The sequence below is a fragment of the Miscanthus floridulus genome, chromosome 4 (assembly GCF_019320115.1).
Source record: "Miscanthus floridulus cultivar M001 chromosome 4, ASM1932011v1, whole genome shotgun sequence".
Taxonomy (NCBI): Eukaryota; Viridiplantae; Streptophyta; class Magnoliopsida; order Poales; family Poaceae; genus Miscanthus; species Miscanthus floridulus.
In genome coordinates, this window is record NC_089583.1 from 61136191 (window position 1) to 61201435 (window position 65245).

The following is a 65245-nucleotide window of genomic DNA, read 5'->3' on the forward strand; positions in this document are numbered from 1 at the left end:
CAACAAAAACCATAAAAATCAAAATTGTGGAGCTTCATGAGTACTCCAACTTTTATTAAATGAGTTTGGTCTAGATTGGTCTAGTTTATGAGCTACAGCAAAACAAACATTGGTACCTTGAAACTATAAACCAATGCTAGACTTAGAAAAATTTTCAAGTGTTAGAACAGTATTTTATTGCTACTTGAGAGCTATTTTTTAGCATGCTATGCACCAAATTAGGTCTTGACCCAAAAATAAAAGTTTTTACTCTAGTCAAGTACTACAACTTTGCTTAAGGGTGCACTGACATGCATATAGTCTATGCTATAGTTCAACATAGGTCAAACATACAACTTGAAAATGATAAGTTACACTATAACCTTGGCTTAGAGGCCAAATTGGTCCAAGTCATGAATACCAAAGTTGTTCCATGACATTCTAAACATGTTTAGGGTGCCCCTAAGGTTCCATAAGCATTTTATACATTGGTCACATGTAAACCCTAGCATATCTAAAGCATTTAGTGACAACACATGTGATATAAACAATCATAGAGATAAAATTTGAGATGTTCATGCTCATGAATGATCAATGATGCTTGTGCTCCTACAATGCCAATGCCAAATGCATGCTTAACTCTAGGGTGTTACACATGGCTGCCCTCAATCATTTTATCTCATGACTCAGGGAGAAGGGTTTGCCCTTTTTAAAGTTGTTGAAGAAGTCTGGCAAATTTGAGTGGACAACTAAAGTAGATAAAGCCTTCCTAAAGCTCAAAGAGTACTTATCCACCTCTCTAATACTTACTCCACCCGAGAAACAAGAACCACTCTTACTCTACATTATAGCTACTACTATGATAGTTAGCATAGCAATAGTTGTGGAATGAGCTAAAGGACACATATATAAGGTACAAATACCTATATACTATATTAGCGAAGTGCTATCAGACTCCTAAGGCTAGATATCCACAAGTGCAAAAGCTTCTTTATGCCCTTTTGATTACCTCACGCAAGTTATGCCACTACTTTGGCAAACACAAGGTTACAGTGGTATCCAACTTCCCACTCAATGACGTCCTACGCAACCATGATGCAACAAGACGCATATCCAAGTGATCAGTCAAACTCAACACGCTCAACATTGAATTTGCCTCCCGTAAGGCAATCAAGTCCCAAGTCTTGGCTGATTTTATAGCCAAGTGGACCGAAATCTAGCAGCCTACACCGACAGTCATTCTAGATCATTGGAAGATGTACTTTGATGGCTCTCTCAAGCTTGGAGGTGCAGGTGCTAGTGTTCTTTTCATCTCCCCTGATGGCAAGCAGCTTAAGTATGTCCTACAAATACTCTGGCCTGCTATCAACAATGAAGCCGAGTACTGAGGCCCTTTTACACGAACCTCCGAGTAGCAGTCTCACTCGGTATCAAGCGATTACTCATCTATGATGACTCTTTGGTGGTCATCAATTAAGTAAATAAAGATTGGGACTACACCAAAGAAACCATGGATACCTACTGCGCTGAAGTTCGCAAACTTGAGAAGCACTTTCAAGGCTTAGAAATCCATCACTTTATAAGAGACCTCAATGTCACAGTTGATGTTTTGGCTAAATTGGGATCAGACATAGCGTAGGTACCAGCTGGTGTGTTCATTTAGGAAATCGACATCCCTTCCATTAATTAGGACACTTTTTCATCAACCGATACCCTAGCTCCTAACGTTCAAGTGCTAGTCATTACCCTGGCCTAGACACAAGTCTTCATCGACTACATCTGAGACCATAAATTGCCTGACGACACGGTCGAAGCAGAGCAGATCACACATAGAAGCAAGAATTACATCTTAGTCAGAGACAGGCTCTACTGATGGGGTGCATCCTCTGGTGTTCTTCTCAAATGCATCACACCTGAAGAAGGGCAGTAAATTTTAGAAGAAATCCACTCTAGGTGCTGTGGTAACCACATAGCCTCTAGGACTCTAGTTGGCAAGGCTTTCAAGTCCAGATACTATTGGCCTAGAGCGCTCAAGGACATAGAAGAGTTGGTACGACACAACAAAGGTTGCCAGTTTTTTGCCAAGCAAGCCCATGTCCTAGATCACAACCTCATCTGCATCCCTCCATCATGGCCCTTCTCATGATGGGGGCTCGACATTATTGGACCTCTCAAACATGCACTAGGTGGTTTTAAGTACATCTATGTAGCCATTGATAAGTTCACCAAGTGGATAGAGTACAAGCCACTCGTCAAATACAACGCTACCAAGGTAGTCGAGTTCATGCAAGACATTATGTACCGATTTGGCATGCCCAATTGGATCATTATGGATCTCGACTCACCCTTCATAGCTATTTAGTTTAGAAGTTGGGCTCAAGATTATGGCATCAGCATCGACTATGCCTCAGTCGCTCATCCTCAAGATAACGGCCAGGTTGAATGGGCTAATGGGCTGTTACTAGCTGGATTAAAGCCTAGGTTGTTTGATGAGCTCAAGGATTACGACGACAAGTGGATCTATGAGTTACCCAAGGTAGTTTGGGGGCTGTGTACTTAGTAGAGTAGAGCGATAGGGTACTCACCCTTCTTCCTAGTTTATGATTCTAAAGCCATCTTACCAGTAGACTTGATATGGAACTCTCCTAGGGTCGAACAATATGATGAAGGCGAGGCAGATGACACATGGTGACTAGAAATTGACAGTGCTAAAGAAGTCAAGCTTAATGCAATCTTCTAGTCTACTAGATACCTGCAAGTCCTATGATGTCACTACGACAAAAATGTGTGCACCCGCACTTTCCAAGTTAGTGATCTAGTCCTCAAGCGTATCTAGAATACTTTAGGACGACACAAGTTACTCAGTCCCTGGGAAGGCCCCTTCATCGTCTCTAGGATCCTTCGAGTTAATTACAGAGGCCGGTGATCCCATGCCTAACTATTGGAACATTGACCAACTACAAAGATTTTATGCTTAGTAGTGTTTAAGTAGTTTTTTTCTTTTTAGTAAATTTAGTTCTCTAGCATGTGTACTTAAGATTCTTCGTTATTAATATAGAGTTAATGTTCTCCGCTAGATGAATCGGTTGTTTACTATTATACAAGGTACACAACCTAGCAGTTGTATAAAGCCTTATTTAAACTTCTAGAAACATCATACATGAGATATATAGCTGGACGCAGCTACACATCTCTAACCTTGATGAATTCACTTGTTACACAGTTTTTACTCTATACAGCGAGTACCGAGCTATATTGTTATAACATGAGATACACCTCCTACTCGGATGGCTCACATCTCTTTGGCCGGGAGCCAATTACCGACATTTAGCTTGACTATTGAATGTTGTCCTAGGTAGGGTGATTCCCAAAAGCAAGGTACCTAATTCATTGTCTATGGGACAGGATCCTAACAGCCAACAATTATTAAAAACGCCCCTTGAACAAGTGACCTTACGCACTTAACATCGATGGGTCTAACATCATTCTAATCATATTGACTATGTTGATCATTTTTTATCGGGCTAATCAGTATTACACATCTTTTCTAATGGACTGCACAAGACAAAATCTAGCCTAAATAGACTACAATCTTACTCATAGATTAAGAAGTCTAAATAAATAAACAAGCCACGCCTCAATGGTTATCCGGCTTATTACAAAAGTTTATCCCACAAAGGGACTAGGCTTATCATCAAATTTATAAAGTTTAAGTATAGTACTCTAGCACCTCGAGGGACTCATGACTAAACTTTCCTACCCTAGAGATAGGCCTCACACCTTTTCAATCATTGCTTAAGTCTAGCTGTTCCATAAAATGATTAGCCATGGGCACTACAGCTTGTTCAGCTTTGGTGTACCCTTCTACAGAGTACTAAGAAGACTGGAACTCTCCCACAGGTGTCAAGTCCACTCTATGGTTCACTAGACAGGTGGCTAGGAGAACGTGCGCCACCACATCTCTTGCTGATGACCTCACATAGGCGTTAGCCCGCTCTAGGATCTTTTTCACTAGGTCTACCATTAGTTGAGCTTCATTGCCATCCTCCTTCTAGAATTGAAGAACAGGAAGCACTATGGTATGCTGGTCTTGCCATTTATCATTGAAGGCCTTCACGCTAGTGACGGCCTCTTGGGTGGTCTTCAGCGCCTGCACGAGATCTCTATCAGCACCTAGACGGAGTTGCTTACTCTTTTCTAGCATGGCCTATGCTCCTCTTACCTCTTGGAGCTCTCCATCCTTCTAGTTAAAGGACTACAAGTACTCCACCTGCTTGCGATGCTGCTCGGCAAGATTCTCAGCATCTATATCATACACACATGCCTTTAGCTCACATAAATTTACTCGGCCAGTGGTGCTAGGACCAGAAGAGTTACCTTTCAATTTCTTGACCAAAGCCTGAGTCTTGGCATCATATGTTTCCTTAGCCTTCCTCTGACCCTCATGAGTAGCTCTTAGATCAGTCATGGTCAGATCTCACTCTAGCTTGGTGGCCTCTAGAGCCTGGCTAATCTCATCAACTTGGGCTTATAAAGCTTGAACCGACTCGGCGCGTCGGTGCTGTGCGGTAGCCAACTCTTCAGAGTGTTGCTATTTCAAACAGGCAACCTCGGCAGCCAAGTCAGCGTGTATCAATCGTGTCTGCTCTGATGCCATCACTTCCAACTCTTGAACAACAAGCTACTCATCCAACATTATTCAATGGTACTAGGTACTAACAATGCTTAAATAATCAGAAGGGTATGACTTACCTTGAAGATGGAATCAAATTCAGTGGCCTTTGAAGTGGCCACACTCCATGCCTCCCTGGCTTGAGCTAGGCAAGGAGCATACAACTCCAGACATAGACGAGTGCTACTTGGATGCTCCACCTAAGTAGCCTACCTCTCTATTATAGCAGAGCTTCCTAGCACTCCCACATTTGAGAGGAGGCTCAGTAGTTGCTGTACTCAGCACCAGATCCACTCTAAGGTTACCTTTTGATGCCTCCTTTTGCACCTCAAGATTGGCATCATGGTGCGGCAACATTTTCTCTTTGCTAAATAGTATAGTTCATGAAGAGTTAACAATGCAGAGATGGTAGGGTATAGATTTACAAGATCATTACACTTACATCTCAAAAATCTTTTTGAAAGCTGATAGTTTTCTCGAGGCAAGGCGGATTGCTCCCCCAAATGACATGCTTTCATCCCCAAGATTTGACATCTGTAGAAGATGGCTCTTGATATAGGCCACCACATCAGGGCCTGTGGTATTCTCAAGTACCTCCCTAGCAGCCGGCTCTATGTTTCTAGACATCCAATCAGATAATTAAAGAGACTGACTATTTTTCAAGGCAGACAAGAAGGAAATGAACTCTTACCCTGCTATTGAGGAGTACTCCCACTCTGCTTCCACGTTGCTTTCTGTGGTCTCCTCTACAAGGGCGTGGAGTCCTTCAAATCCACACTCGGGCTTTATGCCCACTTCTTCCCAGCTTCCTCACCCTACCTCTAGTCTCCTGGGATGTCTGTCAGCGAGGCCTCAGAGTCTGCTGACTCCTCCCCAACCCTTGCAGCACTCTGAGCACCAGCGCTAGTGTCCTTGGTGGGCGGTGGCGATGGTAGCGGGGGGAGATCCATGAAGTTACGCCCCAATGCTACAGATGAATACAATATAGTGTTAGTTATGGTACTCGACATTAATCAATTAAAAATGGATATCCAAGGAAACTTACATCTAGTGGTGGGTTTGTGGCAGATTACTCGTCCTTAGCCATCAGTAGCTCTTTCAACTTGGCAAACATGTGTTGCAGTCGATCCTGTAACTCTACCTTAGGAAGCCTTTCCTTGATCACTTGGCCTGGGTCTTCAAGGCCTGTGTATTGTTGATGGTAGTTAACAACCATTATAAACCATCAAAATAACATGCATAAGGGCATAAATATAATCATCAATGAAGATCTAGGAGTTTAAATTAACAAATTCCATGAGTTTTGGCAAATCTGTATTTTCTACAGGGTTTATTCAGAAAACCGTCAAGGTGGACCTACATGTTAGTTTTAATCGTTCTTATCCACAGCGAAACGGACACCCGAAGACACTAGAAGACTCAAGAGGACTCTGCACCAAGGTAGAGGCAGAGACTGCCAGCTGGGGCCGTCCATCCCCACCTGCAGGCCACCCAGCCCCCTAGGCCCACATGTTAGCACCTCCTTCAAATGTTGGTTTTTCACCGCCTCCTAGGTTGCATCTACGATGTCCTTTAAGTTAGTTTGATTTAAGGGCTCACGTTGGACGCTCTGGCCTATATATATTAGCCCCTGCCACCCCCAGGCATAACCCTAGACATCAAGTAATTTGAGAAGACAGAAACCCTAATCATCCTTAGAGCTCCATCATATTCTAGGGCGTAGCTAGTTAGGCTAGGTCTAGAGGGAGGCAAGCAGGCTTCGCTTGGATTCCCGATCGTGTCAAGAGTGTGGTTTTGGTATAATCTTTGTACCCCCTCTCTTTTGTACCTCCATTACCTTTATATGCTAGTTACAATTATTATGACAATATTAGTATTTACTTTATTCATGTTCTTTGTTATAATGTTCATCGTCTACATTGATTATATGCTTAGTATAGTTAGATTATCATCATGTTCATGCATAAGTTCATATAGCGCTCACTCTAAGGTACCATGGGGAGTGGTCGACATTGTGTAAGCGTGGTGCTTATATATTATTTACCTATGAATACACCATATATTCTGGGTCATGTGGTAGTTTGCGGATGTGACACTCCCAGTTGAGTCCTTTGTAGTCCACTCCCTGAATATAGGCGCACATAGGGTCCGGTTATGTAGGAAGAACAAGCTTTGTTCTTAATCTTCCTTAGTAATGTCCCTTATGTGTAGATATGAAGATGATCTTAGCAACGACTACTAGGTATAATTGCACTAATCAATGTATGCTTTGACTTGTAATTAAGAATAACTTAGAAATTATTCCTCTAATATTCTACCTGGCCATGCTAATGCCATACAAAGGAGTACTCTAAGTGATTTATCATTATTATTAGTCAATACTTATCATATATCTTATCCTATCACTTACCCCTGTTATGAGTAGAACACTAGTTATGGTTTACTTCTCCATCAATAGTATAAGATATCAATACATGTCCATGCTAGACCTTCCCTATGGTAAAAATATAAATAACGATACCTAGAACAATCTTGGGTGAAGTGCTACAATGGTATAATTATCTGTGCGCTTGCAGATTCCTAATATATATATTCATATCTATTCTTTCTAGTCACATAAATTAATAAAGAACTGCTTAGTATTATTCTAGTAGTAATGCTATGTAGTACAAACATGCATCTCTGGCACCATCATTAGGGATGACAACCTAGTACAACTGATGCTAGGAGATATAGGCATATTACAGGTGACTACTTAAAACAAGTGACAAGTTAATAAATACCAACAAGCATTTCTGACGCCGTTGCCAGGGAAGGTAGCTAGGCAAAGAAAGTATTGATAAACTTATATTTAATGATGTGATCAGAGATAACCATTGACCTCTGCTCAAATAGGCTTACTGTTGTTTTGTCTACTTTTGTATCTTATGCAAGGTAACATATGATCGGTTTTGACCTTCCGACAAACTACGTTGAAGATTCTGAAGCATTAATCAGTAGGACTAGAGCTAAACTCAAGAAAGTTTTAGCTTTAAAGTCAGAAGACAACCATATAAGGTGAAGCTTAACCCCTAAATTTGAAGCCATGGCTAATAAGACTCTCTGTGAATTCTCTACTCCAACTATAGCCAACATCCATACTAGACCGACAGTTAATGTCGGAGATAATGGATTCATGCTCAAGCTAGCCCTCATCAACATGGTGCAAGCAAGCCAGTTTTGTGGAAAGGCAAATGAAGATGTGAGTGCACATCTCCAACACTTCGTAGAGATCTGGAGCACTTTCACCATCAAAGGAGTAACCCAAGATGCCATATTACTTCTCCTCTTCCCATTCTCACTCTTGGGAAGGCAAAGCAATGTTTCTATGCCAACAAAGATACAAATACTATAGGGGATAACTACTCCACTGCCTTTCTAGCAAAGTTCTTTCCCATAGGCAAGACCAATGCTCTGCGTGGGAGAATCTTAAGCTTTTAGCAACAATATGATGAATCTGTCCCTAAGGCATGGGAACACTTTCAAGATTACATTGTGGAATGTCCTCATCATGGGATGGAGAATTGGCTACTCATACAGACTTTCTACCATGGGTTGACCAACAGTACCCATGAGACTATGGATGCTGCTGCTGGAGGTGCATTCCTGTCACTCATAATACTAGCTGCGATAACTCTTGTGGAGAAGATGGCCTACAACCAAGGTTGGAATGAAGAATGTCTTCAAACCCGCAAGAGGGGTGGTGGTATGCATCAACTCAAGGAGGAAGGAATGTTTTCTGCTAAGATGGATCTGCTGATGAAGAAGCTCGAAGATCAAGCCAATGAGAAGCAAGAGGTCATGCATATTCATGATTCTCGCATGACATGTGAAGTGTGTGGAAACACTAGGAATTTAGGGAGCAACTATCCTGAAACTCATGAGGATATGAACTTTGTCAACAACAACAAGTACTTTTGTCCTTAGCAGAATCAAGGATGGAACTAGCAACAGAGACCAAACTACCAAGGTAACTATCAAGGTAATAATTTTAATAATTTCAATCAACCACCCTTGAGAGAATTAATTGCTGGCCAATCCAAACTTATTAAGGGATTATCTAGAAAGGTAGCTACCAATGATAAAATTCTAGAGAACATAAATAATAGAATAGATAGCTTTGCTTCTGCCATTAAGAACTAGCATAGATTTAATAAAATGATAGAATCACAAATAGCTCAGTTGGCAGCTGTTGTTCCTCCGTGCAATAAAGGTAAGATTCTGGGGTAGCTGGAAGATCTAGAAACTATAAATCTTGTCAATATTCACAATGCAACATATTACTATATACAACCATCGATGGGAAGGTGGATAGATTATACCTTGCCAGAAAAGAAGAGCGATCTAGTGAGACCTGTCATCCCCATCGCCATTTGACCTCACATTTTTCAAGAAGTTGTTTGTGACTTTGGAGCAAGTGTCAACATCATGCCTAAGGTAATTTATGATCAAATTAATGGAGATACTTTGTTGTACACAAATATGCATTTGTAGCTTGCAGAGTCACTCTGTTACCCCAAGGGAGTTCTTGAAGATGTCCTTGTTCGAGTGGGACAATCATATGTTCCCATAGACTTTGTGGTCCTAGAAATAGGTGGAGATGTAAAGGCACCCATTATTTTGGCCCGACCTTTCCTAAGCACCACAAAAGCCATCATCTACGTGGACAGTGCCAAGATCTATTTCACAATCAAGAATAAAAAGGAAAAGTTTTCTTTCAAGAACCGCATCTTGCGATCTCTCGGACATCCACAAATGTCGTACCTACCCGAACAGACAACAATGCCTAAGAAGAAGAACAATAGGACAAGGAGGAAGAGCAATGCTAGGCACCCTCAAGAAGAATAAGTCAACATGATCAACACACTCTGATCAAAGTACGACCACCTCCTCGCTTTACCATTCCTTGCTAAGAATGATGATCTAGGAGTACAACGATCGAGTGTACCATTGGACAGAATATTCCACAAGACCTTCTGCGACATTGGGTCGGGTGTCAATAATGTCCAAGGTAATGTATGAATACTTATTCAGCGATGAACCTTTGTCCCCTACATATATGCAATTGCAGATGGTGGACCAATCTATTAGATTTCTAGAAGGAATAGCAAAAGATGTTATGGTAAGAATACACAATCAGTTTGCCCATGCCGATTTCATGGTTCTAGACATGGGTGAAGAAGAAGATGATATGCCCATCATCCTTGGAAGACCGTTCCTCAACACTACCAACGCAATCATCTACATCAGATCTGGACAAGCCCACTTCCAATTCCCTGAAGAAAAGGTATGTTGTTATTTTAATAGTTATACCACTTATGAATAGCCCAAGAAGACCCACTCTAGGAGGAAATGTCGATCATCCCAACGTCGGAAGAATCAATCCTCAAAGAAAGGTTGGGAGGAAGATGAGGAACCTAAAGAAGTTATAAAAGATGAACCTACTTCACCTAAGTCAAGTCCATAGACCAAGTAGGTATGGAAAGAGAAGGTGACAACACCATCAGAGACACCATCACAAGATGTGCAACCATCTGGGCTTCCATCATTGAGATCGGATGATGCACCCAAAAAGTTAAGGACTTTTCTCTAGCTAAGTCCTGTCTGGAGGACTCAAAAATCTAAACCCTGGCTATGAGGTAACATCGGTAGTTATCTATATTTACTTTTTAATATTCATAAATTATTATTATTTTTACTTTAATCATATTTACTTTTCTACATTTGCCTTGCACTCATAAAAGAGAAAATAAAAAAGTTTCATCACTTAATATCATCATCACATTATAAAAATCCTAAGCCCCACATGAGTAATTTTACAATGTGTAAACACCCATGGGAATATTCACTGTGGTGGCATAAAAAAATAAATCATGCATGCATATTTTATTCTTGTATTATATAAATAAGAAAATCCAAAAATATTAAATAGACATCATGTTAGAACTTTGCCAATCAGGAAATCTGACTAAACCCCCTAGGACAATAAATCTCTGAATGGCTAACCACTAACCCCTTATCCTAATTTGTGCCACGAGTTTAGATGTTCTTGTTGGAGTATTTTGTAGGATGATCAAGAGTAAAGCCATCCATTCGAAGTACATTTTTCCAAACTATCACTACACTCGCTGCACGAGGAACACAACTTCTAGACGGATGAGAAAGACTTCTGCTAGTAGACTCACTCTAAGAAAGACCATGATAACATCCAGCATGGGAGAAAGGCATCCCCCATATATCGAGCAAAGTATTTCTTTCCCTTTTGTTTCATTATTTCTAAGTCATAAAAAAGATGCATAACAAACTAAAAGCAAAATAAAAATTTATATTTGTATTTGTCTTATATATAATAGTAAGGTGTGATCTTAAAAATGAAAATAAAATAAAATCTATGTGTTTAGTTTTTTGATTTTAGGAGCTAAATAAATGAACTATGAGGATAATCTCTTATGATGGAAATGATGCATAGTTGCTCTATCATAATTTCTTTCAAGTACCTAGTTTTCAGCCTTGAATTCTCTTGAGTTTTGGATATGACTGTTTGATATAAAAATTTACTCTAAACTTGAAACTCGTGGGTAGCATATGCTTGATCTATGTCTAGGTAATTGATGGATATGATATGAGAAGGTTTGAGATGTTATTTATCTTGTTCCAAGTGACACTAAAGTTCTAGAGATTTATCTTTTGAAAAACATAAAAATCCTACATGATGAGCTCCTGTATGACAAAGCTTGAATTCCTACCAGAGCCATATAGATATTTAGATTAGGAAAACTTCCACATATATGCTGCTTGCATTGCATTGAGTTTAGCCAAGCTTTCTTGACCCTTATGAGAGGTTTCTCATACTCTTCAAATCTAGATCACGTACACACCACCCATATATGCATTACTCCTACACTAGGGGTAGGTGCAAAAATATGCTTTCCATTTAGATCCTCCCAAAAATGTTTTACTCCTACACTAGGAGTAAACAATAAAAATATTCTTTATAGGATATCCATCCAATAAATGCTCCAAGTTCTTGTTGCTATCACTCAAAAGTTCTATTGCGGCAAAAGTTATTCATAAAAAAGAAAGAGAAAAAAAAGAGATGAGAAAAAATGGACAAGTATCCAAGATATTTAAAATAATGGGTACTCAGATGCCTGCCTAAAAAAAGAGAAGAAAAGATTAATAAGATAGCCCATGTTTTCTTGCAAAGTTGTTTCCAAGTTTCAAGAGAAAGATATGTTTTCAAGGAGCAAAGTAGAATTAGGTTAGCCACCAAATATATCCCTGCACCCACACACATGCACATCTTGATTTGATTGTATGACTCAACTCTCTTTGGATCCGATGTTTTACTTTAGAATATATGTATTGCAAGTGTGCTCTTTTCATGCAAGTATGACTCAACTCTCTTTGGATCCTATAAGCTCCACATAAGCCTTAGTTGTAGGAAGAGAAAGGCATAACACCACTATTGCTTTGGTGAGGATCCATAAATACCACATATATTGAGAGACTTGAGAGTGTCATACAAAGGAAGCTCTGAGTTTTATTTTAAAAATCTATAAAAACTCTGGAATAATGGTTGAACAAAGAACTTGAGACATAGTGCTTGACTTGATTGTTCTGCCTTTCAATTGCTCAAGACCGAAGTGAAGGCTGAAAAGCCCCATGGTTGAAGCTTATATGGGTAAGTTTGAAAGTCAGATTGGTTCATTCTAATCTAAAGGAGAGTTCTTGTTTGAACGCATGTGTGCTTTTGAGTAGTGAAAGCATCGATGCAACTCCTGATCCATTTACTAAGTTTAGCTTTGCTAAGGGACTAGCAAATGTTAAGCTTGGGGGAGTTTGTTGACTGGTAGTTAACAACCATTATAAACCATCAAAATAACATGCATAAGGGTATAAATATAATTATCAACGAAGGTCTAGGGGTTTAAACTAACAAATTCCATGAGTTTTGGTGAATCTACATTTTCTACAGGGTTTATCTAGAAAACCGTCAAGGTGGACCTAGATGTCAGATCTAATCAGGCCTATCCATAGCGAAAGGGATACTAGAAGACTCTAGAAGACTCCAGAGGACTCCACGCCAAGGCAGAGGCAGAGACTACTAGGTGGGTCTGGCAAGCCCCACTTGCAGGCCACCTGCCCCCCTAGGCCCACATGTCAGCCCCTCCTTCAAATGTTGGTTCTCCACCGTCTCCAAGGTCACCATCCTTTAAGTCAGTTTGATCCAAGGGCTCACGTTGGATGCTTTGGCCTATATATATCAGCCCCTACAAACCCCCCGGGCATAACCCCAATCATCAAGTAATTCAAGAAGACAGAAACCCTAATCATCCTCAGAGCTCCATCATATTCTAGGGCATAGCTAGTTAGGCTAGGTCTAGAGGGAGACAAGCAAGCTTCGCTTGGATTCCCGATCGTGTCAAGAGCGTGGTTTGGTATAATCTTTGTACCCCCCCCCCTCTCTTTTATACCTCGATTACCTTTGTATGCTAGTTACAATTGTTATGACAATATTAGTATTCACTTTATTCATGTTCTTCATTATATATTCATCATCTACTTTGATTATATGCTTAGTATAGTTAGATTATCATCATATTCATGCATAAGTCTGTATAGCGCTCACTCTAAGGTACCATGGGTGAGTGCTCGACATTGTGTAAGTGTGGTGCTTATATGTTATTTACTTGCGGATACACCCTATATTCTAGGTCATGTGGTAGTTCATGGATGTGACACTCCCATTGAGTCCTTTGCAATCCACTCCCCAAATATAGGCGCATGTAGGGTCCAGTTATGAAGGAAGAACAAGCTCTGTTCTTAATCTTCCTAGGTAATATCCTATATGTGTAGATATAAAGATGAACTTAGCAATGACTACTAGGTATAATTGCACTAATCAATGTATGCTTTGACTTGTAATTAAGAATAACTTAGGAATTATTCCTCTAATATTCTATCAGACCATGCTAATGCCATAGAAAGGCATACTTTGCGTGATTTATCATTATTATTAGTCAATACTTATCATATATCTTATCCTATGACTTACCCCTATTATGAGTTGTGCGATAGAACCGCCCAATTTATACAAGCTCAAGCACAGCTGCCTCCGCTTAACACGTTGGCACACACACACTTGCACTTACATGAACCCGGTAGTCCATCGAGTATCACAAAGGACCTTGGTAAATCAACATCACAACCAAGATTCCAAGATTAAGCAAATACACATCACATACATGGAGTTGTAGCAGAAATAATGTTTACAATTAAGTTCACAAATAATAATATGTTGCCAAGTTTACAAATACGATGGACAAAACAACATAGCCTTAAAATGGTTACAATAACATAAGTTTCAATGGCACTGCTAGCATAAGTAGCTTCTAATCAAGGCTAAAACTCTTATGGAAAAGATAGCTTCTACTCAAGGCTAGTCATCATGCAACATTCAATTATGCAATAAGAGTGAAGAAGTACCAGAAGAGGTGTGTGCACTATCAACCAAGATGGACGTCTTGTTGAATTGGCTTGAACAACGAGCCAATTACAAGAGAGATCATTAGGCCATTCAAGATGCATTCAATGCTCAAAACACATGTGGAGAATATTTGGGGTTTGAATTCCCTGAATATGAGGAGGATGCAAATATCGTCATCAACAATTTTGCTCTACAATAACAGAGATAAGGATGGAATCAACAACAACAGTTAAATTACCAAGGTAAGTATCCAGGTAATTACTATAATTCTTTTAATTCAAAACAGCCATCCTTGAGAGACTCGATCTTAGAACAAGCTAGGATTAATGATAATATTTCTAAGAAACTTGCTTTTAATGATAAGGTCCTAAAAACATAAATACTAAAATGGATAGTTTTTTCCGCCATAAAAGACCAACTTAGCTATAATAAAAAGATAGATCACAATTAGCCCAGTTGGCTACTGCTATGCCTTTTGCCACTAACCTTGAGAAGGTAAATGCCATAACCACAAGAGGTGGCAAGTCTACTCGTGATCCACCATATCCGACAAGGACAGGTAAGACACTAGTGGTAGTGCAGGAAGAGGAGAAGAGAACTAATGAAGTTGAAGAAGTTGGGCCACAAGAGTGAGAGTTACACGCAAGAGGTTTCCGCATAGAAATTGGAAAGCCAAAATGGATGAGCAGTTTGGTAAGTTCTTAGAGGTAATTCAAAAGTTATATATCAATATTCCATTGCTAGATGCCTTATAGGTACCTACCTATGCGAAGTATCTTAGAGACATCCTCAATAATAAAAGACCACTGCCTTCCACTATGGAAACAAGTAAATAGAGGAGTATAGTGCGGCCATCCTAAACACTTCACCTATCAAGAAGAAGGATCTAGGATGTCCCACTCTCGATTGTTCGATCAGGAGCTAGAACTTTGAGAATGTGTTATGTGATCTTAGAGCAAGTGTTAGTGTCATGCCCAAAAAGGTATTTGACAAGCTCGAGTATTCAACACTCACACCAACATCGATGTGTTTGCAACTGGCTGACCAATCGGTCTGCTACCCTATAGGAATCGCTAAGAATATTTTGGTAAAAATATGAAATTTCTTTGTTCCTATAGATTTTGTAGTACTTGACATGCAGGAGGACATGAAGACACCCCTCATACTTGGGAGACCCTTCATGAGTACTACAAATGCTCACATTGATGTCAGAGCTGGACAAATTAAATTCCATATTAATGGAAAGGAAGAGCGGTTCACTTTCAAGCCAAGACCGGAACAATGCTCCAATCTGGAGTGGCATGAGAAGTGAGTATCAAGTTCTCCATCTCTAGGACCGAAGGATATACCTGAAGAATAAACCCGAACAGAGAAGTCTATTCGGTGGACTCAAAATTCCAAACCCTCGCTCATGAGGTAACTCGATAGTTATCCATAATTATTTTTTGTGTTATATTTTTGTTTGGCATGTTTACTTTTTAATACTTAGAAAAATGAAATAAAAATTCATATCATGTCATCATAAAAATTCAAGCCCCATGAAAATAATTTTTACAGACCACAAAACCCCGTAAAGAAATATTTACCATGGAGGCGTAAAAAATAAAAATACCATCATTCATCTTCTTATATTTCATGGTATCATAAAATATTTTTGCATTGCATTTTTATACATATATACGATAGAAATATAGGCATCAGGACCCACATACACTTGGGACCCACCACCATCACCTCCATCTCCACTCAACCTCCACCATCACCTCCATATCTTCACTATATCTCCACTTATCTCCACTCTGCACCGTCCAGAGCAAATATCCACCGAAAGGAGCACTCCATTTACTTAACCACGAAGCAAAGATCCACCAAGAAAATGGAGAGGCCATTTGACCATGGTGTGGGGCCAACTGGCCCCACCACTAGGCTGGCTAGCCAGCTACCTCCCCCTCTATAAATACCACTCCTTCCTGGTTGCTCTCGGCCTCAAGCACAACACAAAACAACCTTCCAAGTTTGAAATTCTAGTTCAAAATTTCATAGTTGAAATTTCTTGGGTAGCAGTGTTGGAGTAAGAAAGAGTGTGAGGAAGTTTCGGTGTGAAAGTAGTGCTAAAATCTTGTGGAAGAGAGAGAGGTGTTGTTGAAATTTGAGCAAGAAAAATAGAGTTTAAGAGTGGTAGTGGTGTCTAAATCAAGAGAGGTAACTAAAAAGAATTAGGTTGGAAGTCATGCCACAATCTTGACTTTTGGACAACTAACCACTAACATTTTTATTTTCCTAATCTCGTTCCACGAGTTGTGTTGTTTTTGTATATTTTGTGGGAAAATGAGCAAGATATCGTTCCGTTCAACAAGCAGTTCTTCATCCCAAGCAAGCACCGACATGGAGGTTGATCCTCCATCTCCTGTTGTTGGAGCGCTATCCCGATCAGCCCCCACAGAGAGGAATGTTCTTCTACAAGAGAAGCAGCTGAAGCTCCAGGGAGATAGGGAGAAGAACATCTTCAAGAAGCTGAAGACCTAGGATTTTGTCCTCACTTTTGCCTACGATCCAGCCCTACTACAAGCCACAGGTATGACCACGAAATTCAAACTTATTTTTAAGACCGTAGGATGGGAGAATGCTTGGGAAATTGATGAGCCAGGTTTAGACTTTTGACTACTGAATTTTTGTGCACTCTACAACCCACCGATTCGTAAATCTCATTTAGACTTTTCGGGAAAGAATTTTCTATTCCTGAGAAAAATATTAGTGAACTTCTTGGATTTCACTCTTAGTGCATAATTAATGTAGACTCTACTATAAAAGACTTTGATAGGGATAAGTTTTGGAGGGAGATTTCAAAAGAAATTGTTTGCTACTGCCCTCCCACCAATGAAATTCATCATCCTACTTTAATATTCATGCACAAATGGCTAGGATTTTTTCTTTTCCTAGAAGTGATTTCCACACAGTTAGGAATGATGAATTAAAACTACATTATGCCATGATCAAAAGAAAAAAGTCTCACCTATAAAATTAATGATGACACAATGGTTAGAAATTCCTGGTCATAAGGGAGATGTTGGTCACCTGCATAGCTAAAAATTTGGGTCTACTAGAAAGTGCTTTTGTTACTTACAATGATGTTCCCCACTAGCTTACTGATTACGACTATTTTAACCATGCACATATGTTAAAAAAGGGTAAGCACGGGAAACTTGTCATGATGTATATGGATTTTACAACCGAGTTCCTGTTACTAGACCAGAACCTTGGTCTATATGCAGTGAATTCGTTTGTCTTTGACTTGCAGAGAAAGGAGAAAGCACCTTGCAGGAGTGCCTCTATGAGGACCACTCGCAACCCGTAGCCTCAGTACTATGGAGATGACCCCATTCTAGAAGGTTGTGCCTTCACCAGCTACATAGGATTTGATCAAGCAAGACCTTTCCAGGTGCACCATTATGTGTGTGCAGGCTAGGACTAGTAGGGATCTTCCTGTATGCACCAACCTGAGCATGCTAGATGGGAGTGACCTTCTTCACATCATTTGGAGAGTTCCTGGCATTAGGGCTCAAGTGCGTAATGGTAGGATGGCAACTTTGACTACTATCAGCAGCAGCCATATGAGGAGGTCTCTACTAGTTACTAGGGAGGACGTATGTCCTCTGCTCGTGGCTTCCATGACCACCCCACGGGATATCATGATCAAGACATGGGCCACCATCCGCCGCCCATGGGTTACCATGAGCAGCAGATGGAACACGTTCGCTTCAACACTAGGCTCACTACCATCGAGGAGAGCCAGCATGAGATCCAGAACACCCTACACCAACATTCCTAGTGTCAAGAAGAAGCAGGACAACGGCCTTGTCGCCATCTAGTAGCACCAGGAGCAGGAGAATGACAATTGGCGATACTTGTTCTAGGGTCTCCACATCGACCGGCATTTTTGAGAGACTGCAGCAATATCCAGCTTGGGGAAGGAGCCCCCATTATTTTAGGTAAGTTTTCTTTCTGGTATTTTATTATTTTCATTAGTTTATTTAATTTTTGAATTTGTATTATTAAAAAATGCAAAACTAAGAAAACAAAAATAAAAATTTGTCTTTATCTTCTATATATATTAGTGTGTACAAAGTTTCCTTTAAGTTTAATTTTCTCAAGGTATACCTTAGTTTCTTGTCTTTAAGAGTCAAATAAATAAATAGAACTTGAAGATGATCTCACATGATAGAAATCATGAATAGTTGCTCTGTTATAATTCCTTCCAAGTACCTAGTTTTTAGCCTAGAACTCTCCTGAGTTTTGGATGAAATTGATTTGACATGAAATTTTGCTCTGAACTTGAAACTCGTGGGTAGCAAATGCTTGATCTAAATCTAGGTAATTGACGGATATGATATGAGAAGGTCTAATCTGCTATTTATCTTATTCCAAGTAATACTAAATTCTAGAGATTTCTATTGAAAACCAAAAAAGACAACATGATGAGTTCCTGTATGATAAAGCTTGAATTCCTACCAAGAGCCAAACATGATATCAAGACTAGGAAAAACTTCTACTTATATGCTACTTGTTTTGCATTGAGTTTAGTCAAGCTTTGTTGATGCCTTATGAGAGGTTTGTCATGCTCTTAAAATCAAGATCACGTACACACCACCCACATATGCACTATTCCTACACTAGAGATAGGTGCAAAAACATGCTTTCTACCTAGATCCACCCAAAAATGTTTTACTCCTACACTGGGAGAAAACACCAAAAATATGCTTTATCTATTTCCACCACATAAATGCTTCAAGTTCTATTGTTATCTCTCAAATATTTTATTGCAGAAAAGAGGCATGGGCTATGCAAAAAAAAATTATTCATAAAAAAGAGAGAAAAAAAAGAAAACGTTGGAAAAATGGACAAGTGTTCGTAGTATTAAAACAATGGGTACTTAGATGTCCGTCTAAAAAAATAAGATGAATAAGATAGCCCATTGTTTACACCAAAATTTGGGAAGAAGAACACGGGAACTCAAAGCTTCTAGGATTGTGTCATCAAGGAATCGATTAGATGTGAATCAGTATCAGTTGATTTAGATGCAATGTCAGAATCAGCTATTTTATAGATGACATCAGCAGACGGCGTCAACGGGCTATACTTAAATGGCGCTAGGAAGATGTGTCGGACTCTACAAATAAGGAAAATTTGGGTCCAAGTTATTATTAAGTTAAAAGTTTTCTTTTATTCCAGGAATTGTAATGAGTCGTATTTGAGTAGGATTCATGTTTAGGTTCTAGGTATAAATATTAGACCCGGTTATTGTAAAAAAATGAACGCTCAATCAATACAATCCTTTCGGCTTTCGCCATCGTATTAGGAGGAGTACTATAGATCTCGACGAGTTCTTCAACAAATAGGGCTGCATCACTGGTCGACCTCCAGCTTGCTTATGAGTACCGTCATGACTTGTATTGTGCTTGTAAAGTTGCATCAGCTGATTGATCTTTTATGAGCCATAATATAAGTTAGTTATCGCTCTGTATCGTAGTTTGTAAGGCGACATTAGCTGATTGACTCCTTACGAATCATAATATAGATCAAAGTTATCGATCTTGTGTTAAATAATTTGTTGTCTAATACAATATCACTAGTTACCGAATCTGCTAAGATTAGTAAGATTTTTCTTGTTGTTTTTTGTTGATTCACCAGTTATCGATCTTGCTATAATTAATGTTTTATTAATTATAACAAAATCACCCGATTGAGATAGAGATAGATCGGCATCATATCATATTAATTGGTCATCCTTTGATCTGATCATGCTTTAAATCTTATAATTGATGGCTTAATTCTGCTAGATCAGCTATTTTACCTCTATTCCAATCAAACATAGTATGCATCCAAAGACATGTTTCAATCTTGAATAAACTCACTAGTTAATGAGATCTAATCTAATGACACTACCATAGTTGCATCGATCCGGTCGAACCTCACTAGTAAGACTTTAGATTAGAAATTATCGATTAGTGGTCTTGTTCATGATCAAGATATGTACTATGTTTGTTTGCTATGACTGCATCGGCTATTTTAGCCTGATTTTCCTAAACTCTCACACATATAGCATGTTTTCATGAATCTGTCAACATATAGATTGTTTTATAGAATCTTTGACCTTAGTTTATTATCATTATCATAGTTGCATCGATCCGATCGAACCTCACTATTGATAATAATAGATTAGGACTCAAGACTGTTTGTAGATTCATTTATATTAGACAGTCGATTTGTTCGCATGTTATACTCTTTTCATCAAACTTATCGGTTCGATGCTTTATATTGATCATGTTCTATTTAGCCGATGATGCTTTCTGATGTTCCATGAGTATCGGTTATTTTGATTCATATCATTATCATTTAATATTAGCCTATAATCTTTGATTTAAAGATCTTCATTTCATGAATACGCTGGATATCGACTATTTAGTCGATAGCTTCATTGAATCGACTATCTAGCCATACATTTGGAACTGTTTGGTGCAACACTGACATGTTCCACCTTAAATTACTGATAACATTTTCTCTCCTTGTCAATTGTAGGTCAAATTAACTAGCACGTCATTAGGTTTTTAGAATCGGCTGGTTCTATGTTGAAGCCAAATAGATCTGTGGTCTCATTCTATTAGATCTTCTAGCTTGTTGTGTGTTGATCACATGGCCACATTTTTGTGTCAATACACATTTGGCATGCCCGATGGAACCACAATCGTCATGACGGTTCACAACAACCAGGACATTCTTATGGTACCTTATGAAGACTTACCTGATGAGGATAAATATGTCATTGGTAAAGCTATAGAGGAGTTTTAGAACAAGTGCTTGTTGTCATACACCAAAACATGTGACAATAAAGTTGTACAGAAATATCCACTACCGAGAGTTTTGATGCATGGACAGCCAGATACAGACGAAGCTGATGATAGGCGTTTCTTTGTAGAAGCTATCAACAAATATGTTCATGATGCAATGCTGAATCATAATATAGCTTTCTTGAATACATTCCACAATACCATGAAGGATGTGTTTCATCGATTTCCACTTGATCAGGTTGGACCGACTTATTACAATATTTTGCATCCGTCGACTCAGGGGACTAATCAAGCCGGTATTAGCCATCAAGAAGCAACATTAGCCAAGAGTGATGATGCCATGCAATTTAGAATTCATCTAAGCAAATTTAGGGTGCTACTACTAATCAAATGCAATATAATCCTAGATCATCAGTGCAGCATGTGCAACAGCCGACAGGGCAAGTTTAGAATCAGATGGTTAATTTTGGTACATCAAGCCAAATACCACCGTCGGCTCAAAAGATAGCACCATCGGTTCAAAGGATTCATAGAGATACAGATCCTAATGTTTTCAATCAAAGATTTCAAATAGTAAATCAGCAAGGGGCCCGGTAGATGGATATTCCACAAGGATATCATTATGGTTTAGATTATAATACTCTCAATATGACTCCAAATCCAGGACATCAAGGCACTCATAATTTCAATCTGCAGATGGGTCAACAATTGCCAAGAAATTCAAATTCAAATGCTGATGAATTGTTGCTCAGAGTAACCAAAATGATAAAAAATCAGTTTGGTTTAAAACCAAAAGGGTAGACCTTTTCGTATAAACATCCATATCCAGAGTGGTATGATTTAGTGGCCCTTCCTACGAATTACAAGCTTCTAGAATTTGCTAAGTTCATTGGTCAAGATAGCACAAGTATAATAGAACATGTTAGTCGATATCTTACTTAGTTGGGTGAAGCCTCTGTTGAAGAAGCGCATCAAGTTCGTTTCTTCTCTTTGTCCCTGTCAGGACCAGCTTTCACTTAGTTTTCATCACGAGCGGTCAATTCTATTGCCAATTGGAGTGATCTTGAAAAGAAATTTCATACATATTTCTAGACTGGGATAGGGGAAAGAAAGATCATAGATTTGACAACTATAAAGTAAAGAGCTAATGAACTAGGTGTTGAGTTCCTTCAAAGGTTCCAAGAAACAAGAAACTTATGCTTTTCGTTGAATTGGACTGAGGATCAACTAGCTGCATTGGTCGTTCAAGGAATGTTGCCAACATATAGAGAAAAGTTGCTTGGGCAAGAATTCAACAATTTAGGTCAATTGGCTCAACGGGTGGTAGCACTTAATAGCCAATTCCAGAATATGCGCAGAGATACCCGATTCCAGAAGAATGTTGCAATCACTGAAGCTTATAATCCATATTAGTTGAAGATGATGATGAAGAATAGGAAATTGCCATGGCTAAATGGAATCGGGGTAAAAAGATAGTAATGGTTCCAAATCCTTGGGGAAAAATTGAAGTTATGATTTTGATGTTACAAAAGCAGACAAACTTTTTGATTTCTTGCTTGAGAAGGAACAGATTAAACTGCCTGCCAATCATGTTATATTACCTCCCGATTAGTTGAAGAATAAGAAGTTATGCAAGTACCATAATACTATTTCTCATACTACTAATGATTGCAGGATTTTTCGGCAGCATATTCAGAGGGCTATTCAACAAGGGAAGCTTAAATTTGATACAGCTCAGAAAATAAAAGTTGTTGGTAATCCTTTCCTAAAGGATCAGAACATGGTTGATGCTAAGTTATTCAAAGAGAAAACTAAAGTTTTAACATCAGCTAGGGCAAGAGAAACTAGAACATTTCATCCGAGGATGCAAATATCGGCTGATGAATATGGAGAAATTAAAAGGTGTCGTGACCAATAAAAGAACCGATATGAGCAGGGAGAAACGTCGAGAGATGGTGCGATGAGACCATGTGTTATATCTCGAATTCTAATGAATAAATGGCAATGGTAGAAGGAGAAAGATTATTAGTACTAGTTAGAAGAGAAGGAATATCAATGTCAACAAGAAGAAGAGAGATATGAAAGAGAACAAGTTGAGTCACATTGGAATTGCCTTTTCTTTAGACATTGTTGGAATGAAGGTTTGAGATTGCCTACTAGAAATAATTGCCCAGAATGTAGCGAACAATATTGGGAGTTTAGGCAATCTCAAGTCAACCATTGGTCTATCCATGATCAAATTGAATACGAACGTAATGATGTGGATCAACGCTTAAAAAATAGAAGCATTCATGATCGGCTTGGAAAGCGAGTTGTTGATCAGAACTAGGCCGATTATAAAGAAGAAGGTGATGAAGAGTATGTTTGGTAGGAAGGATAGTGGTGTCTAGGATGTTTAACAAGAAGTCATAAGAGAAGAGTACAACACCTAAGGATTCATGTTTAGATTCCAGGTATAAATATTAGACCCTGGTTATTGTAAAAAAAGAAAACGCAATCAATACAATCTTTCTAGCTTTCGCCATCGCATTAGGAGTAGGAGTACTGTAGATCTCGGTGAGTTCTTCAGCAAATAGGGCTACATCGACTGATCGACCTTCAGCTTGCTTGTGAGTACCATCATGACTTGTATTGTTCTTGTAAAGCTGCATCAACTGATTGATCTTTTATGAGCCATAATATAAGTTAGTTATCACTCTGTATCGTAGTTTGTAAGGCTGCATTAGCTGATTGACTCCTTATGAATCATAATATAGATCAAAGTTATCGATCTTGTGTTAAATAATTTGTTGTTTAATACAATATCACTAGTTACCAAATTTGCTAAGATTAGTAAGATTTTCCTCATTGTTTTTTGTTGATTCACCAGTTATCGATCTTGCTATAATTAATGTTTTATTAATTATAACAAAATCACCCGATTGAGATAGAGATAGATCGGCATCATATCATATTAATTGGTCATCCTTTGATCTGGTCATGCTTTAAATCTTATAATTGATGGCTTAATTCCACTAGATCGGCTATTTTACCTCTATTCCAATCAAACATAGTATGCATCCAAAGACATGTTTCAATATTGAATAAACTCACTAGTTAATGAGATCTAATCTAATGACACTACCATAGCTGCATGAATCCCGTCGAACCTCACTAGTAAGACTTTAGATTAGAAATTATCGATTAGTGGCCTTGTTCATGATCAAGATATGTACTCTGTTTATTTGCTATGACTTCATCAGCTATTTTAGCTAATTTGCTTATACTCTCACGCATATAGCATGTTTTCATGAATCTATCAACATATAGATTGTTTTATAGAATATTTGGCTTTAGTTTATTATCATTATCATAGCTCCATCGATCCAATTGATCCTCACCGTTGATGATAATAGATTAGACTCAAGACTGTTTGTAGATTCATTTATATTAGACAGTCGATTTGTTCACATGTTATACTCTTTTTATCAAACTTATCGGCTCGGTGCTTTATATCGATCATGTTCCATTTAACCAATGATGCTTTCTGATGTTCCATGGGCATTGGTTGTTTTGATTCATATCATTATCATTTAATATTAGCCAGTAATCTTTGATTTAAAGATCTTCATTTCATGAATGTGCTGGATATCGACTATTTAGTTGATAGCTTCATTGAATCGGCTATCTAGCCATATATTTGGAACTATTTGGTGCAACACCGACATGTTCCACCTTAAATTATTGATAAAATTTTTTTCTCCTTGTCAATTGCAGGTCAAATTGACTGGCACGTCGTTGGGTTTTCAAAATTGGCTAGGTTCTATGTTGAATCCAAGTAGATCTCTGGTCTCATTCCACTCAAATCTTCTAGCTTGATGTGTGTTGATCACATCGCCATATTTTTGTGTCAACACCCATGTTTTCTTGCAAAGATGATTCCATGTTCAAATGAGAGATATGTTTTCTAGTAGCATAATAGAATTAGGCTAGCCACCATATATCCACCATATTCCACACACATGCACATCTTGATTTGATTGTATGACCCAACTCTCTTTGGACCCGAGGTTTGACTTTGCTATATATGTATTGCAAGTATGCTCTTTCATGCAATTTCCATTCCTATGAGCTCCACATAAGCCTTAGTTGTAGGAAAAGAAATGCATATCATCATTTATTGCCTTGGTGAGGATCCACAAATGCCACATATTTAAGAGACTTGAGAGTGTCATACAATGGAATCCCTGAGTTTTATTTTGAAAAACTTCCAAAAACTCTAGAATAATGGTTGAACAAAGAACTTGAGACATAGTGCTTGACTTGGTTGTTCTGTCTTTCAATTACTCAAGATCCAATTGAAAGCTCAAAAGCCCCATGGTTAAAGGTAATATGGGTAAGTTTGGAAGTTAGATCAATGAATTTTAATCCGGAGGAGAATTCTTGATTGAACGCATGTGTACTTTTAAGGAGTAAAAATATTGATGCAACTCCTGATCCATTGTTAAGATTAGCTTTACTCAGGGACGAGCAAAGGTTTAGCTTAGGGAAGTTTGTTGACGGTAGTTATCATCCATCATAAACCGTCAACTTAACTTCAATAAATGTATAAATAAGATCACCAACATAGATTCAGGGGTTTAAACTAACAATTTCCACAAGTTTTGGTGAATCTGTGTTTTCAGCAGGGCTTATCTAGAAAACTATCAAGAGGATCAAATCATTAAATAAAAATACGCTTATTTGTAGTGAAAACTAATCTAGAAAGTTCTAGAAGACTTAGAAAGACATCACACCAAAGCGAAGGCCAAGACGCTGACATGTGGGGTTGGCTGGCCCCACCTACTGGCCGCCTAGCCCCCTGCCCCCACCTGGTAGTCCCTCCTTTGTACAATGGTTCTCCACCACCTTAAGGATTGCATCTATGTTGTTCTTTCAAGTCGGTTTGATCCAAGGGCTCAAGATTGATGTTCTGGCCTATATAACCAGCCCTAGTGTGGTAGAACCGACCAATTTATAAGAACAAAAGTACAATGGCAACCACCAAAGTGGTCGCACTATCATACTTGAGCCCATATAAACTCGGTAGTCCATCGAGTATCACTGCAGGATCTGAAATAATCCAACATACAACCAAGATCATACATGATTCAACATACAAGCCACAAGTTACATAAGTTCACAAGTATCTCAACATACATCAGAGTTCAAATATAGTTATTACAATACCAAGTTCAACTACAATAGCGAAAGCAATATAGTTTTAAAACCAACATCACACACACTTAATCAAATACATGCCAGTTTGTGAACAAGTCCAACAAAAGCATAATAGATAAGACAAAATACAAGAGCCTTGCTCATGGCCTTACTCCTCATCCATGGTGGGAGAGAAGCAATTCTTGTAGTACCCATAGTATACAGTACCATTTGCAACAAGTAAGAAATAAACCCTGAGTACGAGAAGGTACTTAGCTAGACTTACCCGTCATGAACCAAAAATAAAATGACACCAAGGATTATGCAAGGCTGTAGAAGGTAGAGCTGGCTTGACAACATTTTGCGTAAAAGCTAAAGTAATACATGTCTTGATCTGTTTAGTTATTCTAGCAACAAGTTATACTTATTAAACTTAAGCACGTCTAGGTTGGCACCTGTACTAGAGCAATCACTTGATTTAAGCTAAAGCAAACAGTAGTAACCATATCCGGTATAATATTTTCCTATTCATCATAACCATCACAATCCATCAAGTTACTACGATGAAGGTGCTCAGTCAAGTTTCTCACTATCCGAGAGAGACGGTAATTCAAATCGATTGCAACCAGCTGGGCAGAAATCCTAGCACAAGCCCAAACATACCTATGCCAAGGTAGTCTTAGGTCACCTTTGGTACAACTTAGGTACACATGTTGCGGGTTCGATCAGCACCGCACAATTAGGGACAACCAGCTGCTAGGATGGTCAGGCCCAGCCTGCCTTTGGGCCCACGTCTGGCTCCTCGTACATCCTTACTACCTCTAGTGTGTGCACTCTTACAGAACGGGGCCCAGCTTGAGTTGAGCTACTTGGCTTCACAGTCAGAACGAGTTATCCGGCCAGCTAAGTGAGAGGCTATGTTCAAAATGACAAGGGGGCCACCAACGATGTGGTCATTAATCAGCACAGATGGAATCACATGAATCCACCTACCACATAGACTCTGTCCGGCCTCCATTTACATCATCACATGTTTTTTTCCACGATAGCAAATATAGGCAACCGTTATCCGAGATCCACCTATATCTCGTAGGTGACAGGAAATCACCCAACTTCTAATGAGCTAAGCATGGCTAAGCATATATTCGATCCTAGACCTACATAGGGTTCAGGGTATATTTCTGGACAAGGAGAGTATATGCATCAAGTGTTTCCAATCAACTCCTATAACCTAATGCATCAAACATAAAGGACTCAAGTTGATATTTATAAAACATAGGAGGCTTAGAATGCTCTGGGGCTTGCCTTTCAAGTAAGATGAGGGCTTGTGGTCCGGGCACTCAAGCAAATCTTCTAGGACCTATTCTTTGCCTTCTAGAGCTATTGGCTGCTAGGCCTCCTGCTAGTCCTCCACTTCCACTGCCTCGAACTCCAAAAGCATTATTCCCTCTAGCAATCCTATATGCATGGGCACACAATAAGAGACAAAGAATGCATAGGTGATGATATGGATGATATGGTGTAATGCATATATATATATATATACATCTCTAACCAACATGATAACAAGGTAATACTATGATTAACTAAATTTCATTGAGTAGGTGTATATCTCTTCTCTAGTACAAGAAACATACACTAACCATGCTCTAGCAGCCTAAGATAGAGTTTCTCATCATCATGAAGAGGTCTATCACCTGCAGCTAACAACTTATTTTAATTAGCTTAAGCCTCTACTTACCAATCCTAAGCTTATTCAAATCAACAAGCCAAGATAACTAGATGTAGGTAAATTATAGTGCAATAATTATCTAGCTACATACAATCCCTCCCTTTTGTGCACAACTAATGGTACCAGCAGATTACACCCATCATCAATATGCCAAAAGTATCATGGTTAAGCCCTAACAATTTCTTAAAAGCATTTATTGATTTGCTAAGCATAGCTAGGGTAAAATTGGAACTGCTACTTCTAGTAAACAAAAAATTCTAGAAAAATTATAGCAACTCATACATGCTCTCAAGAGACCACTGTTAAAATTTCATGCCATTTGAATATGTATCGAAGCCTCTACAAAAATGACAAGTTACATGCTTTATAGCAACTTAAATAGGTTTAGCATAGTGAAAAGTATCAAACAACATATTTCATATTTTTCTTACTTTCACCATAACACCAGCATACCATGAAAATTAAATTCATGCTCATAGGTTACATATATTTACAACAATTCATTTCCCAGAAACTAGCATCTATTAAACTAAAATAAGAAATCCTATTCCAAGCATGCTAACTGTAGATTTCATATTTTTCCTAGCTACAACATGTCAAGACATGACCAACAAAATTAGAATCACATTTTTAGCATATACCCAACTCAAGTTATGGATTTTTGAAGATTATTAGGAATAAATAGGAAAATTTAAACAGTATACAAAACTGTAGCACATACCAAGTTTCATATTTTTAACACATGGTACTCATCAAGATGAAGCTAACAAAATTTGGTTCACTAAATTTGGACACTCCTAGAACTAGTTATGAATTTTTGAAGTTTGAATCAATTTTTAAAAAACAAATAAAGAAAAACATAAAATCCCTTGAATTCAGCTACGCGTACCCAAGCTTCAGTGCACCCCACGGTCACTGATGCCCGGGCCCCGTAGTCAACCGGCCCCACATGTCATCGACACAAAAGTAGGGGCAGTGCTTTGACTGACTGTAGCTCGCCGATGACGAGGTCTCTGGCGGCGCGGTCTTCATCACTAGCTTCACCTCTTCATTCCACACCCAATGAGCTAGATGGTTGAAGCTCTACCTAGCGGCTAAGCATGGTAGTGACGCTAATGGTGGCTCAATGGTGGCACGTGGTGGTGATCCGGCCATCTCTGGCCATGATGAGCTCAGATGAGCGCGGCTAAAGCTTAAGGGTGACCTAGCGGAGATCTAGGGTTAGGATTTGGGCTCTAGGATGTGCTAGTGAGGCACAGCCACATGCATGGCGACATGGTGGTCTAAGCATGACAGCAGCGTTGTGATGTTCCAGCAAGCCGGGTGACGGCATTGAGCATCCGCCCTCCCATTGAGCTTCGCCATCACGTGGCTAAGGCCTAACACCTAGAAGTGAGAGGGAAAGAAGACCGGGCATGTATGGCCACGATGGCACGCATGCTAGCAGCACGACCAGCTCATGGTGGTGTAGTGCATGTTCTCCTTTCGGTGGGGCCTACATTGGCCAAAGGCCAGCGGCTGCAGCATCTACTGGACCTAGTGACCACGAGACAGTGGAGAGAGTGAGCGATGCAGACGTGAGGTGGCCTAGCCACGGCGAGCTTGAGCTCGGTGGTGCACCACGGTGATGGCACAATGGGGCCTCACTTGTGCTTGACTAGGGTTGTTAGCGGGTCGATGATATAGAGGGCATCACTACGGCAGCGACGTGCTTGGCCAGCGATGACACAACGACGGTGACGCTGCGCTTTCTCTGCTCGGTGGGCGTGCGAGAGACAAAGAGAGAGCGAGTGAGGGCGAGGGTGGGCGAGCAGCAGCGATGTGGCACCTTTCTCCCCTCCCTAGCCTAACAAACATGGCTAATGCCAGCGTACGGCTGCCACGCCACGCACGTGGCCTACGTGCTATCGGCCACTGTTGGTCGGTTTGAAATCGGCTAACTGTCGATTCAGGCAGTCTGACAGCACGACTTTGCACACCTAGATCTCCCAAACTATGGTGAGTTTTGATCAACCATTTTCACCATTGTGTAAAGCTATGTGAGTACTACAAAATTGCTTAAAGGAGTTTGGTCTAATTCAAGCTGGTTTGTAAACTAAAAATTGCCAAAGATGGTTACATGAAAACTATGAACCGTTTAAGACAGAAAATTTCTGTTCTCAAAACAGCATTAAGTTGGACTTTGGGATCCCTGTTTGACCAACTTAGGCCCTAATTCAGCTCTTGACCCTTAAACAAAGCTTGTTATAAATGACCTAAACTACAACTTTTATTTATGTCCCACTTCCATGCAAGCTCTCTAAGTAATTAGTCAAGTTAGGTCAAACAATCAACTTAATAAAGGCATTTTTAGACCAACTCATGAATATAAACTTGGTTCCATTTTCCATCCTAAGTGTATCTAAGTTATTTTAGTGACCAAACAACAATCACCTGCACTAGCCAAGCATGATCATAGGCATATACATGTATAATTAAGCATCACATGTATAATTAAGCATGATCACAGGCATAGCATGATCACATAGCGCCGCCATGATCATAGGCATATATATGCTCATATGAATGAATGGATGATGCTTATGCTCATGTAGATAGCAGAAGTGTAGTGTGTCCTAGCCTAGAACCTTGGGTAGACTATTTGACTACGAACATTTGTTAGCCGACTACCCTTGGGAGCATAGTTGTTGTAGGAGGCAGCCTACTGACTAGTATGCAGGATGAGCTATTTGCACATCTTGCCACCCAGCCAACGCCATCTATACACATTTGGGGTTAGAGTACGACCCTTCCTGAATAGACAGCGACATGCACGCTTGAAGAACTAACATGGGACTACTGGTATGCCACTCTACTAGTCGTCACAAGAGTTCTTCTAGCTGCAGCTCTAGGCTAATCTACTATGCATAACTGCGGGTTTAGCCTATCTATAAACCCTATCACAAGAGTTTTTCTAGTTGCTACATCACTTGGCTATACCAGCCGAGTAATCCTGGGGGCTGGTCTACTTCACTAACCACCATATCTGCAAGCTACAAACTTAGAGTTACTTTGTTTCCTCCTTCAATGGGGTTCAAGTGCTCACCAAGAGGGTTTATATAGGCTCCAAAGTGGTGTACATGGACTATGTTCACAGGGTAAAAAGCAGACAAGTTCTTGACTCTAACATAGGTTCACATGCCACAATACAAGGGTACAGTGCGCCCCACTACACCTTTTTAGTGTGCAGCACAGCCTTCTCTCAGCACATGTCAGGCCATAGTACACTGGACAGCATCTCAGTTAGCAAATTCGATCAAATATTCTTAATATATTTTTGATCGGTGGTAACAACCTTGCATGTGACGTTGATGCATCTTACCTGCTTTTTCACAAGCAGATAAGACGGCAATTATGGCTTACACTCGCATCCTCGAGTATATTCTCTTTTCAGATCCTTATTCCGAGTACTAGTACTCGGATGTAGGCTCAGGGGCTGTAGGGTACATATCCTTTATGGATGTTTTTTCTTTTGGACCCTCTAACTCTTTGTTTTCAAACAGTAAGAGGCTCAGAGGCTACACTCAGTGAGTGCACTTTCACAGAAAGCATACACCACTTGAATTTTTTGAAGAGCACCTCATGGCTTCACTCATGAAAGCACTCAAACAATGCTTGTTTCTACTCAGCAAGACCTAGAGGAACAAGAAGGCTTCTAAAGTTCAACCACGACACGCTTGAGGGCTTGATGGACCAGGGTCCTTGGGGTTCCCCATAGGGGTTACTACTCGGACGGGCCTTGGGCTGGCCCATGATCTGCTGAAGGACGTGAGACAAGGTGGGGTGGACTTTAGGCTATCAAGATCAACCTAGTCGGCGTACTAAGAAAGCTAGATTCTATAATAGGACTAAGACTCTTCTATTATAACTAACTAGGACTAGTTATTCCCCCTTACCCTCTCCCCTATATAAAGGGAGGTACGGTGCACCCCTTGTAACTCTAACAATCATACCAATCAATCCAACGCAAAAGGCTATATGCCAACTGGACGTAAAGGCTATTACTCGACAAAAGGGCCCGAATCAGTATAAACTATTCATCTCTTTGCATTTACTATCGAGTTCTATGTACGCCGAAGCCCTTCAAACATCATCCCGGGTAACCTCATGAGGAGTTGTCCGGTTATCAAACACCGACACTTGGCCTGATCAGCAAGGTCTTGCGCCCATTTGATGACGGTTGCTAGTGATGTTCCTTCTTGCGCTAGGGCTCCCATAGTATCTAGGAGTGTCCTGATCTAGATGTTGTCTTCTTGAGCGCTTGGAAGTCAGAATTTAGATTTCTCAGGCGTAGGGTAGACTCTGTCACTATCCGTGTTGGGATTGTATTGAGCGTTGCGGCATTGTTAAGCCATGCCGGCTAATGAGTTGTCGATGAGCCAACATTAGTTGCTACTTGCGTGTTGTCCCATGTGGCCATATAGATCTTACACCCTTCGTAAGGATTGATCTCTTCATCTGAGCTAGTCGTAGTCAATATCAAGACAGGCAGCAAAGTCAGCGAGACCCTTAGGGATCTAGCTAGGAATGAGGTAAAAACTTCATGGCTAGCGTGGGTTAGATCGAGGATCTTTGATCCTAGTCAATTTGAGATTGAAATCTCCTTGGTGTTCGAATACCAGACTTCCAAAGTGGATAGTTGGCGACACGTCGTGGGATGGAGAATAGATTTGGGGGTATGAGTAGAAATCACTCATGACCGTAGACTTGACAGAGGATGGTGCTACAACGACGTTGGAATGCGTCAAATCTGGGTACCAAACCTTGTTGATGATCGGCATGATCGATCTTCGCGCACGATTCCCCTACCTTATGTGCCACTATCGGTGTTTTTTATCGGCAGATATTTGGTTCTTGGGGAACCCTACTTGATGCGAAGAACAATCACAGTCAAGACATGAGATTTATACTGGTTTGGGCCCCCGAGAAGCAAATAAAAGCCTTACATCTAGTTGCTACTCTTGTATTCGGCGAGATTGAGATTACAATGTAGCTATGCCTATGAAAGAGTTGATAGATACATAAGGGGGTATTGCTAACTATTTATATCTAGGATCAACTTGCCCTTCAAGCTAAGGAGTCATGCCCTAGTCAGAGTCTTGGCACTAATTCGGAGATATCCTTCCTCGAATAGAGTAGTCGCAGGCCTTTGGATCTTCTCTGATCTGGAGTCGGTAGTCAGCATATACGGAAGTTGGAATACCCGAGGGTATGGCATCGACACATTCCAAGTTGGAGATTTAGTGTGAAAAACATACTACCACTTCGGACAAAGAGAAACAAGTTTGGCAAGTGGTCACCGAGTTTGGAAGGCCTTTAGAAAGTGATCAAAGTGATGGAATTCGCATCTGCTAGAGACGTTGCAAGGTGATAGTGATCCCTAGAGCGATCAACGGGAGATACTTGAAAAAGTATTTTCCAAGTGTTTAGCAAAATGCCTAGAGTGCTTTCCCAACAAATGGCCGATATATGTATCGTCCATAGAACAATATGGTCGATACATCGCCCTTAGATGCTAGATAGCCAATGAGTTGGGCATCATTGCTATGTAGTGCTTTATTCATGTTTTCAGGTTCATACTTCATTCACCTTAGAAAATGGAGGGCATATGTTGACACTAAAAAATATCTCGACATGGAATATGGGCATGTCCAACAAGTTCCTAACATCATGTAAGTGTTGAAAATTAATTGGCGCGACAAACAACGAGAGAAACAAGCAAAAAAGAGAGAAGATGGCGTCTGCCCTGGCGAAGTCAGCTCGGTCGGCTCGCCAAGCTGGCTTAGCTGGTTCATCAAGCAGACTGTCTAATTCGACAAGGCCGACTGTCGCCTGTGTCGGCCAAGCCATAGTGCTCAGGCCTAAGGAAACCTACTTAGCTGACTCCCCAGTTGGCTAAGCCGACTTTCCTGCTAAGTCCGAGTTGGTTTAGTTTCCAAATCGGTTTTAACTCTATTTTTGGCGTGGGAAACTTGGAGAACATATTTTGGACTTATTTTCTATTGGGATAAGACCACCCCCTCTCTCTATATATAAGAGGATCACGGTCAATTGAGGATCCTAATTTCAAATTGTCAAAAACACATCTACTGCACCCTTTTACCCTCTCCTCTCTCTACTTTGTTGTTCGTCATGTCTCGTGGCGAGACTTGCTGGCGTTCTAGGTGGCCTTGCCGACCCTAAGACATCCTCCACGTCCTCCTCCCCGACGGTCTTCCCAAGAGGTGTTCAGGAGTTTATGAGGCGAAGAATGGGCTCTACATTGGCCTAACCGATCTCTAGATCAGTTTCGTCGATTCGCTGTGTTCTTGCTACGATCAAGGTCGTTTGTCGACCGCGAGCGCGCTAGCCCTTGCTAGTGTATGATCCGGATCATATGTGGCGTCAACAGAATCCTAGCACGGTGGTGGCTGAAGCTGTCTAGCAAACTAGTGGCAGAAGTTAGACTCCGTGTGGCAGAGGTAGAGGCATATATAGCCGCACTAATAATATAGAAATGGTCTTTCTTCCCGCCACATTATAACAGGTAAAAGGAATTAATAGTAATGATATACACCTATTCCCGATCTTGTATTTTGAGCTAGTGGTGATACTCTTAGAATTACTCCAAGTATAAAGTGATTGGTTCCTTAGTAACTTGAATTCAATGAAAGCAGACTTTATATGAAAATATTTTGATGAATTTTAAGCTTTTTAGTCGAAAGTTTTTTTTAGTTCGAGGCCAATTAGTTGTCCAATTCAACAAACTTTATATGAAAATTATATATTTTGATGAATTTATGATTTTTAGTCGAAAGTTTTTTTAGTTCGAAGCCAATTAGATGTCCAAAGAGTTGACGAAAGCTTTAAACAAGGAGGACAAGTAGTAGAACTCCATATAGCAATATTAGTGTAGGTGGACTGTGAGGATGCATGGAGAGGGGGTGGTGTTATGTGGTGGTGGGGAGCTGTGGGTTTGAGGTCCAATGAAAGGAAAAAAAACTTTAGGACCCGTTTGCATGGAATTGAATTTATTCTAATAAATTATAACTGAGATACATATTAATTAAGCTAAATATGGTTGTATATGAAATATATTTGTATATTATTGTTAGCCATGCAAGAGAGATGTTTTATATGTTGCATTCCTACTATAAGAAAGCGAGTTGAAAAGCGTGCTATAAGTTGAAAAGTAGAAACATGGACATGGTGATCTATAGAATCAATTTTTATCTCACACTTTATGAATTTGAGATAGGCTTATATGTGAACTTTAAAAAGTTATGAAATCTCAAATTTTAAACCAAATAGTTTAATTCATTAAGTAGATTCCTAATTCATCTAAAATAGAAGGATCCAAACAGCACCTTAGGGATATTCTAATTGTTTTGATTTTAGGCAGCAATGACTCTCGGCTCTATAACATGAAGTGCTACTCATGGTAGCCTTTATAGCTTCACTCATTGCCTGGTTCATTTTTCAGTTGTGAAGGAGTGTTACGAATCTGTTCTAAGACCACTTCTGTGGCTTTATAGCTTCACTCATTGCCTGGTTCATTTTTCAGTTGTGAAGGAGTGTTACGAATCTGTTCTAAGACCACTTCTGTGGTGAGCATGTTGGTTGGTTTTTGGGTTGATAAACCTAGCTGGTGCTGGTTTATTATAAGAGAAAAACACTATTAACTGACTGATAAGCTCTAACCAAAATCAACAAGCGAACAGACTAAAGTAATGTTAGTTGCTAAAGGTGTGTAACATTCAGTGGTAGGTCCTGTGGTATATGTATACTTCATTCACTGTTGCTATTTTTTTATCATTCCTATTGTCTCCAAATGAGTTTAATTGTATGGCCATCGTCCTTGTGTGTATGTTATTCCACAATCTGTTCTCCGTGATTAGCCTTGTGCTATAAAGACTCGTGCGGTGGGGATACGACATATTTCTATAGGGAGAATTTTGTGTATCATTAAAAAAAGATCGTAATGTCCTATGTGTCCTTAGAAAAGTTTAGTGGTTTTCAGCGCCACTGCTCTAACTTTTTCATGCCCTCCATGCCACTGCCTGTCAGTTTGGGTTCTAACCCCGTCAAACTGCAGGTGTGAAAAGTCAAAAATAGCCTTAAGTCAAAATATGTCATTAATTTTTTTTGGAGCATCTTAACGACTTCAAATAAAAAAACTCAAAACTAGAAAGTTGTAGATCTCGTCGAGATCTATAATTTTCATATAAAAATTATCTTCATTTAATTCCGCAAAAAAATATGATTTGATATGATTAATATATCTTAGAAAAACTATATCTTTTTTGCGAAATTAAATAAAGATAATTTTTATATCAAAATTATAGATAGTTTTTTCATTTGAAGTCGTTAAGATGCTCAAAAAATTAATAGCATATTTTGACTTAAGGATATTTTCGACTTTTCACACCTGCAGTTTGACAGCGTTAGAGCCCAAACTGAAGTGACATGGAGGCCACAAAAAAGTTGGAGCAGTGGCGCTGAAGACCGTTGAACTTTTTTAGAGACACACAAGGCATTGCAATCTTTTTTAATGACACACAAGGAATTCCCCCGTTTCTATAAGAGAGGTAAAGTGTTATTGGCGCTATTTGAAGTAAGTTTTCAATACATTTCGATGTATCTTTCATTCTTTATAAGAAAATCTATACCACTTGGTGCTGATGCTAAACTCATAATTATGTCTTGTGTTTTCTAGGTCATATTGCTAAATTGCAGAAAAATGAGTTCAATTGAGCATATTTTGTAAGATGTATTGAACCGACGCCTAGTGGACCAAGATTGGCTCTCAAAACTCAAAAGACACAAAGAGAAACAAATTGAAGTTACTTGAGATTGTAGTAGCATGCGTCGCCCCATGCCACTATGGTGTTGCCCGACACCACCACTCCACCACTGAACGCCCTCTCCTTAAGAAAGGCTCGACAGGCCACTGACCTCGATTGACCTCGATTTTGAGGAGAACAATACAGATCTGTTTGCACTCACAAAGAGGGGTACACAACTCATATTGAAACTAAATAACCAGATTAAGATCACACCACCACATAGACATAGGATTGTAACAGACTTAAACGGTAAATTGTTTATATAGTTTGAACCGGGTATAGAATTTTCATAAATTTGCACAATACTATAGAAGTATACCCATATTCACATAGACGATGAGTATAATATTCTGTTCATTAAAAAATATTCTTCCTTCGTTCTAAACTTTAAGTCATTTTATATTATAAAAATCATGTATTTTGAAAAATAGAACAAATTATAACTAGGACAGGAGCGAGTACGAGTTTAGATTGGAATCTCCATGTACATCTGCACATGTCCTAGGCCTTGTTTAGATCACCTCCAAATTTTAAGTTTTTTCACTCTCTCTCCATCACATCAATTTTTAGCCGCTTGTATGGAGCATTAAATGTAGGTAAAAAAATAACTAATTGTACAGTTTAGTTCGAAATCACGAGATGAATCTTTTGAGCTTATTTGGTCCACGATTGGACAATATTTACCAAATAAGACGAAAGTGCTACTATTTATCGGTTTGAAATTTTTTGCAATCTAAACATGGCCCTAATTGGGAAAAGACCGTCAGTTTTTGGTCTTCGATACCCACTACCAAACCCATACCTAGGCCTCGTTTAGATTGCAAAAAATTTCAAACCGATAAATAGTACCACTTTCGTCTTATTTGGCAAATATTGTCCAATCGTGGACCAACTAGGCTCAAAAGATTCATCTCGTGATTTCCAACTAAACTGTGTAATTAGTTAATTTTTTACCTACATTTAATACTCCATGCAAGCGGCTAAAAATTGATGTGATGAAGAGAGAGTGAAAAAACTTAGAATTTGGATGGCATCTAAACAAGGCCCTATGCGGGCGGCCTCACTTCCTTCTGCGGCAGCTGGCGGAGTCAGCTGGTGTCGTCTTCCACCATCCTATCCTCGCCGCATGCGGCGTTGCCTCCTAATCTCCACAGTCGTGGCGGTGCACCTGCGGCCAGCGACGGATCCAGAAAATATTTTAGGGGACTGAACAACACTGCTACTCAATCTTAAATCTCAGCCTCTCTACACTATAGAACTTTGCCTACGAATTCATAGATGCTCTACAATAATTTACACTGATTCGGTTTGGATAGGGGGCCTGAGCCCCCGCCCCCACCGCTGGATCCGCCCCTGCCTGCGGCCGCGTTTCTAGAGGTAACTGAGCCAGCCGCCCAGTCCTTACTTTTGCACTTGGCATCATCGCTCTATTCCACGCTGCAGCGTGCAGGAGTTTTAGTTGGCCTTTCCTGCGGGTCTGCTTGGTGATTCGATTTGAGAGGTGAATCGATTTGGGAAGAGCGCATCGTTAGCGCAGGCCATTCGCTTAGGTGATTAGTTCTTTGTTCCAGTCATTTTGGTGTGCTCTATCTTACTATTGAAGAGTCAGTACGGCTCATTTGGATTTCACTTCCTGTATTTTGGCATTCCAGGAACCATACTGCATTCAGACGGCGAAAGGAATGGGGACATTGCAATAATCAGCTCATTTGTTTGAGACTCAGTGCCCACAAATTTAGTTGGGAAATTGGACTGGTACTTATCTGAATATTTACTTGCAACAACTGATGCCAATATAGCAATTCAAGGAAGAGAATCATTTCTCGAGCCCTTGAACTTATTATTATGTTAACTAATTATTCTTGTAGCCTTTTGCGACTATAATATTGCTTATTGTTTCCTATGTATGCCTAGAAGGGCGGGTCTGGTGCAAGCGGTAGAGGAAGGTCCCGGGTTTGAGTCGCTGTCTCCTCGCATTGCATAGGCGGGGTAAGGCTTGCCACTGACACCTTTCCCTAGACCCCGCACAGAGCGGGAGCTCTCTGCACTGGGTACACCCTTTTTTTTCTTATGTATGCCTAGGCATAGATACACATATTGTCACATTTGGTTGGGTGCCCAACTACTACCCAGGCTCCAGGAAGCCAGTTTTGTTTTGTACTTCTACACTTGGGGTCACACGTTATACACTATATATATATACAATTGCAGTGAAGCTCCCCCGTACTCAATTTATCTTCTTCTCTGTTCTTTGTCTACCTTCTATGGAACTTAAGGTATTTGATACTGATGCAAAACACAATGCCAAAGAGCATACTAAGTGCGATATGCAGAACTGTGACCAGGAGGAAGTAGTCGCCTTGCAAGCCTAAGTATTACTCCAAAAACAACCTCACTGGTTGATCTAGTTGGCCTGGCACATGGATCAGCTCTGTGCAGTCTCCAAGCTGTGAAAACATGAGCCCATACACGGTCCATGCTGCGGGGTCAGCCCAATACATCCACCTCCACCATGATGGCATTATCTACAGGTGAATGACAATGTATCACATCAGATGTGCAACTTTTGTTACATAGTAGAAGCATCGATTTGGCTGTCCAAACTGTATGAGTACCAAAGATGCATATATATTGAGGAGAGGGGATTAGAGAAAGGGGAAAGAAATTACCTTTCTCTCCACAATGAATCCAGAGAAGGCATTCCATATCATGAAGATGAGAAAGGATAAACCAGAAGCTATGTCTATGTTAGGTGTAAGTGCAACAGCCATCATCCCATAGAGTGTATAGTCAGTAAAGCTCTGTATCATGTATAGGACGAACCAGAAGAACTTGGTGACAGTTAGCTGGAATCCAACCATCGGGTACACAATAGCTGAGAATATGAACACTTGGATAAGCATATATGGGATTTCAACTCCTATCTGCACAAAGGAATCTGATAAGCACCATTGTTATTTTCTTTTTCCATGTCAGCTAAAATCATCGTTCGTCAGAGTTAGCTAGATATAGCTATTTGTCTACCTGAGTGATCACATATACCATGGAAGAGTACATGTCAGAAGCTTTTTCTCAGTAGAATACAACCTTTTCCATTGCTACAATAGGCTGCAATGTGCTACAGTTCACAAGGCCTAAGAACAGTGCTGATGCATATGCAATTCCAAGAATGTTGAACACATCTTGTTCCTCCTTGCTGTTGTGCAGGAGAAAACTGGTAAGTTTCTTGTACTGAAAAATCTGGTTAAATTCCATTGATGAATCAATAATGTTGAGTGATGAAAAGTTCTTACATTGTCAAACCGATTTGCCAGAACACAATGCCAAAAGTCATTGAGATGCCAAATGTGTTTAGAAAGTGTGCAACATTTAGCTCTGGGTTTTTCCAGAATGAGCAATGCTGCTTCCAAAGACATGCCATGCACTGTGCCTTAAAGTTTGGCCAATATCCAGGTGGAAAATGTAGATCTTTTTGGTTTACTCTTTGCTTGCTTAATTCATCAACTAGAGCCATGTTTTCCCTGCAGATACAATAAAGTCCATTGAAATACCATTTGCTAATTTTATGATAAATCTAGAGTGAGTATATTGCTTAATGGACAACATCATGCTTTATTTGCATTTACTTGTGCAATGGCGATTTTCGGTAAACTTCAGAATAGTCCACTCCAATTGTGTATTCCATGGTATGTGAAGTGATATCTAGCACCCATGCAGCTGGGTTTTGGCCATCCTTGATGCTAGGTACTCCAGGAATAGCCTAACAAGAAAATAACTAATGTATGCTATATACAAACAATGCTTTTATCTGAATCATAGTCTCAGTACTTTGTCAAACTTCTAGATAGTGGGCCTAGTGATCCGCTGTAATCTGACCTCCTCTTTTCATAAGTAATAGCTGGAATTAGTAAGAAGGAACTCAGGTTCTTGTAGTTTGTTGAAACTATGTAAATTCTTTAACTGAATAAACTGAGATGTTTAATAAGAACAGTTTTTTATGATAGAAATGCCTTTATAGATTGGAAATTAAGTTTTAATTTTTATGGTAGAATTAGGCCTATATACATTCTTCTTAATTATAATACCTCATCGAAAGATTCAAAAATCTCAATGCTTGGCTGATGAATTGTGCAAACCACAGTGCACCCAGTGTTCACCGTCCTCCGTACTGTTCGCATGACAATAGCTGCAGCACGAGCATCCAAACCAGTTGTTGGCTCATCCATGAAAATGATAGAAGGGCTAGCAACTAGTTCCACCGCTATAGTAAGTCTTTTTCGCTGCTCAGCTGATAAGCCTGTTACCCCAGGAATGCCCACCATAGCACACCTCAAGTCACTTAGCTCTACTAGTCCCATAACTTCTTCTACAAACATCTGAGACATGTGAAAAAGAAAATACTGTGAACCTTTCCTCAGACTAAGTTCTTCGTATTTTGAAACAAAAGGGGAAAATGTTAGCGTACATCTCTTTGATGAGGACTAACATCTGAAGGCAGCCGAAGGTATGCTGAAAACTGCAGTGACTCACAGACTGTGAGATACGGAGAGTGAATGTCAGTCTGCTCGCTGTAACCAGAGATCTTTGAGAATGTCTCTTGCTTCTTTTGGTAACCAGCTATGTTGATAATGCCTTCAATGTACCCTCCTGTTTTTCTTCCTGCCAAAACATCAAGCAATGTAGTTTTCCCTGCACCAGTGATCCCCATCAATGCTGTTAGCACCCCTGGCCTGAATGCTTTCTCATTTCCTAGTATCATTTTTTGCAATTGTCAGACAAATACAAGAAAAGTTGAGTCTGTATTTTTTTTATGGACAATAAATAATAAGGCGGAGAGTTTACACTAGGCATATCAACAAAATAGTTGATGTGACTGAAGACAATAGACAAAGGATGGAATGGAAGGTTGACTAGATCAATTGGGGAAACCTGACCACCAACAGTTTGATCTTTGTACCATATGTCCCAATCCTTTTGTGATTTTATTTTGACATGATGTTCCTTGGGAGCTACAAATAATTTAAAAAGAATAAGTGTCCTAAATAATTGATCAACTTAAATAAGGAAGGGTTTCCTTTGATGCACATACAACTTAGAAACTCCAATGCAAGTGTGCTTAGGATGTTGAAGATCAGGGAGAAACCAAATAAAACACCAACACAAATCCAATACCAGTGCCACTCATATATTAACCCCCTAACCTTCAGGACAGCTTGCCCCGTGGTATTAGCATTTTCGTAGTGGAATACCTGTGGCACCATTGGCTATTTCTCATAACAATCAGAGTTTGAAACTGAATGTATTATAACACTGAAAAATGAGTTGATATTTAGTAAATGAGCAGTTACAGTAGCCCATCTTTGTCCAGGAATTCATTCATAGCAACGGCATTGAGAGAATAGGTGAATGGGGAGGCCCAACAACCCCAGCGAAGCCATGGTTGGACATCATCTGGTTACCATTTTTTAATTAAAAAAAACAGGGGTTAGTTGTGTTCATACCTTCGACATAGTCAAAAGCTAACTTTGTTGTTGTGCTCTGAGCAATTCAGGGTCTGTTATCTTACCTTTAGATATGATGAAGCCTCCAAGTATGAAAATTGCAATAAGAGCCTCAGTCCCAAGCATGTTTGCTATTACCTTTGTTCTTCCTAGGGATGCAAGCAACCGATAAAGACTCATTGACATTTGATGCATCACGAAGAGTACCAGGAACTGCTGAAAAAATCTACAACAAGGATCGAAAACTTACAGTCAGCATATTGATATTTTTTAGCATTGCAGTAAGATGGATGGTTTTTAAATTTGTCGTAATTACCTATCAGGCGAAGGGGCATAACCGATGGCAAAATAGGTTGAACAGGTCCAAAGGCCTGTCTCCATCAGTGACATTGGGATACTTACAAGAAAAATCGAGCAAAGGATTGCCCAGCCTGGCAACCATAGCAGCTCTCTTTGCTTGTAGAATATCGGAAGCCTCTTTACAGTCATCGTAAGTTCAGTCATACCATTGAAGTTTATGGCAGCAACAGCCATAAAGAGCGCCCCCATGTACTCGTTCCCATCAAATATTGTGTCTTGCCTCATTTCTGTTCTAAAGAAAAGTGTTGAGAGTATAAAATCTAGGAAAGTGATCTGTATGGCCTTGAATATTTGAACTGGAGAATTTCTCTTTAGTAGGAGTATTTCTCTCACAAAACAAGCCTTGAAAATGTTACACTTCGATATGGTTTGTCTGTCATCTGCTTGAAATGCTATCCTGTCTTGTTTTATATTATGTTTATTGTATTTCTCATCTTGCACAAGTTGAGGAAGATCATAGGCTCTAAAGCACTTTACAAACGTTTCAATGGAATGGTACTGATACTCTCTTTCATCACCTGTCCAATACTGCTGTTGATCCATTCTTGAGGTAACCTATCCAATACTGAGTTTTCATTGTGCCGAATGGAAAATTTGTTATGTTTTATTATTTATATATGCTACACTTATGGGCAACAGATGATGTTAAAATGCTTCAACTAAAACCATGCACTGTTAACTGGCCAAAATTATCTGTGCACTATGACATGGTCATGAATGGTCCATGTTTTCTAGATAACCTAGCCATGTGAATTCATGTATAATACCACTTAACTACCAAGTAGTATTTAGTTTTTCAGACCTCATCACCTCCATATATGTATGCCGCATGAGATCTTGGTTTTTCTTCTATTACAATTATGTGATGGATGGCAGCAAAGGACTTCGATATGTTTATTGGTTATGGCTATGCTGACATTCTTAGCAAGTAAAACATTCTGTTTTCTCTATATTTTAGAACTCCATAAAAGATTCTCAGACATTTCATGTTGTAGTGATGTACATTCTAGTTTTGCCTTTTTCAAATGTTTTTTCCTTTCAGTGACTTTATTTCTCTTGATCTTTTCTAGCTGAATACATACTAGGTTGTTTTTTACACTATACCAAGCTGAAAAACTGATGGTTTAGATTTGCATCCATACCAATATTCATATAATAAGTTCAAAAGGCATCTGTAGGAAATATGGGCTATAACGTGGCCATTAATTGTTTTTTGTAAATGGTTTGTCATTGTATATTCTTCATCGATGTGATTTTTGTAAGGATATGGATTTGGGTTTTTTGAAGAACTCTAAATCTCAAGCATGTAGCAGTAGCAGATCAGAATCATGTTGGGTGATTACTGCCTGTTAATGATGTCTCAAAGTAAGCTAGTAACTTTTTAAACTTTAGCGAATTGAGCTATGTCATCAAATAGAGTTTCTGTTGTCTACACAAGCAGCCACGTTTTATTATTTTCTGTTGTCAACGGCGCTTTCATTCGGTCTCCGCAACACCTTGTGGCACAGCGCGCAATCCCGTCTCCCGCGAACAACGAGTTCGTGGGGATGATTGAAAGCGTCACAGAATCCCTCCACGGCCTCCTCGTGGAGGGGCCAGGGTCGGACTCTGCCTCTGACTCCAACAGGGGGAGCCATCACCCCTCCCGAGAATGTTTCATGGTGGCAACATCCGTGGGACACGTCGAAAGCGTCTCCGCGGAGGAGACTACTCCGGCAGGCAACCTCGGCGGCGGAACTGAAGGGGGGACAGCGGCCCCACCTCACGTAGGGGTGGAGCAGCTAAGAGCCCGAAAGAGGGAGATAGACGAAGCCGGACAACAGCTTGATCGGGAGTACGCGGAGGTCGATTAGGAGATCAAACGCCGCGGAAACGGTGGGCGCGCACGCGCCATGGCCCATGATGTAAATCGAAGGATCATCGTCGACGATGAAACCCTTCCTCACTTCGCTTGGGCAAGCCAGAACATCACCGCCGCAACGGCTTTGCTCCATGGCCTTCTAGAGGCCGCAACTCCCGAGGATTATCGAGCCCACCGTGAAATTCGCACGCTACTTGAGCGCGCGGCAGCGCAGTAGGCGGAGAGCTCGTTGTCTCGACGACGCAAGCTCGACACCAGCCAGTGTACGCCCTCGGTGTGCCCCACCAGGGATGCATCAGTCCACCAAGCACCACAAGGCGCCGGGCAGCGCGCTGCGACCCCGGTACATCAATGTCTCAGCCACAACCACGACGCATGCCGCACCATCGACACCCACAGACGTGCCTACAGCGACCCAAGGGAAGGAGCCTGCCGCGGCTATCATCCTCAACGTGGTGGATGCTACGACAGCGACGAGGACCAGAGCCTGTGGAAGGAGCCTGCCAGGGCCTCAGGCCTTCAGTCCGCACATCCTCAACATTGCATTCCTGCCAAGGTATCGACCGCCTACCAATATCCCTAAATACTCTAGGGGAGACAAACCCCGGACTTTGGCTTGAAGACTATCGGCTTGTCTGTCAAGCCAGTGGTGCGGATAATGATGACTTCATTATCCGCAACCTCCCACTGTTCTTGGCTGATTCGGCACGAGCATGGTTGGAACACCTGCCGTCCAACGCAATCCGGAGTTGGGCGAATTTGAATGAGATCTTTGTGGGAAACTTTCAGAGCACGTACAAACGCCCTAGAAACCCCTAGGACCTCAAGAACTGCCGTCAGAAGGCCAGTGAGACCCTCCGCGGGTACATCCGGCGCTTCTCCTAGCAGTGCAATGAGCTCCCCAACGTCGTTGACGCCGACATGATAGGAGCCTTCCTGTCCGGGATGACCTACGAGTCCTTGGTTCACAAGCTGGGACGCAAGGGCCCGCAAACCACCAAGGAACTCCTAGACATCGCCACCAGACACGCCTCATGAGACAGGGCCGCCCGCCCCCATCGGCTCATGGGGGCACGGCATCGAAACCGCCCCCCTCCATCAGTACCTCAGGCACGACGACAGATCCGCCTCCCCCATCCACCGATCCTCCATCGACACCCCGGGTGTGGCGACGGATCCACCGGCTCCCACCGGACCTAAGGATGGGCCTGGCTTCGCTGGCCTCATGGACTCACTTCCCCCCACGTGGAACGAGAAGGGTCCCTGCGTGGACAATTGGGTGCCTGTCAGTGAATCCTCGCCCTCTAGGACATCCCAAACCACGTCGGCTACAACCTCATCAAACTCCTCATCATCATCGTCATCGTCGTTGTCTGTCTCCTCTCCTCGATCCCGTGCTTGCTGCTTCCATAGCATCTTCTTCTTCTTGAGCTCCCTCGTCCTCCTATCCCACTCGATCGTGGTGTGATTCGCTGTCGCTAGGATCCGGTCCTTCAGCAGCGGAGTCAGGCTATCCCCGAGGATGAGTCTCATCGGCTGGTCCTGCTATCCTGTGGTTAGCATCAAGGTGTCAGAAATTCAAGTGACAAGGAGGCACGAGAAAAGAGAACTTACGAAATCGATGAACCCCGGTTCCGGATGCATCGGGGGATGTCCGCGGCACTGGATACACGAAATCAAGGACAACGTCGGCATTGTCCTTTAAAGGCTTCATCACCTCCTTGATCCGCTGTGCCACTTCGGTGGGGGGAGCGCTTCGTCGATGAGCGCCGTCCCTTCAGGCAATGCCCCGAGCGCCATCAGAAATAGGGGGAGCACGCGGCTCATCAACGGTGCCACCCTCTGTGCAAGGTAGGCGCCGGTGATCCCCGATCCCTTCACGCCCCTCTCCTTCAGAATTTGAAGGGCGGCAAGATGGTCCTTGATCCTCTTCTTATCTTTGTCCGGGACACCCCACTTCCATGACCCTAGGACATCTTCGATGATGCACCCGGAGAACACCGGCAAGGGGGGCGGCCATGTCGTCCTTGACGTAAAACCACTACAAATGCCACCCCATGTTGGAGGTCGACATACACATCAACAGGTAGTCGTTCGCCCGGTTGTTGCACAGATGAATGCTGGCACATCCCATCGGCATGCTCAGCTCTTGCTTCCCAACCCGCTTCTACGGTAGGTTGATGACGAAGAGATACCACCATAGATCAAAGTGAGGACTAATCCCCAGGAACCCCTCACACAGGGCGACAAACATCGCAATATGCTAGACCCATTAGGAGTAAGGTGCTGCAACTCCATCTGGTAGTTATCCAACAGCTCCTAGAGGAACTTATGAGCAGGTACGGCTGAATCCCCACTCATGGAAGAGAGCAAAGGACATGACGTATCCTTCAAGCGACGATGGCTCGTCCTCATCACCGGGCAGCCACCACTCCCCAACGGCGGTCAACGGGCAAACGAGGCCCTCCAGGCACTGACAGGGTGATGTTGGACCCGCACTATGGCTCCATTGAAACGATGGAGAAGGGGGTGGATGCGAGCTTGACGGCGGCTGCGGTGAGGATGCGAGCTTAACGATGGCTGCGATGCGGGTGCGGGAGGTTCAGGCGATTGGCGGTGGAGGTTGTAGATGCAAAGGCGAGGAGGCAAAGTACGGAACCCTAGGGGCAAACCTTGTGGTTTCATAGGGGCAACAGATGCGAGAAGTGCAACCGTCCGCCTCGGTCTCCGAGCCTGCCATGATACACCACCATGTCATATCGCGGGATATGCGCCCACGATCCCTATCCTTTCCCACCAAAATCACACTAGATGTTTCACCTTCCCAAGCAGACCAGGACTCTTTTCCCATAGAGGGGATGTGGGTCAAAATGCTTCTTTTCTGGCCCACCTAGGACCCAGGAGTCCAAGGGTCAGCCCAACAGTCTCGATGGCTGTCCCAATGAGGGATGGGCCCACGAGCGACAAGGACTCAGGCACACAAGCCTCAAGGGAGCCTCGATGCGCAATCAAGTCCCAGCCGGGCAAACCCAGGACAGATCCTCGTGAATGGGATACCAAGATTTCCTTCAAGTTGTCCAGATTGATAAAAAACCAAAACTCACAGCCATACCCACGAAGGGTCCAAAAGTACCCCCTGGGTGATTCTATCCGAATCACCCTGGGCACTCGGGGGCTACACCAGATGGATGTGCTCGCACGTAACCTCTGGCAAATCGAAATACCCCCCGGGCAATTTTGCTCGAATCACCTAGGGGCTCAGGGGCTACACCCGTCAGGTGCGCTCACATGCACCCTCTGGCAAATCAAACCCCCCAGGGGATTCTATGCGAATCACCCGAGGGCTCAGGGGATACTGTCGGGGACCTAATACCGGGATACCCAATGAGGTGGAACTAATAACCATCGAACGTTGACGCTTCCGATTCAGACAAGAACGCTACTACACTTCTTGTCTGAACAACGGAGGATTAGTTCCGCGTTGCCCGACCCTCGAGGGCTAAGGCTCCGCCTCGCCTAAATGCCTAAGGGCTGGCTCCACCTCGCCCAACATCTAAGGGATGGCTCCGCCTAGTGCGATGGCTGAGGGTAGGCTCCGCCTTGCCCTCTCGCTCGACGCCTGAGGGGTGGCTCTACCTCGCCCGACAGCTACACCATGTTCCTTCATAAATACGAGCACAGGGTACGATAAGACATTCGAGTCAACCGTAGTACCAAGGGCCATGCCCTGCATGCCTACAGGACTGTACTATCAGGATACGATAGGATGGGCGCTTTAGGCCCTTTCCGACCTGACAGAGCCCGAACAGTGTTCTAGGCGCCGACTTCTGTCCCACAGTGTTGTAGGCGCCGCCATCAACCCTCGGACATGGATACTAACACGAGCATATGACAACCACTATGAGCCAAGACAGAGCTCACATCATCCACAGTGACGGATGTATGGTCACTTCCCCGTCTACTCCCCGAAGGGTAACAGCTTGGCTCTCTGGCATGCCGCACCGTCAGCCGATGTAGGATGCGAAGGAGGCCAGCGCATGGCCCTATAAGGATCAGCAAACATGCCATCCCTGACTTGGTCTGCCATGTTAGCAGGGCAAACACAAGGGAAAAGGAAGACCTGGCTCCCTCGAAGGACCTTCCCTACTATGAACCTTTTTTGGTACTAATAACACGAGCAGCAGTAGACTGGACATAGGGACGTTTGGCCCAAGCCAGTATAAACCTTGTGTCCATTAGTACACCATCCGAGCCTAACGCGTAATCAATTATAAATTTACTAGTCGGTGCTTGTTCGAAACATCGATAGTTGGCGCGCCAGGTAGGGGCCTTTGCGCGTTCCAAATCAGGCCTTGGATGGCTAGCCACGCAATCAGCTAGGTCCTAGGCGCACATGTGCGTTTCAGTGACCTAGACTTCATCGTCACGATGGGAGGAGAGTTGGCGTTGGCCCACTTCGCCATCCAATCTCTCCCCTCCATCGACTTCACCTTTGGGAGGCTTGAGCGCCAGCTCGGTGTCCCTCTTAGAGCCTAGCCATCCAGGGAGGACCCACGCTGCCTCACCCTATCTTTAGAACACTCCACACAGAGCTCCTCGATGGCGCTTCCGTTCAGTCTCCGCAATGCCACGGCGACCATAAGCCACCCTGTGGCACAGCACGCGATCCTGTCTCCCGCGAACAGCTGAGTTTGTGGGGATGATCGAAAGCATCATGGAATCCCTCCACGGCCTCCTCGTGGAGGGGCCGAGGTCAGACTCTGCCTCGAACTCCAGCAGGGGGAGCCATCACCCCTCTCGGGAATGTTTCATGGCGGAAACACCCAAGGGACACGTCGAAAGCGTCTCCATGGAGGAGACTACTCCGGCAGGCAACCTCAGTGGTGGAACTAAAGGGGGGATAGTGGCCCCACCTCATGTAGGGGTGGAGCAGCTGGGAGCCCAAAAGCGGGAGATAGACAAAGCCAGACAACAGCTTGTTCGGGAGTACGTGGAGGTTGATCAGGAGATCGAACACAACGGAAATGGTGGGCGCGCACACGCCATGGCCCGTGACATAAACCAAAGGATCATCGACGATGATGAAACCCTTCCTCACTTCGCTCGGGCAAGCCAAAACATCACCGCTGCAACGGCTTTGCTCCATGGCCTTCTAGAGGCTGCAACGCCCGAGGATCGTCGGCTCCACCACGAAATTCGCACACTACTTGAGTGTGCGGCAGTGTAGCAGGCGGAGAGCTTGTTGTCTCAACGATGTGAGCTCGACACTTGCCAGTGTATGCCCTCAGTCCGCCCTGCTAGGGTCGCATCAGTCCACCAAGCACCAGAAGGCGCTGGGCAGCGCGCTGCGACCCCGGTACATCAATGTCTCGGCCACAACCATGATGCACGCAGCACCATCAATGCCCGCAGATACACCTATAGCGACCCAAGGGAAGGAGCCCGCTGCGGCTATCATCCTCGACATGGCGGACGCTATGACAGCGGTGAGGACCAGAGCCCGAGCCCTGGCCTGCCAGGGCCTCATGCCTTCAACCGGCACATCCTCAATGCTGCATTCCCACTAAGGTATTGACCGCCTACCAATATCCCTAAATACTCTGGGGAGACAAAAGTCGGACTTTGGCTTGAAGACTATTGGCTTGCCTGTCAAGCCGGTGGTGCGGATAATGACGACTTCATTATTTACAACCTCCCACTGTTCTTGGCCGATTTGGCACGAGTGTGGTTGGAACACCTACCATCCAACGCAATCCAGAGTTGGGCGGATCTAAAGGAGATCTTTATGGGAAACTTCTAGGGCACGTACAAACACCCTAGGAACCCCTGAGACCTCAAGAACTACCATCAGAAGGCCAGTGAGACCCTCCACGGGTACATCTAGCGCTTCTCCTAGCAGTGCAATGAGCTCCCCAATGTCGTCGACACTGACGTGATAGGAGCCTTCCTGTTCGAGACGACCTGCGAGTCCTTGGTTCATAAGCTAGGACGCAAGGGCCCGCGAACCACCAAGGAACTCCTGGACATCGCCACCAGCCATGCCTCAGGAGAAGAGGCGGTTGGAGCGATCTTTGATTGCCTCGAGGGCAAGTCAAGGCGGGACAAGGGTGTCGACGAAGGCACCTCCAATCGTTCCACCGAAAGAAAGATTAAGAAGCAATGGCACGAGGACTCGCTCGTGGCCGCTGCTGACCACAAGGGTGGTCAGAAGTCCATGGAGGGCGCTCTGAACCACTTCGAAAAAAATGCTCGAGGGGCCATGCCCGAACCACACCTTTCCCATAAAGCATATGCTCAAGGACTGCAGCCTCATACGGAAGTTCTTCTCCGAAAGCTCCAACAAAGAGGAGCAGGGGAAGGAACCTGCCCCCACTACGGACGATGCCAAGGAGAAGGACGACGGCTTTTCGACGCCAGCCGGCTGCCTCATGATCTTCGGAGGATCAGCGGCCTACGACTCTAAACGTCGCCAGAAGGTCACACGCCGCCAAGCTACATGGCCCAACCGGCCACACCTCCCTTCCTCTGGTGGTCGGAGTCCGCCATAACCTTCGATCGGACCGACCATCCAGATGCTATCCCACACCCAGGAAGGTATCCTCTTGTGGTTGACCTGATCATTGGTCCAAAGCGACTTACCAAAGTACTGATGGATGGAGGCAGCGGCCTCAACATCATGTATGCCAAGACGCTCGACATGATGGGCGTCGACCGGACGTGCCTCCGCCCAACCCGAGCGCCTTTTTACGGCATCGTGCCTAGGAAGCAGGCCATGCCACTCAGGCAGATCGATCTGCCCATTACCTTTGGGGATAAGTTCAATTACAGGACTGAGACTCTTACCTTCAAGGTGGTTGGGTTCCTCGAAACCTTCCATGCGATCCTGGGATGACCATGCTACGTGAAGTTCATGGCCATCCCCAACTATATATACCTCAAGCTAAAGATGCCGAGCCATCACGGGGTCATCACCGTCGGCACCTCCTTCCAGCGCGCCTATGAGTGCGAGGTCGAGTCTTGTGGCCATGCCACGGCAATCGTCACCTCCGGGGAACTCGCCACTCTCAGGGAGGAGGTCTCTGAAGAAGCGCCCGACACGAAGAAATCGACCGGATCGTTCAAATCGGCAGAGGGCTCCAAGGGGGTCCTCATAGATCCCAGCAGCTCCAAGGGTAAAATGGTACGCATTGGTACCACGCTTTCCTCCAAATAGGAAAGCGCGCTCGTCGACTTCCTCCGCGGCAACAAAGATATCTTTGTGTGGAAACCCTCGGATATATCAGGCCTTCCAAGGGAGGTCGCCGAGCATACCTTGAAAATCCATCTAGGCTCTAAGCCGGTGAAGCAACACATGCGTCACTTCGACGAGGAAAAGCGTAGGGCCATCGGTGAAGAGATAGCAAAACTGTCGGCCGCCGGATTCATCAGGGAAGTACACCACCCAGAGTGGTTAGCTAATCCCGTTCTTGTACAAAAGAAGAGCGGCAAATGAAGGATATATGCTAACTATATGGGCCTAAACAAAGTGTGTCCAAAGGATCTGTTTGGATCCAACAGCCACCTGCTAAAAATATAGTTGAGGTAGATCCTATTAGGATTATTCAAGCTTATTATCTAATAATAGAGGCCAAGTAATTGTTAGTTAAACACCTAGCTAACAATTATTCTATATCCTAGCTGTCCTAATCTAGCTAATAGCAGTTAATCAGCATGTTCGCTTATTAGTTTCAGTCAGAGCTTATTAGTTAGCCAACAGTATTTTTCTCTCACAACAAACCAGCATCAGCTAGACTTATCAGCCCATAAACCAACCGACGAAGAGGCTGAATAGATTGCTAAAAGATGTGTTTGCCCTCTCACATACCTATCTCCACGTGTTCTACCAATAGTAGTCTTTAAAATGTGGAGAACACAAAACCATCAATACATCTGCCTTCTACGATTGGGTCCAAATAACATTTAGCCTACAAATTAATACTCTATCTCTCCATTTCAAATCGTCTCTACATATTATATATTTATATTTATATTTATATTTATATATACGTGGAGGAAGTAGCACAAGCCAATTCTTTGGTAAGGTGCTCCATTAAATCATCATAATTGCTCCTTAGGCTCATTAGGGTCCTGTTCGTTTCTTTTATAATCCATATTTTTCAACTTGTTTTTTTAGTTGGAACAGTATTTTTTTCTCACACTTAATCAGTTAGAACAGTATTTCGGTTTATTTTTTTCAGCGAAAGCGAACGGGACCTTGGTAAGGTATATATCACGGTGGGCATGGGCTAACTACTCGCATTTTCTGAAAGGTCCTTGCATGCATTGTAGCTATTGACGTGTAGCTAGTAGAAAATGTATGCATGTGAATGTCCTTGCTAAATCGAAGACACCTGGATTGTTGCGAATCGGACTAACATCCAAACAAGCCATAATAAGATGTATATACGGTACATTAACATTCCACCGCAGAACCTGATTGACAAACGACTGTGTTATATACTCCCTCCGTCCCAAAAAGATATAATCCAGCATTTCAAACTTCATAAAAAACGTAATTATGGAGTTAGAGCTCATCTTTTTTCAATAGGACCAACCAATTAAAAATATCCCTAGATGGCTAAAGACTACCATCCATGAGAAAAACATTCTAGAAGACAACCATTTCTAAAACGATAGAGGAGGAGCAAATACGTAATTTTACATTTACACTAATTTTACCTCAAAAAGCAAGATTTACACCCTTTCCGGGATGGAGGGAGTAGGACTATAGGAGTACTAGAGTGTTGGCTCCACTTGGGTACACGGGTACAGCGGACCCTCGGCAAAAATAACTGGCGTAGGCCACCATTAGCCTGTTTGGTTGGGTGGCTAACCCCCAACCAGGCTCCAGAAAGCTAACTTTGAGCTATTTAGTTGCCTGTAAATAGCTCTAAGCCAGGCCCAACCAAGCCACTTTGGAGGCCCTAGCCTGGCTCCCGGAAAACGAGATTGAGATCCGTTTTTCGCTGGCCAGGCCTAGCCAAGACCTCCCGTGCATTCTCGTCACTGCTCGTCACCTCCCCGCGCTACTCCTCCGCTCGCGGTCTCGTGCCCTGCTCCTCCGTTGTCCGCTCCCCTTCTCTGACCGTCACGCTTACTAATCCAGGGCCGTCGGACTTCACGCTCTACTCCTCACTCCGTCTTCATCACCGTCTGTGTCCTCCTCACTTCTCCAATCTCGAACCGCTGGGTGCCTGCTTCCCTACGGCAGTGCCGGCGGGTTGGCCGAAGAGCAGATGCAGGCGCTCCTGTCGGCCGCCGCCGCGGGCAACAAGCAAGCACAACAGCAGTACCACTGCGCGGCCGGCGTGGCCAGCGCCACGAGATCAACCAGGCCTGCAATGGCAGCGGCGGCGTGGTGGCGTCGTGGACGGGCGGAAGGTACGACGACCTCGAGCCGCAGTACCAAGGCGTGCACGGCGGACGCACTGTTGGCGGCGGCGGTGTCCACCGGCGGGCGCCCATTGTCCATGACGGACGCGCTGTTGGCGGCGTAGCTGTGCCAGCAAGGTGGGGAGGTGGACGCGCTCGTGCTCGCCAGGTGCGAGTGCCTCCACGTTGGGCTAGAGTGGGCGATGGCAGTGGTAGTGCGAGGTGTCGGCGCGTGTCTCCGCGGCGGGCGCCTCGCTTGCCGTGCGGGAGAAGGAGCGCGAGCTGGAGGCGCCCATGGCGGATGATGTTGCAGTGGCCATGGTGACGGTCACGTGTTCGACGAAATATGTTAACGGGGTAAACTTACCAGTCTTAGGATAAGGTGATTCTATGCAAGCCAAAGCAAATAACCAAACAAACTAAAACTTAGTCAGGCTTCGGCAATCATTCCAGCCAATTAAGTGGCTATTGGCTCGTGTCAACCTAACTAAAGTCAGCCTTCGGCAATCATTCCAGCCAATTAAGTGGCTATTGGCTCGTGTCAACCTAACTAAAGTCAGCCTAGCTCAAAAAGCTAGCGAGGCTTTGAATTAAACATGAAGCAAACATGCCCATATGTCTTGGCCCATACGATCGCATTGGACAGGGTCCGCATCCGCTCCGGCGGCTATCTATGTACAAGTATGGCCCACCCTGGTGGCCCGTGGGTCAGGGGCGCGTCGCGTAGCGCTGTCTGCATGCATGCCCACACACACAGGAGGCAGGACCGCAGGAGCAGGTTTTGGTTCACATCGACGGACGGACACCGGTTGATCAAAGGACGGATGTGTCACGTGTGCTAACTGACACAACTGTCAGCATCTCAGGGCTGGTAGGGCCTTATTTAAATATAGAGATTAAAGTCTAGAAGTATCTTATCAAAGTGTTACAGAAGTGTTCAAATAATAATAATAAAATAAATTATAGAAATCCTCGGTACTCCGCAGTACGAATTTATTAAGCCTAATTAACCGGTCATTAGCATATGTACAGTAGCTTGCTGATCTTTTCTGGCACTATTCATCTTCTACCTCCATCAGCCTGTATGCACTGTTCATCTTCTACCTTCAGCCGCCCGCTGTGCGCAATTCATCTTCTACCTTCAACCGCCCGTCGCGTTGCCTGTGACACTGTTTATCTTCTTCGTTGGCACAGATCACATGAAACATTTTTTTAATGAAAGGACAAGGACAAATCGCGGCGGTATCAGCACAGATCACAAGCAACAAATCACGGCGGAGCGGGCATGGCCGTGCCGCGGGGGCAGCGACGGAGGTCCAGCTTGGGGGCGGCGGAGGCGGCAACGGAGGTCCAGACTGAGGGCGGCGGCGGAGGTCCGGCCTGGTGGCGGTGACGGAGGTTCGGTCCGGCCGGGGGTTGCGCGCGGCGCCGTCGCCTGGGCGCAAGGAGGCGCGGGCACCGGGAGGAGCTCGCCAGTCCCATCACCGGTGAGAGAGAGAGAGAGAGAGCACCACGGAGGGGAGGACGGGAGCGCGGAGGGGAGAAGTCGTTTGGAGCCTCATGTCAAACACACGGAAAAATCGTGTATTTATAGGTGCTAAAACATCCGCGTGGTGTTTAGCATTCCTGATCCGGAAACCCTGAGACAATGATTAGCTCCAAACCATTGCTCAGCCGCATGACCCAACATTGGTTTTGTGGCCACCTTGTTGTTCGAGCTGATTAGTAGTTCCTCAGTCTCTCCTCGTTCTCACGTTAGATCAAACCCAATAATAGAGTGTTTAGCTGTAAATCAATTATAAAAACTAAATTATACGATGGTTGTCTTTTTTCTGTAAAATACTTTTTATTATTATTGAGTGCTATTTTTACTCATACATCACGTTCTCTTTTCTATTCCTCAAAAACATTTACTTCGAGGGCCCAAGCCGCTAGGGGGCCATGAGTATATTTGTTATAGTTGGCCGAACGGGCCACCCGGCATGGCACTAGCACGTGCACGTCCAGGCACGGCCCGACCAAGTGCGGCACTACGCAGCACGGTAGACTAGCCGTGCCATGCTTGTTAGTGCCGTCGTGCCGAAGTGCCAGCCCAGACATGGTACTATCAGGTCTTAGTCGTGCCGTGTCGTGCCACTGGGCACGGCGGCCCAACAGTGTCCGTGCCGGCACTGGCACTATAAGTGTCCAATACCTCAAACTAATCAGAATATCAGGGACAATAACTTCATCATCTCAATCTTAAGTTACAAGTTCAGAGAATTTATCAAAGACTCAAAGTTACATGTTCACAGAGAATTAATATTAACTTGATCACTGAAACGCATAGATCACATAATCACACAAACACAGGAAGAGATAACAAAATAACATTTTATTAGGAGCTTTAGTGCAATGGCTGCCTCATTAAAAACTTGTTTAGGTAAAACTCACCCTTGAGAGAAACCCTAAACAAGAAAAAAAAGTACAGCCCAGCTCCAATTATAAAGTTCATCAAAGTCCAGTCCATAGTCCATAATATTACAGTCCCATTACATAAACTCATAAATGATAATTAATCAAGATAAAGTTCTTCAAATGCTTCTTCAAGCTCCTTGTCTCCACCATGTGTTGCAGCTGAGCTTCAGCAGCCTCCCAATCTTTGGTGCAGGTCAGCATCTCCACCATTTCAGGCTTTAGCTTCCTTCGCCGCTCCTCGATGATCCTGCTAGTCATACTAAAAGTGGATTCTGAAGATATGGTTAAAATAGGAACAGTTAAAATATCTTTAGCCATGATTGATAACACTAGATATGTGAGTTTGTGCTGATGCCACCAGTCTAAGATGTTAAAATCATCATCTAAATGGTTCACAGTGTCACAGTCCAAGTAAGAAACAAGTTTAGAAACATTAGAACCTAAAGAACTTGCAGCCTACAGCAGGGCAGTTGTAGATGTATCTCTAGCCATGATTAGAGTAGCAGTTTGCAGTATGCATACCACCAGCACCACCAACATCACCATCATCATCATAAATTTCATCCCAAGCAGACCTTTTTTACCAGATAGGTTAGGAGGGGTAGTCCTCCTCAACCGAACACCTCCATATTTCTCCTCATACTTATTGTAGACATCAGTAAGTCGAGCTCTAATGCCAACCTGATAAGCACTATAATCTGTACTAGTAAGGGTACCCAACCTCCTAAGCACTCTAATAAAACCTTTCATTTTAGCTCTGGGGTCCAGGATGAATGCAAAAGAATAAAGCAAAGGTATGTCCCTCCAGTATTTATTATATTTGTCTATCATAGGTTGAACCACAGGTCTAATGTGATTATCATTAGCATAATTCTTTAGGTGAATAGCAATCTTAACAAGATAATGAATCATGAGTGGAGATGTAGGATAGTACACACTAGACAATGCAACTGTAGCATCATAAAACAGTTCAAGAAATTTAAGCACTTTTTTTGCCATAGCCCAATGGTCATCAGTTAAAAGCAACTGACCACCTTCAGCCCTAGGATATTAAGCATGGATGAAAGTAGTGAATGAGACTTTATATGGAAACAAATGCTTAAGCATTAGGTATGTAGAATTCCACCTAACTTGCATGTCTAGTTGAAACTTTCTAGGCCTAACACCAGTGGTAATGCAGTAACTTTCATATGCAGCAATTCTCTGGTTAGATGAGTTTAAGAAAGATGTTGCAATTCTAAATTTTTCAATCAAAGGCTTAAGAGTAGTTAGGGCCTCCTTAACAATCAGATTGATAATGTGACATGCATAACACTGATGCTAGAACATACAATTAACTGCATTGTCTAAATCATCACTATCATTAGATGATGCATTGACCACAACTTTAATACCTAGATATTTAGAAAGAATAGGTCTAAGTTTTTGCATGGCTGATACATTAGATAATGCATTGTCTAAAGTAACAGCAAATTCTTTTCCAGTCAAACCATAATCAGCAAGCACAGATGCAACAAGATCAGTAATGTTTTGTCTATTATGGGAACAATCAATAAGCCTAAGACCAAGCACTCTCTTCTCTAGTTACCAATCAGAGTTTATGTAGTGAGCAACAACACTAAGATAGTCTTCTTTGGCATTACCAGACCAAATATCAGAGGTTAGACACACATAATTAACACTAGCAGAACTAACAGTCTCAACAAGCTTAGCCTTCCAATTAGTGAAGTATTTAAGCATGTCTCTAGTGGTGGTTTGCCTAGAGACTGAAACAAATTTAGGATTATGAGCAGTTCTAATGTATTCTTCAAATGCATATGATTCTCCCAAAGAGATAGGAACATCAAGCCTAGCAAGCAATCGAACCATTTGAGTACGAGCAACAATAGGACAGTACTCCCAATTGCGCATACTACCATTAGGATTAAAAGAGATCTGTGACTGAGACATGTAAGTTTTTTCATGCCTCCTAGGGCATTATCCCTATGCTGGGTGAGGTGACTATTGCCACCACTAGAGTGTCCAGAGTATTCCTTAGAGCAATGGATGCACTTAGCTCCATACCTGACCATCTTACCATTCTCTATTTTGAAGAGTTTCTTGAAATCAAGCCACACTGTCGAGGTAGAGGGATGTGACCGCTTGCCGTTATTCTCTTCCCCGTCCACTGCTTGATCATCGCGGGGCTCGAGGACTATGGGAGCTTGAATGTTATGGTCGAACAACTCCGTAGCGTCCTTGTGTAGGTCGTCCTTGTCATCATCTCCGGCCAACCCGCACAATCGCCTCTCTTGGTTGGAACCGACCTCAAGCGTCTCATTGTCGGATCGAGCCATCGCCACTCGTCGACGCCCTGGTCCCTCAATGTCTTCAGATAAAATAGAGCAATGGTTAGTAGACATTGAGGGTAGGGTTAGGGTTAGGGATTGAGCAAGGGTTAGGTTGATGGTGACTCATCGGTGAGGTCGACGAGGCACGGATCCGATGAGATCGACGATGAGGAAACCTATGGATCCGGTGAGGAAACCAATGGATCCAGCGAGGTCGACGATGGATCCGATAAGGACGAAGCAAGATCAAGGGTTAGGGTTAGGGTTAGGGATTGTGCTAGTGCCGGCCAGCGGTGGCTCTAGATGCCACCGGAGAGCGAGAAGAAGAGAGAAAGTCAAAGGTGAGAGAGGAGAGCGAGTCATCGATGCAGCGATGCCAACTCGCTGAGAGAGGAGAGCAAATGAATTAGGGCAATGGAGCGAGATGTGGCCGTCCAGCCAAGATGGGTTTTATACCTCCTATTCCAATGGCCGGATCCAATGGTCTGATGGAAGTGAGGGCGGAGATCCGACGGATCCGGCGAGGAAACCGATGGATCCGGCGAGGTCAACAATGAATCTGGTGAGGACGAAGTGAGGTCAAGGGTTAGGGTTAGGGATTGCGCAAGGGTTAGGGTTGGGGATTGCGCCAGTGCCAGCTAGCGGTGGCTCCAGAGACCACTGGAGAGCGAGAAGAAGAGAGGAAGGCAGAGGCGAGAGAGGAGAGCGAGTCACCGATGCGGCGACGCTGACTCACCGAGAGAGGAGAGCGAGGCATGAGAGCAGCGGCCAAGATGGCGCTGCGGGGGAGAGCCGAGAGAGGAGAGCCGAGAGCGAGGTGAGAGAGTGAGAGCAAATGAATTAGGGCGACGAAGTGAGACGTGGCCGGCCGGCCGGGACGGGTGATTTTATACCCCCTATTCCAACGGCCAGATCCAATGGTCCGATGAAAGCGAGGCCGGAGATCCAACGGTGCCGAGCCGTGCCGCTGCCAGGCCAGCCCATATAGCGTGCCGTGCCTAGGCCGGCACAACAGGCAAGAATGGCGGCCCAGACACGACACTAAGGCCGGGCCGTGCCAGGCACTGGCACGAAGGCTGTCGAGCCGGGCCGTTCCTGGGCCGTTCTACTTAGTGCCGTGCTTGGGCTGGCCCATAGTGCACAGACCAAATGGCCAACTATAATATTTGTATGTAGTAGGTCTATATAACCATTTTATAATAAAGCGTTGTAGGTCCATGTATTGTAGTCGGTACAGCATCCCATGAGACCTTTGAGGGTCAGCGTCTTTTCCTATTCCCGATCGACATCATTTGTCTTTCTCGTGGTCTTATCCGACGCCCAAGGCATCGTGCCTCGACTAGTCGACTGATCGTATTCTCGCCTAGCCACCTAAGTGTGGAGTGTCCGACACCGTCGCCCGCCGACCGCCGTAGTTGATCGGACGCACGGGTGCTTTTATGGCAGCTTTTGCCATTTTGTGTAGCTTTTAGACTTTGATTATCTTCCACTCCCTCCGTCCCGGTCGCTTCGCAAAAAAATTAGGCTAAAAAGTATTGTTCGCTGATAAGTCATGCTGATAAGTTCAAGCGAACATGATATTAAGTCATAACCACTTCCGGTTCAAAGACCAAAGAATGCATTTAATTCTCTCTCAATACTGGCACACCTTATATTATGGGATATGGATAAAAAGTGATTACGCCTTATATATTCCTATTCGGAGGAAGTATTAGAATTATAGAAGCACTAGAATTTTTTTTTAATTTTAACACTTTTTAGAAACTAATTTTAAATCTAACACGGTCAGTTTTTTTAAACTAACACTTTTGGCCGCACCTATTTCCCTGGCGCGGCCAAATGCCTATGCCGCGCCATGCATGGTAGCAGTGGCAGAGGGCTGACATGGCGGCGACCGGAATCGCTGACCACTGACGGGGCAGGGCCTGCCGCTCCACCGATCTTGGCGCGGCACTGCCGTGCCCTGATCCATGGCGCGATAGAGCCAAATAACCCCCCCCCCCGCCGCGTCCCACGTCCGCCAGTGGCTGAGCAGCCGCCGTTGCCCGAGCAGTGCAGCAAGGCCGCCTGGTCGCCGCGCCAGCCCACCGCCGAGCACGCCGGCCGCCGCGGGCGTGTCCGCCCACGCCAGCCGCTTCTGCCCGCGCCAGCCAGCCCGCCACCGAGCATGGCACGGCCGTCGCGTCGGCACACCACCCTCTCCCACCACGCATGGCGGCTGCCCGCCAAGGCCTGCGCCCACGCCTCCTGGCCAGGTCTAGCGCGCTGCAGCAAGGTACTCCCCTAATATGGTTAGTATAGTTAATAAAGTTAGTAAAATTATTAAAGTATAGTTAGTATAGTTAGTAAAGTTAGTTAGTTTAGTTAGTATAGGTAATATAGTAAGTTAGTATAGGTAGTTTAGTTAGTACAGTTATTGAGTCTAGTTATACATTGGATTTAGTCTAATTAGTTGTTGTAGTTAGCCTTGTATAGATATTAATATAAGATTAGTTAGTATAGTTATAGTTAGAATATGTATTAATATTACTATGGACATTACGTACGATGATTTCGACGACTTGATGAAGTTTCTTAAAATGCTTTTGTAGATAGATTGTTGTGTTAGAGTTTTGTATGGAGGAAGTGTTAGGAGAGAAGATGGTATGTTTGAGGATATAGAAGAAGAATTAGAATGGTTTGATGAACCTCCTAGCTTCAACGACCTTTGTGTCCGTTTGAATACAAAGTTTGGCAGTGATTTCATACTAAAGGGGAGGTTTGATACTAGGAAGACTAGGGCACACTATGTCCTTATGCCCTTGCGCGACCCTGCTCACTGGTCCCACTACACTAGGGTTCTCCAAGGTTCCAATGTGCCCATGGCTGAGGTGGTGGTGGAGAATGGGTACAAGATGCAGCGTGTTTAGGACGGCCCGTCCATTGATGGTTTTGGAGGCAATGACCAAGAATTAGGGGTCAAAGGGGAAGCAACTCAGGATAACATGGATTTGGATGGTCAGTTAATGTAGGAGCAGTTTCATTCAACTGCAGTAGGTTGTATAAGTAATGACTTCGATGTGAATGATTTCAAACAGGAAGAGGAGGAGTAGGAGGAGGAGGACAGGATCGGTGATGTAGTTAGTAGTGATTCAGATGATTCTGATGATGACCAAGGAGGTACAGATGCTATGCCAACACCGGCTAATGCCATGCCAGTACCAGTTCATACTATGCCATTACTAGTATCAACTGAGGTTTTGCATGGTGTCTAGGCTCAGGTTAGACTAGTTACATATTTGGCTACAGATGATACCCCCTATGATTCATGGGCCAGAATTAGTGAAGCGCAGCAGTATGTTCCACCACCACCTTACACAGCGACTGAGCTTGAGCAACTAAGGTCCAAGAACGTACCTTTCAGGGGCGTTCTTAACTATAGGGATATCAGCATGACGGATATGGCAGTTTGTGACACCGGTCTCCAGATGTGTAGAAATTCATTGTACAACCATGAGAAAGAAACCCTTAGGAAGGGGATGATATTCATCACAATGCTAGAGATGAAACTCTTCCTTCAAGACTATGATGTGTACCACCATAGGCCATACATCGTCACCCATTTAGACCAGGAGTTGAGGTACCATGTGATATGCAAAAATGGTTGTATTGGCAAGTGGAGGATAACTAAAGTTGTTGAACCCCACACTTGCCTAGACAATAGGGGGAAGGAAAATCATCAGCAGCTCACTGCACGTTACCTTGCCTATCGTACATTGGGGCTCATTGATGACAATAACAACATCTTAGTGTCTTCTTTACAATAGTCCATATTTGGATTCGTTAAGTACGATGTGACGTACGGAAAGGCTTGGCGTGCTAAGCAAATTGCTCTAGTGATTCGATGGGGTACTTGGGAGGAAGCATACAACAGAGTGCCCCGCATCTTATGTGCAATGCATTACTACAACCCTGGCTTAAAATGGTTTGTGGACACCGGAGGGATGTTTTTTCGGGACCCATTGAGGCATGTCCTCTATTGTATGTTCTGGTCGTTCGCGCAAACTGGAACATGCATTCTAGTTTTGTTGTCAGTCGTACTTGTTGATGGCACTTTCCTAATAGGAAAGTACAGGGGCACCTTGATGATGGCTGCTGCTGTTGATCCTAAGGACCAGATAGTACCCATGGCTTTTGCTTTGGCAGAGGGAGAGAACAATGAATCGTGGTCATGGTTCATGCGGCTTCTACGTGTGCAAGTGCTTGGCCCAACTCGCACTATATGTTTGATCTTGGACCGTCACGCAGGGCTTCTTAATGCTGTAGCTGAGCATATAGATGGGTTCCTGCCTCTAGTACATAGATGGTACATGAGACACTTTGCCACTAATTTCTGGCGGTGTTAGCGGAAGTAGGAGGTATGTGACAAGCTAAAGGCTCTATGTTGTGTATGTACAGAGCACCAGTTGAAGGAGACAAAGAGAGAACTAGACAAGATAGTAAATACAACGGGAAAGGCCTGGTTAGAGGTGTAGATGGAACAAAAGGCTCAGTGGGCGTTAGCATATGACGAGGGGGGTTTCAGGGTATGGTATCATGACCACTAACTCCTCGGTGTCCTTCAACCGTGTATTCATTGGAGTTCGATCATTGCCTGTGTCTGGAATTGTTGAGTTCTCCTTCCATAAGTGGAACGAATATTTTGTGAAGAGGTGGGAACTTGCGCAGAGGAATATAGCTGAGTAGGGGCATTTTGGAAAGGCCGGAGCTGAACATTTGAAGGAGGCCGAGGAATTAACCAAGTAGCACACCGCCGAGCCATATGGACCTTGCCGCCATATCTTTAGTGTACGGGGCAAGGGTGGCACAAGCTTGGACGGTGAACGTTATGGTGGACAAAACTACCGAGTTGATCTTGAAAAGGTAGAGTGCAGTTGCAACGTCCCTCAGATTATGCATGCCCGTTGCTCTCATATGATCACGGCCTGTAGGGTTTGTGGGTACAACTATGAGGATCTACCATATATGTCACCCTTGTATCTCCATTCGAAAACCGTTAGTATTTAGGAGATGAGCTTCGAGCCATACCTTGACCCAACACAATGGCCACCTTATAATGGTTATGACTACGTGCCACATCCGGATCTAATGAAGGTAGGGAAGGGTAGGAGGAAGAAGAAGTGACTCAAGGGGGGCATAGACACTATGAGAGGGTACGGCGAAGACATGTATGGTGGGGGAGACTTCAACGAGACCCGTAGCAGAAATATTTGCTCCGTTTGCAAATAATCTGGTCACAAGGCTAGCCAGCATAGAAGACGAGGGCAGCAGGTGATTTCATATTGTGTTCGTATTGCATAACAAGTAGTTCAAATTTTGCAATGCTACATAATGTTAATTTGAATACTCTAACCCTTTGTTTATCAATTTGTAACAGGATGGCCCCTCCCATGCCGCACCAGTTGTACCCCCTTCTTGAGGTTGAGTACGATGACCCTCTTCTTCCACCGGACGACAAGGTTTCCAAGAGGCGTTTGAGGGATCCTTATATTCCTAGGACTTAGTTCATTACGTCAAACTTATGTCGAACAAATATTGTCGTCGAAAACTTGCAGACTCATAAACCAATGAAAATGTTATGTGGCAACTTATCGTCCATTTATTTGCTTCATGTTCATTTCAACTTGCGCATGGTCGTGGCAGCACTTGTAGTTTTGTACAGCACCGACAACAACTCAATTGAAGCTGGATATTGTCTGTCCGTGTCACTGCCACGCCGTGGTCTATGGCGCATCATTGACGTGCCATGGACTTTGGCATGGTAGAACCTGGGCTATGGCGTGGCCGAACCAGTGGGCTACGACGTTGTATTTGAGATAATTTCATCCGATTACGTTCGTTTTAGAAAATTTGAATGCATGATACAAACAGATGTGATCACTTAAGATCGATCATGGGTAATCCAAGTATATGATACATGGGTACAATACATCAGTAGTTCAAATGGAATATAAGACAACACAATGGAATTTCTACTATATAGCTACATTGATCATTAATAAAGCATGGAACTAACAGACGGCGCAATCAAAAACCCTCAGTCAGAAACATACTAAGTAAGCAACTCATCGTCCGAGTACCAATCCTGAGTGAAGAACACATCGTCATCCTCCTCCGCCTACAAGCCCTGCCTCTACTAGAGCGATGAGCTCACTCAGTCTGCCAGTGTCATCCTCAGCCTCCTCCGCCTGCAAGCCTACCTCTGCTAGAGAGATGAGCTCGCTCAGTCTACCAGTGTCGTCTTCAACCTCATCCGCTTGCAAGTCCGCCTCTGCTAGAGCGATAAGCTCACCGAGTCTGGTAGTGTCGCCCTCATCCTCGTCCCCCTTATCAGACAACATAATCGGTGATTCAACGGTGCGACCAGCTCACTTTCTGTGCTCATCTAACTTATTTTCCTCATACCTTGCATGAGCCACCTCTACAACATGGTCCTTGCTGCATCCAATCTCTTCATGTATAAAATGCAATCAGTTAGCAACACGAC

General features: G+C 43.1%; 1 long non-coding RNA gene, 1 other non-coding gene and 1 pseudogene across 3 annotated transcripts; 1 reads left to right on the forward strand and 2 right to left on the reverse strand.

Moving 5' to 3' along the window:
* Window positions 1-8099: 8099 nt before the first annotated feature.
* Window positions 8100-8208, reverse strand: LOC136553055 (small nucleolar RNA R71). Its single transcript, XR_010782960.1, has one exon. It is a non-coding gene; the product is annotated as a small nucleolar RNA R71 (small nucleolar RNA).
* Window positions 8209-37914: 29706 nt separating this feature from the next.
* LOC136551555 (uncharacterized) lies at window positions 37915-39009 on the forward strand. 2 transcript variants are annotated; one of them, XR_010782610.1, is made up of 4 exons: window positions 37915-38176; window positions 38243-38349; window positions 38452-38554; window positions 38714-39009. It is a non-coding gene; the product is annotated as an uncharacterized lncRNA (long non-coding RNA). The 2 variants fall into 2 exon arrangements; XR_010782611.1 differs by having other exon boundaries at window positions 38717-39009.
* Window positions 39010-39054: 45 nt separating this feature from the next.
* On the reverse strand, window positions 39055-44654 carry LOC136548548 (ABC transporter G family member 45-like; annotated as a pseudogene).
* Window positions 44655-65245: the final 20591 nt, after the last annotated feature.